This window comes from Sceloporus occidentalis, unplaced genomic scaffold (genome assembly GCF_023333645.1).
Source record: "Sceloporus occidentalis isolate IW3139 unplaced genomic scaffold, rSceOcc1.0.p SCAF_40, whole genome shotgun sequence".
NCBI classification, from domain to species: Eukaryota; Metazoa; Chordata; class Lepidosauria; order Squamata; family Phrynosomatidae; genus Sceloporus; species Sceloporus occidentalis.
The window spans coordinates 3,287,528-3,359,616 of NW_028317020.1; the positions used below are offsets into that span (position 1 = coordinate 3,287,528).

The window sequence follows — 72,089 nt, forward strand, 5'->3', positions numbered from 1 at the left end:
AACATTTTTCCATCCACATACCTGCCAACAGACCCAACTTTTTCAGGGACAGTCCTGCTTTTTTCCAGTCCTGTCCCATCTAATTTAGCTAAACTAGGTATGCAAAATGCAAATACACATAGGTAGTTATAGCTCGGTAGGTAACGCTACTATAAACATTTAATAAATATAATCAAGTACTAAATAATAAATCTAACTTTAAAATACATTTAAATAAACCCCTATTTTTTTTTAAAAAAAAACATTAAAATTTAATTATTATTATTTAGACATAATCCATCTTTAACCAAACCAGTGCACTGCTACTAATCTTAAACATAACCGTACATTAACCCTAAGCTATTTTTTAGTTCTTGTCCAACATTTTTCCATCAGCATACCTGCCAACACACCCAAGATTTTGGTGGACAGTCCTGCTATTTTCCAGTCCTGTCCAATAAGTAAGTTGGGTTGTTGCAAAGTATGCCATTGTAAATAGGTAGCAAATGTTAGGCATGTAAAGTGGTCCAAAATCAATTTAAAAATGTAAAATATTCCCTATTCTTTTATTAAACATCTATGGACAGTACACCTCGGTATGTGTGTGCAACTCTATTGGTCGTTTCGGCAGGGGGCTCGCCTGCCATCAACGAATGAAGTGCATTCTGCAGTTCTGCAATTCACTCGTTGATGCCAGACCAGCCCCCTGCCGAAACGACCAATAGAGCTGCACACACGTACCTTCACGGCAGCTGCTGCTGCTGTGATGTGTTATTAACCCCGTATTAACCCCTGCTAGGCAACCAGGAGGAAAACGAAGATTAAACGAGCACGAAGAATGTCCGCGAATATTCGCCCGAAGAGAAGACAGGAACGGGCGAATATTCGCGGAATACGAAGATTTTTTTTTCCCCGAAGACGAGCACGAAGACGAACACGAAGAGCCCCCTGGTGCCCAAGTCTAGTCTATAATGTCTAAAGAAATCATAAAATAACTATATATAATATGGCATAAATAATATGTCTTTAAAAATAAGATAATGACTCTTTAGTAACCATCTTGTACTAGAAGACTAAAGAAAAGGAAGAGGAAACGGGAGATGGAAAATATATGTTTTACTTTCCAATTCTTGGCCAACCAACAGCACAGTATTGATATCCCAACATGCTCTGGTTATGTGACACCCTGTATCCACCTCTTTTACCACATGTTCCAACAGTTTTTTGAGGGACAATCCTGTTTTTTGGGCACTGTCCCTAGTGGATACCCTGGTGTCCAAGCTCTGCAGATCCCCAGATCCATGAGGTGGCTATGAGGGGACGGTGTGGAGGTGACCATGCCCACTTCTGGATCCAGCCTGACCATCCCCAACAAAGGTGTCCCGATTTGAACACCTGAGGTATTAGGGGTATGCTTTTACATACGCTCAGTACCTTACTATAAAGGATGAAACTGTCCTCACGGCTATTGGAAGCATGAAACCGATGCTTTAATGTTTAGAACCAATACTCATATTACATTACAAGTTTCCATTTTGTTTTACATAACTGTGTTTAACAAGTGTTTATGATATTGAGACCTCAACAAGTATAACAATTTTATTTGCTTGTCATTCCTATTAACTCTTTAACAGCACCCAGAGGTAGCTGTTTACATAGCATGTCAGTGTCAGAGTATAATGTGCTATTTTTTCATAGCTCCCTGCAGGCTCCGTATAAGCATCTTTATTAGAGATACTAAATTTAAACGGATGAGGATGAAGTCACTTGAAATATACAGAAATTTGCAAAGTTACAATCCAAAGTTATTTTGGCCTAATACTGTGATTAAAGAAAAAAAAAAACACCTTAAAGGTCTCAGAATTGGCGATCCTCAGTCTTTTAGTTGATAGAGATAAAAAGAGGACAATTACAGATTCAAGACTGAAAGCTCCATTCTAGATTACATGTCCCAGGCCAGTAATCAGAGTACTTACAGAGATTTCATGCAGTTGCTATATGATATTGATGTAATTAATCAGAGTGAGGACTAAGGTTCCATCAGATACTTTCACTCTGACAAGCGCACTTTGTCAAATACTTAAACGTGCCTGTTTTCTAACATGCTCCATCTGAAAGAACTTTTGCCTTTCCAATAATTACAGTATTAATTAAAACCACAATACTGTCAAATACTGAATATATTATGCTACGTGTTTTACAGTTGACCAGATAGTAGCCACCATTAAATGTGGTCACATACCTATGTTGATACCGCTAAACCACGACATGTAAAACATGAAAATTACTTTAATTTTTCATTGCCGATAATCCCATTAACTAAGGATCACAAGAGATGCGAGACCAGGCTCAGTGAATCAGTGTGCTCTTATCTTGTTCCTCCCTGTATGACCCATTGATTTATTGCTATTTTGTGCTTTAAATAAGCTGTTTGAAATGGCCTGTAAGTATCCTCACTTTGTAAAGTCTGTGATCATGCTCAGAAGTGGTTGGCATTATTAGCATTGGGTATTCAGCTGCAGGCTGTTAATTCAGATTCACATTAGAATGCTGTGGACTTGCTGCTATATGCGGGTTACAGAGCAGATAACAGTGCCATCCGCACAGTCTGATTAATCTTATTGATCTGTAGCAAGAGTGTTAGATAAATCATTTAATAAAACTCGCTACATCAGAGGAATAATTTACATCTCCATCTTCCATGACGAATATTTGAAAATGCGCAGCCGAGGGTCATAAATTGAAAAGTGGATATATATTTTCTCCGTTTCAGATTCTAGTTTGTGGTTTTAACAAACACGGATATTGCTCACAGTATCGAGTCCATAGCTTTTTTTACATACACACATTGACGGATTATGTGCAAGAAGTGATCCTGGTGCGGAATTTGAATATTGGTCTTATCACCACATTGACCGATGTGTTTCTACTTATTGGAACATCCATTTGGTTACCATGGCCATATGACAAAGTTTAAAACTTTGCATTGGAATCATATTTTATGCATAACCCCCACTGTCTCATGTCCACTTGTTTAATTTGTGACTCACATAATGAGTGTATAATGTGCTTTATATACATACCTAGGAACTCATATGAGAGAGTGGCTTCATCAGGAGGCAGGGCTAGCCGTATGTACTGTGAGGCTAACATTACATGGTGCATGGCTAGCCACAGACAGCCTTAAGTGGTCAGGCAATAGGAGGGAAAGAGGAATTCAGGGAAACAGAGCTATACCCTGAGACTCAGGGTCAAACCCATCGAGTTTTCAGGTACATTTTTTGTTTTTTTGTTGTGGCATGTATGCATCAATTTGGGTCAGATGTTTAAGTTAATACCATTTGATAAACAAATAAAGTTGTCCAGTGAAAACCTCAGTAGTGTTGCATTTTAAAATATAACCTGCTTTTTTGAAATTTGACATAGGATTTCCTTTACGGGCTAGATGCCGCAGCGGTAAAATAAAACTTTATTATGTTTGTAAAAGTCTCCAGAACAGTTATATGCTAAGTGCATGGGTTATTATGTGCTACATAGTTTTTATGTTTAAAACTTTTAGACTAAAGGCATCAAACAGCGTTATGTTCTTACCTGGTTTCTCATTGCGTGCGGAAACTTCCTTGAACAGTTGTCCTAGTAGGACTGTACTAGAGAAATATTCATGACTGCTATTTGTGTCAGGTTTTACATAACTGGTGCAATTTGTTTTTGCACCAGATGTTTGGGCACCTTCTTATTACATTGTTTATTAAATATTTTTTTATTTAGTTAGCGGAAATCAGACTGGGGTCTCTATGTACCTGACATCTCTATGTACCAACACAATCATATAACAGAATGCAACGATTTATTTAGAAACTAGAGATAAAATAGCCAACAAAGTTCCATGTATTTTGGTCAAACAGGTGGCAACCCTCTACTCTCTATGATATTTTTTACTTTCAGCTGTATGTTTTTTGTACGGCAATATTTTTTTTGTCATTTTATTAATACAAAATAATACCACTAATAAAAACTTTCAATTGGTCTAATGAGGTTTTATGTATGCCATCTAGTGGTCAAACCAAAGTATGTCATCTTCAGGTAAGGTTGTGGCTTGTGGTTTAGGACAGTTGATGACTTTATGTCGCCTACCTTGAGGAGTTCTTATATCTGGAGATTATTTATTCTCTTTTCTAAGAGACAATGTAAGTGTGGTCGGTTTCAATTATTAGACCAACACTCAACAACACCTTTTCTCTCTAGGATTTGGGTCTGGTAATTGGATTTTGAGTAGACAAAGTGTACATGTAAATGAGATAATATAGTATGTCTGATATTTGTCATAATTTGCATTAAGTTTTATATATATAATAAACTTGTATTTTGTTAATGAATATTTTCATGTTTAATTTTAATTGTTACGGAAAATAAATATAAAAAACAGCTAAAATTTGTAGTAAAGAGAATGAAGCTTATAGGGTAGATCAGAGGCATAGCATATTTCAAACATGAAGCTTATAAATTTTCATAAAAGAATAGTTAGAGTTAGTGAAAAATTTGTGCGGACCCTGTTGTTCCTATAACATAGAAACATAGAATTTGATGACAGATAAGAACCATTCAGACCATCCAATCTGACCATTTCTCCTGATGTAAGGGATTCATACTATCAGTCATTGGTCTGGTCTCATAGTGAGGAAAGTTTTATGTCTATCCCATGCATGTTCCTCCGTTGTATTTGCATCTACCAGTTCTGCTTGTAGGCCTTTCCATTTATGTACTTTACTCCACAGTAGTAGAACTTCCTTACATTACCTCTAAGCATTTGACCCTCTAGTTTTAGACATGTCCTCATGTTCTAACATTGCTTCTCCTTTCAAATAAGCTTGCCTCTTATACTTAGTTAAATGTTTCTATTGCATCTCCCCTCTCTCTTATTTCCAACCTATACATATTGAGATCCCTTAGCCTTTCCTGATAATTTCTTGCAAACAACTTTTTTTTTTGTAGCCCACCTCTAAACTCTCTCCAAAGTCCCTTTCTCCAGCTGTCTGTCAGGGTTACTCTCTGCATGTTGGGATCTTGTCTATTTTTTAGATAGTCATGACTAGCTGCAGCCACTAGTGGCCACCCTTCCATCTCAGGAGCGCCCGTTATTTATTATTCTGGTCAGCTGAGGCAAGTTACCTGGGTCTTAGCCCTGCCTTTTATTACCTGCGGTGCCCTCTTAATTACCTGCTGTGCCTTTGCATTGTGGTATATACAGCTCTGCTGTTTCTCTGCTTCCGGGACATGTGCTGTTTCTAGTATTGTTCTGTTGAATTCCACCCATCTTGACCTGGCTCGTCTTGATCTTGGCTTCTGGTTTGTTTCCCATTCTTGATCTACTGGTGTTTACCTGGCTTGTCTGACTGTGTGCCATGCTGTGAGTCCAGTGCCCTGCCTGCAGTCTTCCAGCCATGTGCCCTGTCTGGGGAGCTCCAGCCTTGTGCTCTGCCAGAGGGCTTCAACCGAGTTCCAGTCTGTGTGGGCTTTTCAGCTGCAGCGTCTCGTCAGTGGACTTTCCTAGCTCTGTTCCAAGGTCCCCTATCAAAAGTACTTATGCCATCTGTTCCACGGTCTGTTATGTGAAGTCTGTATCCTGCAGTGCATTTGCCTGTGCCTTTATCACACTTGTTAACCAGTCCTGTTTCAACTGTTCTGCCAGCACACTCCAATATACATTACATTACATTTTTTATAAAGTGCCGGCTGATTCCGCAGTGCTGTTACATTCATTAGAACAATTTATAAACACATACAATAACAAACAGGTGCAAAGGAGAAGAGGGCCCTGCTCTTGCAACCTTACTATCTAGTCTTACAATATAGACTGTTGCCTATATAGATAGACAGCTTTCTGTGTTTCCTCTGCGTTTTCTGCCACCTCTAGCCTTTCTGTATAGCATGTATCCTGGTATGGCAACACAATCATGTTGCTCAATGTACCAGGGCTCAGCAACCATTAAATCCACATTATCATTTGTTACCAATGGTTTAAGTGCAGGGATCCTATAGGCATTTGTACACATCACTACCAAGCTACTATTTTTCAACCTATGTGACACAACATGTTGTGGTTTAGCTTTTCCTGTATCAATCAACTTCTTAAAGCTGTAACCCACCCTGAACCTAGACTAGCTACCCCTTTAATGCTATATTCAACCTCTCCACGCTCTAGTTTAGTTTAAAACCTTCTCCAACTCTTTAACCATCTACTCCCTCAGTACTGCAACCCCCTCATCATTGAGGTGCAGCTCATCCATGCGAAAGAGTCTGTAGCCAACCACAAAGTCTGTCCAATTCTCTAAAATCTCAAATCCCTCCTTCCTCCTTTTGCAGCCACGCATTTATCTTTCTTAAGATCCCGCTGCCTCCAGGGGCGTGCTAAATCTAAACTAAACGACCGCGCATTGAAGTTGCCGATGTGGCTGCTTGACTGCCAGGGCCGTCTTTAATGCAGGGCAAAAGCTTGCAGCAACCGCAATCGCAGGGGTCGCAACTGAGACCGGGCCTGCCACTCTAGGTACTCCTGGCGACAGTGGCGTCGCTACAGGGGGCAAGGGGGGCAATTGCCCCCCCTAGGTTATTCCTTGCCCCCCTTGTTGCCCCCCCGCCGAATTTGGAACCACCCAGGACAGTCCTGCAATGGGACTTTAACCCCTTGACTGCTAACGACGGCATGGTGCTGTCGCTAGCAGTCCCAGTCAGGTGCTAACGACGGCACCATGCCATCACTAGCACTACCCTACCACCACCTACCCCGGCGATCTGCCCCTCACACTGAAGGGCATCACCGGGGCCACCCGATCCGTCCGGTAACGTCTCGCGCAATGACGCGATGACGTCACCGTGCAACCTTATTAAAACTGACAATTGTCAGTTAAAGAGGTATGGGGGCATGCTGCTTAGATGCCTGTATCTCAAGGTAATCGCCTCACCTTTCCAACGGTATAAAGATTGTAAAATCTAAAGAATAAAAAAAAAAGAATAAAAAATATTAAGTTAAAAAAATAAAAATGTAAAAAAAATGATTTGGGGGTCTCTAAAGGCAGATAAAAAAAAAGATCAAAATTGCCTAGAGACCCCCACATTAAATTATTTAAACATAAAGTAGTTTAACTTTAAAAAAAAAAAAAAAAAGTTTAAGTATTCTAGCTTAATGATCACTGTGGTAGCCAATGTTACCACAGTGATCATATAGCTATAAAAGTCACATTCCCTTTTTAAAAATGGCCGATACTAATTTTTAATCCTATGATCCCTTTGATCATGGGGTTAAATTTAGCCAACGGTAGAGGAAGGCAATTTTTAAAATCCTGATGAACTGCAAATATTATTAAAATCAGCCATTTAGCCTGTGTGGTACGTGAGTAACCATCTCATCCCTGGAGTGCCTTGCATTTTTACTGCAAAACTTACTTTTGCTGTAAAAGTGATTTTTTTTCTCCCTTTACCATCATTTCTTTGGGATTGTAAGGGGAAAGTATGGTGTGTGCTTCTGCGAGTGAATGGAGATATGAAAGGCGTGTGAATGATCTGCAATTAGGGTTGAAGCCTTGACGTGGCATTACTGCTCACGTAGGAAGTTAAATTATGGCACAAAAAGTACACATTTGCAAAAACTACACCCCTTGGCGCTTCAAATGAGGGGCTGCATGTGTTTCTAGTACAAACCTGGAGTGCGCAAGACACAAATGAACATGTCGCTATGGTTAGAAAAAACATATTTTCTAGCCAAAGCGACATATTCCATCATTATTTGTGCACTTAACTTTTGTCCTAGAAATACATATAGCCCCTCATTTGAAGCTCCAAGGGGTGTAGTTTCTTAAAATGGATGCATTGTCTGAATGAGGGAGAGCATGAGTTAATATGTGGATGAATTGTCTGAATGAGGGAGAGCATGAGTTAATGTGTTTGTGTGTATCGTAGATGTATAATTGTGGAAGGGCAAAGATGGCACTAGCAGGAGGTTTGAGCCTTGGGGACCAAGATGGCACAGGCAGAGTGTATATGGGACAAAGATGGCACAGGCCGGACTGTTTGGGGACGAAGTTGACTTGTGCTGGGCTATTTGGGGACAAAGATGGCAAATCTTATGTGTGTTATCTGGGTGCTGGTCAGGTTCTATGTGGGCAGTGTGGATGCCAGGGCTGGCTTTGGGGTGTGCAACCTGTGATCTATGCCTGTAATTTAGGGGGTTTTAAATATACCTTTAATGCCGTGTTTTTATGTGAATTCCAATTGATCTATACCTGCAAAGCTGGGTTTGTGTGTTCTTCTGTAGATCCATATCTGCTATGCTATGTTTCCATACATTATTTATGTATACCTGCAAATACAGGATTTGTATGTCTGATTCTGTTTACTTGATATATACCTTTTAGTGCTGAGATCACAAGTGAATTTAAATTGATCTATACATGCAAAGCTGGGTTTTTGTGTTAATGTGTTGATCTATACCTGCTATCAGCAGCAGGGTCTAATATTTATATATATATATTTATATATATATATATATATATCAGCAGCAGGGACTAATATTAATATATATCGGCAACTGGGGCTAATACCGTATTTGCTCGATTATAAGACGACCCTGATTATAAGACGACCCCCCAAATCTTAATATTAATTTAGGAAAAAAAGAAAAAGCCTGAATATAAGACGACCCTATAGGAAAAAAGTTTTACCAGTAAATTTTAATTCATTTCTCACTTTTTTTAATAAAAGCTATGCTTGAGAAAAATATTTTGGTTTTATTTCCTTCTATTTTCCAACCTGCCTCCTAGTTATGCACATCTGCCCCAGAAGTGCCTTATACCCCCTATATGCCACTGTGCCCCATGATATGCCTTTTAACCCTCTAAATGCCACAGTGCCCCATAATATGCCTTTTAACCCTATATGCCACTGTGCCCCATGATATGCCTTTTAACCCTATATGCCACTCTGGCACTTAGAGGATTAAAAGGCATATTATGGCATATAGGGAGGTTTAAGGCATTTCAGGAGGCAGAGTGGCATTAAAGGGGTTAAAAAGCATTTCACAGAGCACTCTGCCTCCAGAAATGCCTTACACTCCCCATTTAACACTCCCCCTCCCTCTTCCAAACTTACCGGTGCTTCTGAGTTGGGGGGGCGCATAACACAGGAGGATCCAGGTCCCCTGCATCTGAGCCCCCGGTGCTTAGTCCGGGCAGCATGTAGAGCTCCACGCGATATAATCGCGTAGAGCTCTACACGATACAATCGCGTAGAGCTCTACACGCTGCCCGGACTAAGCACCGGGGACTCAGAAGCACCGGTAAGTTGGAGGGGGCATAACACAGGAGGATGCAGGTCCCCTGCATCCTCCTGTGTTATGCCCCCCCCCTCCAACTTACCGGTGCTTCTGAGTCCCCAGTGCTTAGTCCGGGCAGCGTGTAGAGCTCTACGCGATTGTATCGTGTAGAGCTCTACGCGATTATATCGCGTAGAGCTCTACATGCAGCCCGGACTAAGCACCGGGGACTCAGATGCACCGGTAAGTTGGGTTGGGGGTTAACACAGGAGGATCCAGGTCCCCTGCATCTGGGTCCCCAGTGCTTAGTCCGGGAAGCGTGTAGAGCTCTACGCGATTGTATCGTGTAGAGCTCTACACGCAGCCCGGACTAAGCACCGGGGACTCAGAAGCACCGGTAAGTTGGGGGGGGGGGTTAACACAGGAGGATCCAGGTCCTCTGCATCGCTGCGGGGGATCTGGATCTTAGTCTCATAATCAGACCTATTTGAGGTCTGATTATAAGACGACCCTGATTATAAGACGAGGGGTATTTTTCAGAGCATTTGCTCTGGAAAAAACCTCGTCTTATAATCGAGCAAATACGGTATTACTATATATGGGCAGCAGGGGCTAATATATATATATATATATATATATATCAGCAGCAGGATCTAATATTAGGCCCTGAAATCATTTAGTGCAAAAGTTAAGGTATTGTGGTGTTAAAAGGATTTCAAGGATTAGTCTTACTAAATTGTGGCTTCAGGCTTCCCATGTTGAATGATCAAGTATTGTATTGTCCAATAACAAAAGTATCATTCCATAGCACATTACTTTTGGCAATATATATATATATATATATATATATATATATATATATATATGTTTTTTCAGTGGTATGATTTAATGGTGGAAATTATTAATGCCCCACCAGTTTGACTGTGGTATCTTGTGTGCCCCCCCTATATATTGTTTCTAGAGTCGCCACTGCCTGGCGACCACCTGCAATACCTTCCGCTGGGGCCCTGTTGAGTTTCTTGCACACACTGTGCGAGCAACATCTCTTGTTCCACCCAGGGGAAGCAGAATCCCAGTGGAGCCACGTGATTTTACGGAACTTCACATGACCCTGCTCCGTTCCTGCTGCGAGCGGCACTGAGAGGAGATCTGCAGTTCAGGGGGTGAGGGGAGGGTGTATAAATGAGTATGCGTGATTGAGGAAATGTATGAGTATCTGTGAATGAGTATATGAATGAGTGTTTGTGAATGAGTACATTTATGAATATGTGTGTGGGATAGCATGGATGTGTAAGCAGGCAAAGGGAGGCTGTTTGAGGCTAGGATGACATATGGAGGCTGTTCGGGGACAAAGGTGGCAAGTCCTATGCTTCCAATCTGGGTGTTGGGCAGATCTTGTGGATGCAATCAGGGTGTCAGGCCTGACATAATACTAAAGGGGGGCAGCATTAATTCACAAGGGGGTGCTTGCTGGGGGCATCACATAAATCAGCACTAAAGGGGGGCTGGGTGATCGGAGAAATATACAATGCAGGGCTAGCTAGGGGCAATACACAAGAATGTGGGGGCATTACAGTGAAATAAAGGTTTTGTGTTATTCACTCTATTTCAATCTGCATATTTTTTTAACCCCTTAAGGACCAGGCTGTTTTTTACTTTTTGTACCCTTTGGGACTAAAGCTGTTTTAACACTTTTGCGGTGCTTTAGATGTAATTTTCTCCTCACACAAGTTATTGTGACATTCTGCCCTGGTTTCCTGGCTCCTGTATTGTGCATTTAGGTTTTTGGACTGTTCCTAGTTCAGCCTCTAGTGGCCGCTCTGCTTATGTTTCTGCTGTCCTCCTTTTGTTGTCACCTGGCCTCGTTACCTGCTGCCCTGCAGTATAAAGCGCTGTAGCTTCCTGCAAACTGGGCCTTGGCATTGTAGTAATAGGACCGATTTGCCCTGGTCCTGTTCCTGAATTATTACGGGCTTCCTTTTGTACCTGATTCTGTATTGCTCCTGCCTTCAGCCCTGCGAGTGGGCTTCTTGTCGTGTGCCCTGCGAGTGGGCTTCTTGTCGTGTGCCCAGCCTGAGGGCTTCCAGCAGCATGTCCAGTCCTGTGCTCTGCCAGTGAGCTTCTAGTCGTGTGCCCTGCCGGTGGGCTTCTATTTCAGCATCAGCCTTGCCAGTTCCAGTCCCGCACTTCTGTCTGCTGTGTGCCTGTCTACCTTGCATCATGAATCGCAGTGTACAAACAGACAACGCTATCCCTGCACCGAGGCCCCTCGCTAACCTGCTTACCCAGTGTGTGACAGTTATATATTGTTTTCTTCAGGGCAAGAAGGACTTTCTTCAGATACCATTGATCATATTATCTAATTTCATATTAAAAAAATAAAATATGATGAAAAATAAAAAAAACACTTTTCTCACTTTTATTATAAAAATATTTTACTCATCCAAAAAAACTAATGAAAAAACCTGCTAAATAGATTCTACTAAGAGCGGTGAGATTATGGAACTCTCTGCCAGAGGAAGTGGTGATGGTAAACTCAATAAAAGAGTTCAAAAGGAGCCTGGACGTGTTTCTTGAAAGCAATAATATTACAAGTTATGGATATTAGATTAATAGGGACAGAACGTTGATCCAGGGATTTATTCTGATTGCCATATTTGGAGTCGGGAAGGAATTTTCCCCCTGGTATGGGGCAATTGGCATCTGCTTCATAAGGGTTTTTTGCCTTCCTCTGGATCAACACAGTAGGGACACAATATGTATATAGGTTGAACTTGATGGACTTTGGTCTTTTTTCAACCTTATGAACTATGTTACTATGTTACTATTTGTCCTGAGTTTAGAAATACCCAATGTTTTTTTGCTTTTTCCTGCAGGCTATTGGGCATTAAGTACAAGTAGCTTTTTGCTATTTCAAAACCCATTTTTTCCAAATCTGGTCATTCTGCCCCATGTGCTATTTGGGTATCTTTGAAGCTGGCCAATGCAATTTACCCCATCAAACCACATATGGTATTTTAACCCTTCCCATGCACTAATTCTATGACCACCCTCTGTCAAACTTTGTGGTAGTAATTTATTTTGTGTTTTTTGCACTTCAGGTATGGATTTACAGCTCCTGGTATAGGTCACTTTCAAACAAGACCCCAATATGTGTTCAGCAATATCTCCTGAGTACAATGCTCTCCCATGCATGGGTTTGTCGGGTTGTTGCTGGAGGAGGCTTTAAATAAGAGAAGTCTCATCTTCTAACTCAAATAACTAAAAAGTACATATACTAATTTGCAGACATTAAAATGCATTTGGAGTCCCTACTAAATGGACTCTGCTATGCATATAAAATTAAAATATGGCTGGAGTGCCTTCAAGGACTACCAATCATATACAATGTGTTATCTAATCTTTGTTTTTTTTTCCCTTCAAAATAAGCACATTTTGATTAACAATATATCCACTGTTTTTGCCCTTGTGTCAGGCATCACCCAGAGTTCCACAGACTGCAAGACATGGCCGCCCCTTTAAGATGTCTGGCTGGACAAACTTACCGATGTGTCATCACCTAGTTCTGCTATGCACTGAACCCTGCCTCTCTCATCTGGCCTCGTCAACAGGCTTTTAAAGATCAGCCTTACCTCCAGCCCAGAATCTGGTTGTATGTTTTTGCTGCTGGAGGTGCTAGAATTATTTGCCTGATTTACTGGACTTTGACCTCTGCTTTGATACACGTTTATGAACCCTGTCTGCCGGCCCTGACCTCTGCGTGTCGTTGACTGTGCTATTGGATATTCCCTGTCTGGACTGCAGTACCTGCTTTGCCCCTGTGCACACTCTCACTGCTCAAGTGATTTCTCTATCCTGTTGCTCTGAGCAGTGTTATTTTGCAAGGGTGTGCGCCATCTCCTGCAACTGGGCTCCAACTCTTGGTAAGTCCTTACACCATGGCACATTTTTACACATTCAAACCTAAAACAGGATACAGCATATAGGCAGAAACTTTACCATACCTGGGAACTTTTGGGCTCCGGCTACCATAAGCCTACCCTTGCAGGATGCTGCCAGGACTGCCCACTGATGTCAGGGTTCTGCTGACATCGTGGAGAAACACCCCCATTTAAAGGGAAAATGGGTGGGGAACGGGGCATATCAAGACCTGCTCCCTACAATCCGGAGAATTTGCGGTGCTTCTCCCGGAGTTGTCCAGGCTAAACCCGGAGAGGTCCCAGGTATGAACATTTTCCTGCAACACATTTCAATGGAGCCACAGTATTTTGTGTTAATATGTATCACACTACCAAGGAATACAGAGCTAGACAAGGCTTTTGGTAGGAATTACAGACTTTAGAATTTCAAATATCAAGAAGCAGTATACGTAAATGGCAATGTCAAATATTTCATATAGCCAAGCTTCCTGGTACCTTACACATGCCTGCTTTAGCATTCACAGTTTAAGGTATTTTAAAAAGCACTTGCTACCAGATATTTCCTTCAAATGATTTCCCATTACATTTTCTCTAAACTGAATTTTATGAGATTAGGCATATTACTACAAGTTCTTCCATATGTAGGTGCCTTCTCTTTCATTATAGTTAAAGTCTCAAAGTAGTAGAGACTGAACTCTGGTTTATTCCAACACCAAAAATATTACATGTATTTTATACCTTTAAAAAAAAAAAAGTTATACTTCAACTGATTTTAAATATTCACTTACCATCTTATCATTTGTTGCCTGACAGACTTTAAAATGCAAGTCATGTCTAGTCTACCAAAATATAATCAAATATTTCACTTTTACAGAGCTTGCCAATTTTATCTATTTTAAACTACCCGAATCTGCTTTGGAAAACTATGAATCTAGCCACATTACCGCTTTACCTTAATAGAAATTCATGTTTTTTAATGCTCCTGCTTCTATTATCATTCTTAAGAGAATATTGCCTTTGTTTAAAAATGTAAATATGTTTTCAAGCTTTGGTAAACATTTATAGGAGGATGACATGAAAGGTGGGTGTCATTGATAAGAGAAATAAATGTAAGTGATTATATGGTTTTATCCTTTCTTTAAAACACACACAACAACACTGAAGCTTGTAAGCCATGGCAATAAATGCAATTCCTTATTTAACATGTACAGGATAGAATTAAGTATAAAAAAGTATTAATGAGGCAAATTTGACTTGACTATTTTTTCTCTCAGCTGGGTTTGAACATACTAAGTACTAGAGCAGACCACAGGGGGCAATTGGCTAATCCTTCATAAAAATCTGTTATAAATAAGTGTTAATTGGAACACTGTTTTCACCGTTTTCACTAGCCTCAGATTTAAAGCAACGTAGCTCTTTAATGTACAGAAATTATCTTCAATTATATTGATGGCATTGAGTAGAGACTTATCAGTAACAAATGTCTTAGAAAAGTTTTTTCACTCAGATGTCTATCTGCTCATATTTTACTCTTGTCTACGGTACTACTCTTGTTTCAAGAGGTTCCTATTCCAACTTTCCACTTCTGCTTACAAGATTTTATTTTTACTTACCCTCCACAACTTAACTTGTGTTTCAACCGCTTTTTGTAAAAATCTATATCTCTCTGCTTGATTCCAGTCTCCAAAGTATAAGTGCTACCTGATAACATGTTTTTACAAGAGCGCATGAAATCACTCAATAAGTACCCCTTATCTTGAATCTCTAAAGCCAATATCACTACTGCCATCTGCTTCATTTAAAAAAACAATGATCTTATTATATAACACTGTATTTTTATTTAAATCATTTATTCTTCTTCCATTTACTATAAACAACTCCCAGGGCCAGCTTGAGGATCTCCAACTCCCTAGCAAGGCCAGACAGGGATACTAGCATATTTCTCTGTAGACCTCCTCCCCTGACCTCAATACTGGCCATCCAATTACACATGTAGATGTGGTTCCCAATTGCAGAGGCCATTTGATGCACAGATCTCCTATTCAAACTCCCACTGTGTGTCTGTCAGTCAGTGGCACTGCAGACTGCCAGACTCAGAGGCAGATGATGGGGAGGAATATGTTTATTGAATATTAAGTGAGTCATGTTAAAAGAAATGGTATGAAGATGATGGGAGAAAATGGTAGTGGGTTTGGAGATGATGAGAAGTTATGTTAGTGGGCATGAAGATGGAGGGGGATGATTGTGGTACAATATAATAATGGTAGGGGTGGAAATTATGATGAGGATTGAGGTTATGAATATAGTGGTTGGTGGATAATGATTGTGTTGGGGATGGGAAAGATTTATGATCTTGGGGGTATGATGGTCAGGGAAAGCTCTACACATACAGACACCTACTCTAACATCATATATTTACACACACAGTCACTCTAACAGCATACACTTACATGTACATACATTCACACACCGCTCTAAAATCAAACACTTACATGTGCATACAGATTATTATTATGTATTGTTTTATATATAACCATCATATTTCATAGTGCTGTACAATGGGTAGACAGGATATAACAAGTAGTATATAATATAATAACCTGACTTACAGAAACAACAGGTGAGAAGAGCCCTGCTCAAACGAGCTTACAATCTAGAGGGAGGTAGTGTGTATTACAAAAGAGGTAAAAGTGACACTGTTAGGGATGGACGAGCCACACTAGTATAAGTATTGCAGGAGAGGGACTAGGAAAGGTAAGCTAAGGAATATGAGAGGGTGTTAATGTGCAATGTTGTAAGCGTCCTTAAAGAAGTGGGTCTTGAGAGATTTTTTGAAAGAAGTGGAATAGGCCAGGGGAGGGCATTCCAGAGGATAGTGACAGCCCTTGAGAAATCTTGCATATGTGCATGAGAGCTAGAAATCAGAGGAAAGGACAGACGGAGATCATTGGATGTGTATTTAGAAATGAGTGATAAGATGTAAATAGTATATGTATGAATTCTGAAGTGCACAGGCAGCCAGTGAAGAGGCTGACAGAGGGGAGCGGAATTAGTAAAGCAATGGGAGAGGAAGATAAGTCTGGCAGCAGTGTTCAGATGTGTAAAAGGGAGACCAGCTAAGACAGGGTTACAATAGTTAAGGCGGGAGATAATGAGGGCATGGACAAGAGCCTTGGTGACATATTGTGTTAGGAAAGGAGGAATGCTGGCAATGTTTTTAAGATAGAGGCAGAGCTGGCCTTAAGTGTTCTGGCGCCCTGTGTGGGCTACTCCTCTGGTGCCCCCCCTTCCCAAAATCATTTACACATATTCATTAATGCAGTCTCACAAATCATCCAAGCAATTCATCCCCACATTAATTTATTCATTCTCACTACCCCCTCTCCCCAGCTACCCCCTCCCCCTCTATCTCACTATGTACCCCTTCCTCACTTCTCAATATCTAACCCCTCGCCCCCTTTCTTACTATATATCCCCTCGCCCTCTTCTCACTGCCTTCCCCCCTCTGCCCCTTCTCACTATGTACCACCTCTGTCCCTTCTCACTGCCCCCCTTTGCCCCTTCTCACTTCCTCCCCCCCGCCCCTTGTCACTATCTACCCCCTCTCCCTATCCTTACTTACCTTGTTGCCGGTCCTGCGGTGGGAGCGGGAGGCGTCCATCTTCCCGCTCTGCCGTGGTGCGCGCTTCACAGCTGAGTGCCGGAATAATTCCGGCGCTCAGCATGAAACGCCTGCACCGCGACGGAGTCACGGAGAGTGAGGGGTGCTGAGCGGTTGCTGAAAACTTTACGAGCGACCACTCGGCTCCCCTGCCCAGGACTTAAATTAAAACATAATTTTTTTTTGTTTGTTTTAACTTCATTTAACATCCTCCATGTTAAATAAAGTTAAAAAAAACTTTATTTAACATGGAGGATGTTAAATAAAGTAAAAAAAAAATAAAACAACAATGTTTTAATTTAAGTCCCGGGCAGGCGCCCTGTTGCCATGGCGCCCTGTGCGGCCGCACAGGTCGCACACCCCTAAGGCCGGCCCTGGATAGAGGCAGCATTTTTAGGGACAGACTGAATGTGTGTGTTTGGGGGGTTGTGACGGGATGCCTTGCACTCCTGCCAAACGTTTCCTCCTGCCAGGACACCAGCAATTAACCCCTTCAGCAGCAGACAGAACCAGCGTTGTAGAGAGAAGGGGGGGCGCTGCTGCACCGGATCTGCGCTGGCACTGTGGCTAGCCGAAGCTTAGCTACACAGTGTGACTATTGTCCTGAAAAGGACAATAAAGTATCATAGCAGCCCACCCCAAGCATCAGACAGCACTCATGTTGAGGTGGAAACAGTACAAGGGGGTAATTTACATACAATAGATACAACAAACCACACAAAGTTTTTCATCAGGTCCTCCTTTGCACACGGCTCAGTATTTGCACTCAGCCCAGTAGGGGGTCGCTATTGTAGTATTGTAGATCCAGGTGCAAATACTGGCCATAGAGGTCTCTGTCCTGTAAGTCCTGACCCGATGGAGAGTAACACCACACATAAACCCCCTCCCAAAATGCAGTAACCCCAAATCCGAGCTCCACAGTCTTTGGGAAACATGGCACTCTGTACCAGGGCCCATAGTCTGTAGGAAGGAGGCTGGTACTCAGGCCCCTCCAGGAGCCCATGGCACGGAGGGTTCTGTGACATTTCTCCCCCTTTGCAAGGAGACTCACAGGAGGAGACCCCAGATGGGTTGACTCGAAGTTAGTCAGTCCATCCAGTCCCAACTGGTCCCCCGGGACACGGGCAGTGCTCACCCGGCCAACCTCTGCCTCTCCCGATGAACATACTAGCCGACGGCCCCTTCTCCCTGGAGTGTACTCAGCCGCTGTGGAGTGATGTCGCGTGTATCCCCTCCATGGTGCTCCGGCAGTCGCAGGGCCCATAGTCTGTAGGAAGGAGGCTGGTACTCGGGCCCCTCCAGGAGCCCATGGCACAGAGGCTTCCTTGACAGGGGTGAATAAAAGGTCAGAGTCAAGGGTGACATCAAGGCACATACATACTTACACATACATGCATACACACACAGCCACTCCAACACTAGACACTGAAATATACATACATACACACACCACTCCAACATCAAACACTTACACACACAAAAAAAACCACACAAAGGTCCTTCAACAGTATACACTTACACATACAGTGACAAGAAAAAGTAAGTGAACCATTTGGAATTACCAGCATTTATGTATAAATGTGTCTTTTAATATATGATCTTCATCTACGTTTCAATAATGAAAAAACACAATCTGTTTTAACTAATAACACACAAATTATTGTATTGTTGTTATCCATATCGAATACATCTTTCAGTTTGGAAAAAGTATCTTGAACCCCTAGGCTGATCACTTCAAGAAAAAGATAATTGAAGTTAGGAGTTAGCAAACCAGTCCATTCAATGAAATGGGATGGGAGGTGTGTTTTAGAACTACTTTGGCACAAAAAAACATTCAAACATTTTAAGTTTGCTATTATCAAGAAGCATCTGCTGAAGTGAACCAAGCCTCACAAAAACGAAATCTCACAATCATTAATTGTTAATTAGCATAAAATTGAAAAGGGTTACAAAGTAATTTGAAAGTTTATGTATTCATCAGTACACAGTTAGAACAATTGTTTAGAAATGGAGACAATTTAGTACTGTGGTTACACTCCCTGGAAGTGGGGGCCCAACCATGATGACTCAAAGGGCACAACGCAGAATGCTCACCGAAGTAAAAAAAAAAACAGGCAGAACAGAACATTGAATAGGCATATGTGTCCTATGTGAATCCTATTGAAGCTCTACTAAATAAACTTCTCTTCATTACCTGTCTCTGATACAATATGCTAGTAATTTCTTGGTCTAACTTGCAAAGTATTTACAGCTTTAAATTTACATACTTAAAGTCCACCAATGTGATATTTCCATCTTCTTTAAAGTATTAACTTCACATGTTATTGGTTGACAGTTTATATAAAATTGCACAAAAAAATTAAATAGTCACAGCAGTGACCTCATATAAACTCTATAATGTGTTTGGGGGGCATACCATTTAACTTAATACTTGTATTACTGTCTGTTAACATAGTTAGAATTGGGTCACATATTTAAGGAAGACTGAACACCCGCTTGGTGTACAATGAATGTATCACCTGACCTTCACTTGGCTATTTTTATACAGAGTTCCTGAATATTTAGTAATGTAATTGCCTTTCCTGTGAAAATTCAAGACAAGGTCATACCCACCTGTCAAATAATCTCTTTGAGCTCTACCACCACAGGGATGCCTTGTCAAAAAGATTTAAACAGACCAGCTTCTCTAATGATTTACATAATTACAAACACCTGCATAAAACATGCTGAGGAAAAAAATACCGACTGAACCTTTCTTTCAGTTTGCTGTACTGTCAAATGTATAAGGCATTCGACTTCTGTAGTCATTCAAACCAAACGGCCAACAGGCCATAACTCACATAGAAGAATGCCTAGTGGGCGGCTTATATTACTTAATTACAGGTAACTATTACAGGCAACTATTTCACTCTAAGCTTTAAATTAGGGATGTGGCCTATAATCAGGGTTTAGATATTTTTTATGTCCCCCTACATTATCCGAATACTGTTTTTGTGTCCCTGTCTCCTTTCACGCTTCTTCTATTGTATCTTCTTGTTCTGTCTTCTTTCTTCCGCTGTCTGTCTTCCACTTGTCCCCATGTGTTCAGTCATCTTTCCTGGCGACGTTCACAAAAGGATAAAACTTCCTGCCACGCTCATTCCTCCAATTACAGGAACGAGGGAAAGAAGCCCCAAAGAAGCCCCAATATTACAGATTTCCAGAGAAAGAAAGGCGTTGATAATGAGATTTTAGTAATAAATCTTACATTTACAGCTTAGAAGAATAAACTCTTTAAAAGACTGAACTTGTGCTATATATGTCTATATATGGACAAGTGTATTGTAAGATGCCACCCTTTTTGATAAGAAGATACCATTACATAAGTTATGGTGGGTAAAGGTGATGGAAAACCCTTCCACTTAAAATTTAAAGGGGTAGTAGAAGCATTATTAAACACTCATCTACAGACACCAGACAAGCAAGAAATCTCATGGTGCTTCCACAACAACAAGGGATTCTGAGTAGGCGCATGCAAATAAGGTCAACAATATGAAGAGGCAAAAGATGATTATTGTTGACCTTATTTGCATGCGCCCACCCAGAATCCCTTGTGGTTGTGGCAGCACCATGAGATTTATGAGGAAAAAACAAGCCTTCTGGTGTCTGTTGATGAGTGTTTAATAATGCTTCTACTACCCCTTTAAATTTTAAGTGGAAAGAAGATGGCATACAAAAAAGTTAAACTTTCTGTGTCAGAAAAATAGACTTGAAATTGATATAATAGCACCCATTTACCTATTATTATATATTATACTATTTGCAAAATATTTTTTTACTATGCAAAACCATTGTGTAACATCTGGGAGAGAGGGAGAAGTTGTTTGAAGTGGAATGACAGAGTCTGCTTATGCAGCAAACCAATTACTTTAATTACAACTTGGGAGTACTGCATTGAAAACACACCACAGAGCAGATGCTCTTAATTATTTCACGAGCACTTGTCTAGTTTGTGTCTCACTCCTGGTATCCTGCGATTTCTCCTCTAGATTGTAAAGTAATACACATGGATTTGGTCTTAACAACCATTTTTGCCAGGGCTCTTGTCATTTTTACATGCTGCATATCACACCTATATGAGTGCTTCCTTAAATCATATGGGATGTATAAACTTACAGAAGGAAATACATTAGCTACCAAATTTATGCATTTTCATAATGTGGGAAAGCACTTTATAGGCAATGGTAAGTAACATGTAAAATTGTAAAAAAATGTAAAAAAATTACCAGTGTGGCAACTCTGCATGGACAGAATATGCTGTAATATGACCAGAAATACGCGTGGTATGTTGTAGAAACTATTACAAAAACTACTAATGTGTGTCACTATGAACTCTCCAAAGGCTCTGCGTAAACAGAATTTCTGGTGGATAGAGCCAAACATGGTACATGGTCATGATAGCAACCAGTGGAAAGTGCTTATTGGGCCTCCTTCACAACTTTGCACCAGAATGGCTCTTTACAGACCACACATACCAATAATCTGGTTTCCTTTCCCAGGGCACCCAAGGGTACCTGATGTCATGTGTGATAGGTATGAAGTGCAACAGGGCCTCAAGTCAATATATAATGGCATGTCCCCCCAACTACATAGCTATGATACTTGGGTTAATCCTCCAAACATTTCTTATTCAACTTCCTACGAAAACACTAAGAATCAGCTGTGTAAGGTTTTGATAAATATTTGAATGTTATATCATGTATCACGTATACAATGTGGAGATAATGATTGGTGACTAGTTATAGGTTGTCATTTTCACAGACCAAGGTACAAATTAATGAAAGGATAAAAAATGGATACCTTGTAAGAACCAAGAAAGCTGGATGATATTTCCTTTTGTCCTAGATTCAGAGACAATTTTCCTGTGAATTGTAATCTTACTGTTAGGACAGCATCTTACCTGGGCTGAGTGTCCAGAAGTATCTACCGTCCGCAAAGTCTACTGCTCCCCAACGCTAGTTCATCTGCTATCTGGCAATACTGGGTCACCATCCGTCTACTACCGTAGTAACCTGACCAACTTGTTGAGGACTACATTAAAGAGTTCCAAAGACATGCCATAGAAACTGCCTATAATGAACCAGCACTTCTAGAGCATGTCGGAGGCGCTTAAGGATGAACTTGGGAGAACAAAAGTACCTAGTGCTTTAGAAAGACTCATTCAACTATTTCAGATACACCAGTGCTCATGTGAGAGTCGTCTTAAAAGAATTTCACTGAACTACTATACTTCCACTTAGAAGCAACATCTGCCGAAGAACCTGTGCATATCGGCCTAGCTCCTTGTCCTTTAATCCTTCAAGAAATTGCCTGCCGGCATGCCCAAAATGTATGTAACTACTATGGGAAGTCTGGATATTATCTACACTCCTGTCCTGTTTGTCTTCCTAAAAGTAAAGGTGAGAAGACTTCTCCTATCCACTATCAACACCAGCTTCTTGACCATTCCTCTCTTTGCAGTGAAACCTTAAGTCTATCACCTTTTTGGCAATAATTTACTCCTGAACCCTAATGAAAAAGGATAGAAATAGAAGAGGCAAAATAAGAAGTGGAGCTGTGTAAAAGGAGACAGGGATGTGAAGTAGTTGACGGAGAAGGTAGGGAGACATTGAGAGAGAGAGAGTTAGAGTGAGTGGGAGTAAGTGTAAGACAGAGTGAAAAAGCAACAAAATGCAAACAAAAATGATGATGATAGGCGTTATACTTTACCACCATCAATGTGTGGCTCAGTATATAGTGATGGGAGTTATGATGTACCAAAATCAGTGCCTTGCTCAGTATATAGTAATGGAAATAATGCTGTACCACAACCGTTGTCTTGCTTCGTATACAGTGGTGGGAGTTAGGCTATACCACTGTCTGTCTCTGCTTGCTTTATAATGATGGGAGTCATGCTGTACCACCCTCAGTGTCTGGATTACTATATGATTATAGGAGTTGTACTGTACCAGCATCAGTGCCTGGATCACTATATAATGATAGGAGGGGATAGGGGACTGGTGAGGGGAGCTGGTTGGTGACATAAAAACTCGCCGACTCGCCGCAGGAGTGCTGAAAGGTAAATACAGGGGGGGGGGGAGGGTAGATAATGGGGGGGGGCAGCAGGGACGGAGGGAGAGGAAGGGTAGATAATGGGCGGGGGCGGCATTTTAAACTTAGCCACAGGCGGCATTTTGACTTGGGCCGGCCCTGGCTAGGGTCAGATGTAGTGAAGACCGCACTGAAGCATTTCTGCACCTCTCTTTCTCCACAAATCTGCTGTTTTTGCCTCACGTTGCACTTCTGCAAAGTGCAGGGCCACGGAACAGCCTCTCCCCCGTCCCTCCAATTGGGGGAGAGTGTGTGCCTGGTAGCTCTGTCCTTTGCAGAAGTGTATCGGGAGGCCAGGTTCATGGATAAGCGCGAAAAGGCAGAAGAACAAGAAAATGCAAAAGAAGGAGCGGAGCTGCGGGAAAGAAGACAGGGACATGTAAGCAGCTGGCTGAGATGGTAGGAGGACATTTACAGAGATGATCACACACACCACCAGGATTTTCTCTCCTACTTTTTTGGTTGCAAAGATAGCAAAGGCAGGCTGGTTGGGGCAAATATAGCACAGGGAGGCTGTACTGACAAGATGTTTTATGTCAAACATGGCAGTGTACAACCTGTTTTTGCACAAAGATGGCACACACAAGCTGTTTGGAGATACAGATGGCACTTACAAACTGTTTGGGGGCTAAGATGGCACTAAGGTCTCATTATAAATTGTAATTATTTTTTTCCAGGATGCACTTTTGCTTTAACTTATTTGCAGCATTTATTAATCACCTTACTACTACGGGAGTCAAGCTTTGTTTTTACTTTTAGAAACAATGTTGGGATACTTTCTGTCCCAGAGCAGGCACTCCAGGACAGCTGGGTCTCTTTTAATAGTTGTACCCCCTGATGGTGGCCCTGTGTGTGAGACCATAAGAGAGTAAACTCATTAATCATGATATAGCATAATGGATGTGGCCATGGTTTTATGGGTGTGGGTTTAGTGAGGGGACAGAATTTAATCCTTAGACCCAGGTAGTAAAATGTCCTGGACGCCAGTCATATTATTCACATATGAAAAGACAGTAATTTTCCTACATGTCAGTCTATCTTCATTTGTGTACTACTCATTTTGGTTTTATTGGTTGTCTCATCCTTATAATACTGCTGAAGCTATGTGATTCACTTTTAGAGTGCTTATTATTGTGAATTTTACTAGTGTTGGGCTCTGTGATACACACATACACTACACATTACTATGAGTTGATCTGGGAACATGCATTATACAGCTAAAAGTAGGGTGACCAGACGTCCCCCGTTCCCGGATGCAGTCCCGGATTAACGTTCACTTCCGCAGGGGCCCTGCTGCTTACATGTGCGTGGCTCACATACACTGTGCGAGTAATGTCTCTTGTTCCACCCAGGGGAAGCAGGAACCCAGCAGAGTCACGTGAATGTAGCTCACGTCACATGACCAGGCTCTGTTCCTGCTTCCCCTGGGCAGGACAAGAGACGTTGTTCTCACTGAGTGCAAGCAACACAGAGGGAAGCCACAGCTGCTGTTGAAGTCTGGAAGGGGCACCGGGAAATCTGCAGTTCAGGTAAGAGGGTGGGTGTATAAACGTGTATGCGTGAACGAGGGAATGAGTATATGTGAATGAGGGAATGAATGAGAATCTGTGAATGAATGAGTATATTTGAATGAGTGAATGAATTTGTATATGTAAATGAGTATATGAATGAGTGAATGCATTTTTGTGAATTAATAAATTAATGAATGTGTGTGTGATAGCATGGATGTGTAAGTGGGGAGGGCATGGCACAGGAAGGCTGTTTGAGGCTAGGATGCCACATGGAGGCTGTTTGAAGCTAGGATGCAACAGGCAGGTTTTTGGGGGGCAAGTCTTATGCTTCCAATCTGGGTGCTAGGCAGGTCCTGTGGATGTAATCTGGGTGCCAGGGCTGACATGATACTAAAGGGGGGCAATATGCAAGGGTGTGGGGGCATTAATTCACAAGGGGGTGCTGGCTGGGGGCTTCACATAAATTAGTACTAAGCTGGTTGGCGGGAAAAATATACAATGTGAAGCTAGCTGGGGGCAATACACAAGGGTGTGGGGGCATTAGGGTGACCACATTGGCCATGTTTTCCAGGACACATATAACTTTTACATATTACTGACCAGCCCGGATAAAATGCTGCCCTGTAGTATGAAGGATGTATAGACCAACTAGTCAGATATATAGGTGCAAAAACACAAAAGGAGGATCAACAACAAAGAAGCCTGGAAAGTACTTTTTTTTTTTTTTTAATTGTTGTAGCTTAGCCTGTCCAGATGTGGGTGTCGATGTAGCAGAGCCTGTCTTGGTGTGTCGGTGTGGCAGAACCTGTCCTGCTGTGTGAGTTTGGGTGTTGGTGTGACAGAGCCTGTCCTGGTGTGTGTGTCTGGGTCACGGTGTGGCAGAGCCTGTCCTGGTGTACGTTTTCAGTCATCTGTTTCCTGGCTCTTACTGTAGGAATAAATTTAACTATGTAATTTTTACTTATCCAGAGATAAAACACCCTCCTGAATTTGTAGGCCCTTCAGAGGACAAAACTTTCTAGGCCCAGAAAACGGTGAGAGAAAAAGTAAAGATTTTGTGTTAGTTTCTCTATTTCAAGCTGCATATTTTAAATTGTGGCTTCAGGCGTCCCATGTATGATGATTTTTTTTGTGTGTACTGATGTACTCCCAATCCCATTACATAAGATTCTATCTTATACTATTTGCCTAGCACTGATGTTCTCTTTATGAAGCACACATAAATGCAGAGGAGTTAAGATTCTGTCTATTTATTTCCATAAAAAGGCACAAGATCCTCAGCAGCAGGCCCATGGTGCTCTTAATCCAGCCCTGCCCAAAAGATTCGAAGTATTTTTTTATGTCATGGACAAAATGAAAGAAATAACAATCAGTTTATAAACACATATATAGTTTGTATGCCTATTTAACCATTTGTCAAAAAAAAACAATGTCCCCGGATCATTTTAAAAATCTGGTCACTTTAGCTAAAAGACCATATTTTCTATAAATGAGAAATGAGTGCAGTCCATGCACACATACATTTCTGATAACCTATGTAGAAAAGAATAAAAAAACTAAAATTGCCATTATTGTTTTTATAAACACACTTAACTAAAGAGGTAATTTATTCTTGACTAAATTCTTAAATTAAGTGTGCTGTTTCACCTAATCTGCTAAATTGAACACTTTTGTAAGTAAATGCATTTGAAACCGTTGGTGGAAAGAATAAAATTACAGATCTTAAAAGATGTATTTGTTTATCACACTTAGGCTAGGTTTCCACTTGGTTTTTTTTAGCTAAAAACGCCAATAGCGCCACCTGGCGTTTTTTTAGTGAAAAAACGCAGCAGCCAGATGTTAGCTGTTCTTCAATAGGAAATCGCAGAATGCCATATCCACTTGGCGTTTTTTTGTTTGGCGTTTTTTCAGTCCTCTTTGCCGTTTTTCTGCTTTTTTGGGCTCTGTGGCAGTTTTTCAAAATCGCAGCATGTTGACACTCTGGCGTTTTTTGCAAGGAAATCTTGGCGTTTTTCTCCAATAGAAGTCTATGGGAGAGAAAAAACGCCATGAAAAAGCCATGTGGGTTTATTGCCTTGGCGTTTTTTATGGCGTTTTTTCCACAGTTACAATGCAGAGGATGGACCCCAGTATCTGTGTGTCCTACGAGAAATAGGCTGGAAACAAACAGTTTCACACAAAACAAAGTTCATATTGAATTCTACACTATTTGGAACAAAAACCGACTGGACCCTCCGTGCCAAAAGCAACAGCAAACAATTTGCACCATCATTTGGGGCCAATCTTCCTAGAGGAGCAGACATTCGGAATAAAGCATGCCTTACAAACCACAGAAAAGTGACAAAAGGGTCCGCCGGGGCGTTTAAGTAGAACTCTACCAAGTAAATGACATCAGGGGGCAGATACTTGCCATTTATCCTAATCCCTTTTAGCTGGGTGAAACTTCTAACTTGTAAAGGCTGGAAAAACTGCCTAAGGTCAAAAAAAGCAATTTCCACAGAAAGGCTAAAACGCCAGAAAAAACTCCAGAAAAAAACGGCAAAACGCAGAAAAATGCAGTGGCAGTTTTCTTGGCGTTTTTCATCAAGAAAAAAACGCAGGACAAAAACCCAAGTGGAAACCTAGCCTTAGGCGGACCCTTTTGTCACTTTTCTGTGGTTTGTAAGGCATGCTTTATTCCGAATGTCTGCTCCTCTAGGAAGATTGGCCCCAAATGATGGTGCAAATTGTTTGCTGTTGCTTTTGGCAGGCAGGATCCCGTTGGTTTGTTTGTTTTGGCATGTTTGTTCCAAATGGTGTAGAATTCAATATGAACTTTGTTTTGTGTGAAACTGTTTGTTTCCAGCCTATTTCTCGTAGGACACAGATACCGGGTCCATCCTCTGCATTGTAACTGTGGAAAAACGCCATAAAAAACGCCAAGGCAATAAACCCACATGGCTTTTTCATGGCGTTTTTTCTCTCCCATAGACTTCTATTGGAGAAAAACGCCAAGATTTCCTTGCAAAAAACGCCAGAGTGTCAACATGCTGCGATTTTGAAAAACTGCCACAGAGCCCAAAAAAGCAGAAAAACGCCAAAGAGGACTGAAAAAACGCCAAACAAAAAAACGCCAAGTGGATATGGCATTCTGCGATTTCCTATTGAAGAATAGCTAACATCTGGCTGCAACGTTTTTTCACTAAAAAAACGCGAGGTGGCGCTATTGGCGTTTTTATGGGCGTTTGTAGCTAAAAAAACCCAAGTGGAAACCTAGCCTTAAGCGTGCTATTAATGTTTTGTCTAAGTGGAACAGCCCTTTAGGGTTGTGTTATATGACTGTATGATATTTTGGATAAGTAATTAGTGGCAGTATAAACAGAGATTTATTTAGTAATTTGTGTAAAAAATTAGCTTCTTGGAGAAATTCAGTTAATATTATTCAACTATTGGAGAAGTTCCACTTCCACACAAAGTAGGAAGTCATACACTCTCAAGAAATCCTGTTCAAGTGAAATTGCTCTCTAACCACTAATGTGTTTTAGAGCAGAACCCCTAGACAATCCATATTGATTCTCAATAAATCAGTATTACTAACGCAGATAATGAATGCGAAGGTCTCTGCATTTTATTAGTAAACGTGCAAGACACATGCACCGTCTGGAGGAAGACGGCTTATTCTTGCTCACGATCAATGCAACTCGGTCCCTATGTTATAAATAGAAGCACATGGAAACCCTTTGCTACTTAAGTGCCTATTGCTCTAAAATTCATTAACATGTCTATCAAATGGTCTTAGCCATCACACAGGAAAGAAATACATATATTTTGATCTCATCCTATAGAACATCTTTTAATAATGTATCTAAAACTAGCCAACATTGTGTTAAAAAATCCTTAGGAGTGTTTCTTGGTCTGGTTGTATAGAGGGCTATTTATCAATAGCAAGTGGCAGAATATTTACATACCAATCTGCAAACACTGTTTTATAAGAATCGTTAGAGGATTCATTGTAGAGATACATTATAAACAAAAATAAAATCACAACATTTGAAGACAGATACAACTTATTTGACTCATTTCGTCAAAATACCTTTGCCCAACTTTCCAACTGCTTAGTGTCCTTAAACTTTATTAGGTCTTTAGCCTTTTCTTATGTTCCAGATAGATTTTGTTTTTTCCTTTCAGTTCAGCGCAATCCATTTTCAAATCCATAGACTTCATTAGCCTCTACCACTTTTGTTCCACTTATTTGCCACCTTCTCAATGAAGAAATATGCTCTTGATTACTTAGTTTTTAGACAATGACATCAAAGACTGGAAGGGCACAGAACAATTGACTATGTAGAAAGGGCAGGAGGATAGTAGATCGAGCTAAAAATCTACTTAGCTTGAGATGTTCATACTGCTGTGGAGGAAAAGCAATCAACTGACACACAGCCTGTTTGACTAGAGTTCATAAGACAAGCGGAAACAGACTGAACTTCCTTTCTCTTTTTTTTGAGAAAGAAGTAAAAGAGAAGGTTTCTCTCAGGAAAAAAGTAAAGGAACGTGGGAAATAATAAGAGGCACTGGGGAAATCATTCATAGCTTTACTGTCTAAAACACATTTCTGAAGCCATAAAAAGTATATTTCTTGACAGTATTCACTAAAAAGGATTTGCTTTTATTCATTCATGTTAAAAGGGGGAAGAAATTAGGAATTTTCATAAACAGCCCCCTCTCCTATAACACTATCCACCAGTCCCTCATCACTTCTCTCAAAATTTGGCAGCCCTTTCTCATGGTTTGCTCACAATATGATCCAACAGCCCCTCTGCACACACCACTACACATGAGCCCCTTTCCTCAAAGCACAACATGATCTGGTAGAGCCTTGGTGTGAATTCTCAATCACGCTGGCTAGGGAATACAGCAAAAATCCAATCTTTGTGCACTTTAATTTAAGCCTCACCTAGCACGGCCAACAATTTGTAAGTGACAGGGCTTTTATATGTATAGAGATTTAATCTATAGTACACATGATAAAAATCTATTCCAAACTATGCTTTTATTAAACAATAATTAAACAGCCTTGTATGGTACTAATTAGTAGACTTGTGCATTCGTCTTCGGGCGAACATGAAAACGAACACGAAGAGTGCGTTTTCGTGTTCATTCCGAAGACACGCCGAAGAGAAGACAGCGGCGGTAAAACGTAGGCGAAGACGAAGACACACACCACGAAGATCTTCGTGATCATCTTCGTCTACCATTCTCCCCCCCCCCCCTTCTAACTTACCTTGTCTTCACGGCATCGCGGCAGTTCCCGGAAGTGGAAATCCGCAGGTTCGCCATCACGGGTTACAGGGCAGTGCAAATGAGCCTATTGGTCGCCTACAGGAAGACCCTGCAGGTGACCAATAGGCTCACTCGCACGCCCTTTGTAAATTGTAAGTTAACCCCTGACAGCGAACCTATGGATTTCCGTAGGTTAAAGGGCCGTGCAAGCGACCAATAGGCTCACTCGCACGGCCCCTTAACCCTTTTAAAAAAAAGTTAACCCCTAATAAAAGTTAACCCCAATGCTGCAATTTACCCGGCAGATCCCACAGGTCTCCCTGTTCTATCAGTTAAATGTCCGTACAAGCGACTTTATTGGTCGCTCGTACGGACATTTAACTGATAGAACAGGGAGGCCAGTGGGATCTGCAGGGTAAGTTGCAGCATTGGGGTTTTAAAAGTCTGTACGAGCGACCAACAGAGACACTTACCCGGCACATCCCACTGGTCTCCCTCCCTGTTCAATTAGTTAAATGTCCGTACGAGCAGACTTTATTGGTCGCTCGTACGGACATTTAACTAATTGAACAGGGAGGGAGACCAGTGGGATGTGCCGGGTAAATTGCAGCATTGAGGTTTTAAAACCCCAATGCTGCAACTTACCCTGCAGATGCCACTGGTCTCCCTCCCTGTTCAATTAGTTAAAGACCAGTGGCATCTGCAGGGTAAGTTGCAGCATTGGGGTTTTAAAACCCCAATGCTGCAACTTACCCGGCACATCCCACTGATCTCCCTCCCTGTTCAATTAGTTAAATGTCCGTACGAGCGACCAATAAAGTCGCTCATATGGACATTTAACTAATTGAACAGGGAGGGAGACCAGTGGCATCTGCAGGGTAAGTTGCAGCATTGGGGTTTTAAATCCTCAATGCTGCAACTTACCCGGCACATCCCACTGATCTCCCTCCCTGTTCAATTAGTTAAATTTATTGGTCGCTCGTACGGACTGCGTTAACCCCGTATTAACCCCTTAACCGGGAAAACGAAGAAAAACCGAACACGAAGAATGTCCACGAATATTCGCCCGAAGAGAAGACAGGAACAGGCGAAAATCTGCGGAATACGAAGATCCCCCCCCCCCCGAAGACGAACACGAAGAGCCCCCTGGTGCCCAAGTCTACTAATTAGTCTATTAATCTAAACATCCCCATATTTACAGTCAAAAAGACAGTGTTGAGCTTGTTCTCCATTTTCACCGAATCTTTCCCTTGTATGTTGAGAGAGCATTTTGCCCATTCGTATACCAGATGTTTTGCTATGTTATTAGGATAATACTTGCATTTGCTATCCACATTACCATTTCCCGATCCTGTCTTACTGTTGCCATGGCAGTGGTTCATTTGCTAGCAGTAGCCGTTTTTCATTGTTCAAGTGGCCTATAATTATTGCAGTCTTCTGGCACGCCAGGGAATGTAAAAATCCCGGCCTACAGGGCTGCAAGCAGGATATTTCCAGTAAAAGTAGAAAAATGAAATACATTTAAACATGTCTGCATAAAGAGGGATACTTCTGTGTTAGGGAATGTGGTTAAAGAAATAACTAGGGTGCACGGTGTAACGGGTTCACCAAGAGAGCTGTAGTAACTCCCAGAGATCACCCACATGTATCCTCCTCTTGTCCCCGGAATCCCTTCCAGCACCAGTCAGCATGCGCACCTTGGGACCCTGCTATGTGTACCCAGTAAGTAGACACAACTACCATGAACTGAGTACAGCAGGAATGAACAGTTTATTGTAGTAAAACATAGACTCATATAACCACAGAACTTCATTAACATAAATTAACAGATACCTGTATTCAACACAACCTTTAATCTCTCCCTTTGTTACCGCTCCACCTTTTCCCAATATCTCGTCTTTCTCATTATCTTTCCTCTTTCTTGCTATCTTTCTTCTTTCCCACCCCCTTCTCTCTCTCTCTCACTCGTCCCCTTCTGTCTACTCCCCCCCCCTCTCTCTCTCTCTCTCGTCCCCTTCTGTCTAATCTCCCTCTCTATCGCTCCCATTTCTCCCTACTATATTGAAGTCATATCCTAGTGATCAGGATTAATAGGTCACTAGGACCTATAGCAGGGAGACAGAGGTTTGTATAAACATAAACAGACCTGATTTTATGTTGGGCCGGTTAGACAAAGGTCTATGATCTCGCCAATTGGCCCTAGTCAAATGTTGGTCCCCTGTCTCGGTTTCTGTTACTGATTAATCAGTAATCAGTGTTGAACTTGAAACGCCCCCAAAGGGGAATTAAAAGTACACAGTAGTACAGACAAATTCCTTATCAATGACTACCCGTCAGTAACCATCCTTATCAAGAGATTTGTGAAAATCATTGTTCCTGCTAGTTAGCACCGTATATAAGCTAAAGTAGGAATGGATAAAAGATTCTTTAAATTCCAGGGATGCATATCTTCTGATGATATTATGACCAATATTTTATATAATATGGATGCTATCATTTTACATGGTGAGTGTGGAAGCTAAAAAAGCCATTTCCTATATCTTTTCATTAGACATTTAAGGAAAAAAAATGTTCTTGCTACTTTTCCTTTAAGGTGACCATTAATGGATATGGACTAGAGACCATCTCAGATGATGGTGGCCACATTTCCTAACTGCCATTAAGAGACACTTTTTTTAACTTTCTTGACTGCATTGCCAGAGACCGTGGTACAGCATGACACCTATCATTATATAGCAAGACAGAAACATACGATGGTACAGTGTGACTCCTATTACTCTATAGTGAGTCAGATGTGGTACAGCATGGCTCCTAGCATTATATAGCAAGCCAGGCATAGATGGTGGTACAGTATAGCCCCTATCAATATATAGTCACCAGACACAGATGGTGGTACAGCATGACTCATATCATTTTATAGTGAGGCAGATGCAGAAGATGGTACAGCATGACTCCTATAATTATATAGTGATCAATACATTCACTCCTTATTTTCAGCATCTTCTCTGACACCATGCTGATGTTTAATAGTCATTTGATTCACTGCAGTCATATTGCTTATCTGCAGAGTGAATTTTTTTACTTTCTATCTTGATGTCAGGATTGCGTGTGGAGCAGGTCAGTTAGTCTCTTTTAAGGGACATGTTTAGGTTCAGAACTCACCATGGGGCAGCCAGGTGTAGATGCACCTGGTTGCAAACGACTGTCTACTGCAGCCTTATACTTTTTCTTAGGCATAGAGCTGGTAGAAGCAATGAGCATCGAAAAAGGCTCTCACAGCAGCAGACTGTGGAGATTGTCCTGAGGAGACTGGCATTTGACAGCGGAGTCTGACAGCGGAGTCTGACAGCGGAGTCTGGGGAGACTATGAGACAACAGCTAAGCCTGGGCAGACCGCCAGACATAATCGAGGTCATGCATGAGGGGGCAATTGCAGAGTTCCTATGACTAGGTATAGTCAGGTTGATACATAGTATGAGTAGTCCAAGCTACAGTACCGGAAATGTAATCCAAAGCTGTAGTCCGGTTATGAAAACTGGGTGAAAAAGCAATGCAAACGGCAATACAGTTTTATGATCCAAAAGCGTAGCCAGGAGGTCAAACCAGGAAGTCAGGCAGTCAGGTAGGATGAGGGACCCAGGAAAAAAAGAAGCATGCAACTAATTAAGTTCAATACTAAATCTATGCAAAATGCAAAGGATGGGAAATGACGTTTGTGGATCAGGTCAAGGTTCTTATAGATAAGTGTGTGATGCATATGCACCATAAATGACCGATAGACATACTGCATCTAGATAATTTGAAGTTCTGTGTCTAATTCTGTTTAATTTCTCCATGCAAGAAAATACTCCTGGCAGGTGTAATTTGTACGTTGGGGATTGAATGTTTCCTGCACCAGACAGAATGCCGATATTTTTACTGACATTGACTGCCCAAAATAACTTGCCTAATCTAATTCCTTCCCACATGTACATTTCATAATTGAATTTACCTTATTAATATAATTAATAAATTACATTTGTTTTGGACTCACTGAAGACTTTTAGCTACAGGATGTCACTCAGAAATGTCAAGTTTGTTTTGTTTGCTGAATTGAGACATGTGTTATGTTCCATAAACACAAAGGACAAGTGTCTGGGCTTAGATAAAGTATTTAACAAACAGTTCTTTGTTGTCAGCAAAACGATCAAGCAACTGAATATGCATGGAAAGAAATCAGTCTCGGGAAGAATAGGATCGTGGATTAGAACACAGAGTACAATGTTCTATAGATGAACACAAGAAAGAAAGCCAAAATCTAAGGACAAGAAACTGCACAAAAATCTTTAGAAATGTTCTTTTAGCTTTTTAATGGCCTTATTTAAATAGAATGGAACACTTTATCCGCTACTGCGGGGATACTGACAGTCAGAATAAGTCTGTATATACCAAAAATAAAATACAGCTGTTAGCAATTGAAAAATGAGCAACACGCAGAATGTCTGGGATGTTATTTTGAACCTTTCGTTCAGGTTTAAAGGGGAGCGCTCATTAATTTTGTAATATAAGCATCACAATAAAAATTTGTTTTCAAAAAGTATATAGATTTCTGTTTTAAAACAACTGTAGTTTTCAGATAATACAATATTTGCAGACAGTTGCATATTTGTTGTGTATGTGTTCCTGTTTTGCTATCTTAGCCCAATCAGCTAAACAAACACCCTGACTCTTGATCATACTGCCTTGTCTGACCCACTCTGAGACTTTGTTAGCATTGCCATATATAATCCGCTCAGTGTGGTGTTTGAGCAGGAGACATCACTTAATATATGACACGACCGTCTATAATGGAAGACCCCAGTTTTGTATAAAACCAAGTGCTAAACTACATTACTGTATACATTATTGTATTTAAGGCATCTAACGTTCACTGTAATGTGAGGAATTTGGACTAATGCAAGAGGCAGGTGCAGTCGGGAAGGAGTGCAAAGGTCTGTACCTTCACTGTAGCTGATATATATATATACCGTATTTTTCGCTCTATAAGACGCACCTGCTGATAAGACGCACCTAGATTTTAGAGGAGAAAAAAAAGGAAAAAATATTTTGAGCTAAAAAATGGGCTAAAATATTTATTACAATAACTGAATAAGCTATGAACACAGTAAGACACACACAGTAAGACACACACAGACACAGTAAGACACACACAGACACAGTGAGACACACACACACACACACAGTAAGACACACACAGTAAGACCTCCCTCCCTAACCCCCCTTCTCAGTATCTCCCCTCTAACTCCCTAACCCCCCCTTCTCAGGATCTCCCCTCTAACTCCCTAACCCCCCCTTCTCAGGATCTCCCCCCCCCGCCCCGGTCACTTACCTTAAACTCCTGTGTTGGAAGCGTGAGGCGTTTGTCTCGGGTGCCGGCGCTTCACTGCTGAGCGCCGGCGTCTGACGTCATATGCCGGCGCCCAGCGTAAAGCGCCGGCACCCGAGACAAACGCTTCCAACACAGGAGTTGAAGCGCTGAGGCAGGCGGCAGTGGCGGCGGCCGCCGCCAGCAAAGGATTCCTGTATATCTGTCAGGCAGGGGGGCCCGAGAGTTGCCGAGCGGTTGTCTTCAGCAACCGCTCGGCACCCCTTGGGCCCCCCTGACTGGCAGAAATCCAGGACTCCTCTGCTGGCGGCCGCCGCCGCCTGCCTCAGTTGCGACCCCGGATTTATCGGCGTATAACACGCAGGTAGGGTTTAAGCTCCGGATTTTAGTTAAAAAAGTGCGTGTTATACGCCGATAAATACGGTATATCGTTGCCCCCTCCCTGCCTGCATCTTCGCTCCATAAGACGCGGCTGATTTTTCATCCTACTTTGGGAGGAAAAAAACTGCGTCTTATGGAGCGAAAAATACGGTATACTGTATATAAATCCCCACTGAATGCTATCATACAAAGAGATACAGTTTTGATTTGAAACAGAAACAAAATGTATTCAAAAAGTGAGAAATATTTTTGAACATAAACATACACCATCTTTAATCTATGTACATATTATCTATTTACAAGAATTGAACTCTTCTAGGGTTCTAAGGTACATACAGTATATTATTGCCAACTCTACCCTACCTCTGAATATGATGTTGCTGTAATTAAAGTGGAACCTTTCAGCAATTGCTAGCTAAATATGACCTTCCATTAATGTCCTTGCTGATGACAAGAAATAAATCCTTCTGAAACACATTCAGTTTAGGCATAGCAGTCCGTGAACAGCTGGAAGCATGAACTGTGACTTCTACATTTTAGGGGATTTTAGTGTTAGGGAGATTCAATAGAGAGATAAATATCTATATCCGTTCATGAGGTATCATTCAGCTATAAAAAGAAATCCCACAAATTATATAGTTCTATTCATATAACAATAATTTAAAAAAATACTGGATAAAGATAGACTTCAGGAAGAATGGTGAATTTGTAAAAATCATGTTATTCTACTCCAGCTATTTTTGGCTTTAGATGGGAGAGGAGACGTGCGAGACAAATACATTTCTTGCTAAAATGTTGATACATCAAATTGAATGGTGAAAATATGGCAAAGGTGGATTTTTCTTACCTCTTATAATACTGACTGTAGCTACATCTGCAGCCTGATCGTTTCTCCTACATTCCATTTATCAAACATTTATATTAGATGCCGCTTCTTATTCTTACAATCATTCTTTATGTGAAATGGGTTATTAAGTTAGTAACGTAGTTTCAACAGACATTTCAGATGAGTCTCCACAAATGGGTGCAAAATTGAACGATATTAGGGATAATTCCTAAGGAAAGAGAATTTAAAGGTACACTTCAGCAATCATATGCACTTTAAAGCATAAAATACCTGACGTCCCTTTAAATATCTGCTGTATCAATTTTGCAAATGCATGGAGGCAATTTGGAAGAATCCCCCATATGTGTTTGGCCCTTGCCTGCACTGCATTTAACATGCCGGTGTTTTTAACTCACTTAAGTACTTTATATTCTGTTTTTTTAAAGTACCGTACTAAGTACTCTAAACTTTTTACCTAGTTAAGTGGTAGTAATGGGTCTTACATACATTACAGGACCTGTTTGTAGTGTATGTAGAAATATACTTTGATCAACTGGACCTTTTAAACGTATGCAGTGCTTGGTGGAAATAAGCTATGGAAGCTGTGGTGATTAATAGTTAACGGGCGAGTTGGGGAGATCAGTGACCTCCCATTTAAATGGCCTATTGAGCAGTGATAGTACAGTGAACATGATCACCCAAAAGGGCAATTGGGATACTGTTATTTGTTAGAGGGGCTGCTGTCCTCCTGGACCTGTAGCCCAATGCGTAGTCAGTAATATTCCCATAAGCAAGATCATAATTCAGTTGTAGAGCAGTCTTGTAGTGCAGTTGTAAAGCATTACACTAATTATTATTAGTTACTATATTATTATAATTATTACTAATTACTATTATCGCTGCAATGTAAGATGGAGCATTGTACCATTTTTTACATTTTGTCTGTGCAGCTGGGTTTTATTTTTTCTTTGTACATTTTATTTTATTTTTTGCAGATCACATATCAATAACCCACAGATAGGGGATCAATTGCATGGGATTTAACACTGGGTGACCATATAATGCTAAATTGTCACAGTTTTTAAAGGTTGCAACGCGGGCCAAGGGTATGAACAATGATATTCTTTAGATTATCTTCCTACCTATAAATCAGGAGTGTGTAGAGGAGGTTGGGTATTTCTGTAGTTTCCACAGCCATAGTAACAAGATACAAGGTGGCGTAGCACTTGGTATTGGTCACTATGGATGGAAATCTAACATCTGTCATTTTAATTAGCTATATGAGATTAGGCTTATGTTTTCTAACAAATAGCAATCAGACCCATGCTTTGACAGTATTGTCAGCATAGGCAATTGAACCAAGCCCTACGTGAATTGTATCGCTCGGTACAAGACATTCCGAATTTCGGGTTCTTACAGTTGTGTTCTATCTGCAAAATATGTAACATGTACATGTGTGCAATTATTGTAGAAAAGCTATACCCTACGCAGGGCCGGCCCGACAATGGAGCCGAGTGGGGCAGCCGCTCCAGGCAGCACTTTTGAAGGGGCGGCACTCCGCCGCCCCAAGCCCCCTTTTTTTTTTTCTAAAGCTAAACAAAGAGAAAGGGGCCCCTCTCTCTCTCCTCTTCGGCGAGTCTCCCTGTTCGGTCTCGGTGCCGGCTTGTAATGCTGAGTGCCGGAAGATTTCCGGCGCTCAGCATTACAAGCCGGCACCGAGACTGAACAGGGAGACTCGCCGCAGGACTGCTGAAAGGTAAGTACAAGGGGGGAGGAAGGGTAGATAATATGGGGGGGGGCGGCAGGGACGGAGGGAGAGGAAGGGTAAATAAGGGGGGGGGGGCGGCATTTTAAAATTCGCCCCAGGCGGCATTTTGCCTTGGGCCGGCCCTGACCCTACGGTTGATATCTAGTGGTCTTAAACCAGTTATTGCCTTTCCAGCACTGACTTTGCTAGCTCAACATAGGCAGAACGGTAGATGAATGTAACTCACACCTGTATTAATCATGATTGCATTATGCTGTATTAGCTTCTAGTTACAAACATCAAACATTTAAGGGTACACTTCTAAGTCCACTCTGTACACACATGCTGCAAAAGAAAAAAAATGTTTATTGCTTTTTAGCAGTAATTTGTTCTGCTAATTAACAGGATTACTTTGATGAAGTTATTTTCATGGTTATATAGAGTAGCTCTGTTGTTTTTGTCATATTATGTATTGTATGGTGAATGATTGCCCCTATTTCTTGATTTTCTAAGTAAGTTATGCACAGAAGTTAATGTGGCTTGCTCTGGAACTGATTGTGAGTAGAAGTTAGAATAATTTCCAAACCAGTAGGGTAGATGATGATAAAGTATAAAATGGCTTTATGCTAATTTTGCCTTGACTACACTAATGAGAACTAATTGTGGTCCCATTAGGGCAATTTGCTCTACTAATGCAGACCACTGCCACCATTTCAGACCTTTCTACCTAGAAACAAAATGCCATTGCTCGGAGCCCCCAGGCAATTTTTTTGCACCAGGGCCCTGTGGTCTCTAGTTACGCCCCTGCTGTAAGCTCTTGAGCAGTGCCCTTAAACATCCACCATTATTGCCTGGAATTTTATGTATAATTACCGTAAGTCTAGATGGAAAGCTCTCAGGCAGGGTCCTCGACTTCTGATGTCTGTATGTATAAATGTATGCTTGTTATGTATGTGTTAACTGCCCCATTTAAATTGTACAGTGCTGTGTAATTTGTTGGTGCTTAATAAATAAAAGATTATAATAATAATACTGCCCTTCTTGACTCACATCATGATGTAGATGCTGGAAATGTAAAGTTTGAATAACTTGCTTCAACATGGGCTTTGTAATGAAGGGAAATATTGTCATACTCTTTATTGCCAGGTGAATCAGAAATACTAGAAATAGGCTGATAGCGTATATGGTATAAAATACAGAGAATATTAAAGAAAATATTTTAAAAAATTTAAATTGGGTGTGAGAATTGTAGACACACCTCACTAAAATCACCCTCACCCAAGCATCTGCTGCTATAGACTTTTAAAAGTTTATTTAACTGGGTCAGGTCTTTATGAAAGATATTTTTCAAAGTGGAAAAAAATATACCTGAACATCTTAGAGTACTGTCTCTTGCTTATTTATCTATTTAATGAACTGATTAATGATAAAATCACACACAGTATTTTTAAGATAAGTGGCATTTGTCTCTAAGGAACGATTTCAGGTGGATGAGCAACTTGCAGTCAAAGATCAGATAAAGTTAGACTTAGGGAACAGCAGTTATAATTATTTGCAGAAAAATGGAAGTAGAAGTAATTATGTTCTAAGTCCATATAAAGAGCCTCCTGGGGACATCTGCAAGTGACACAAGGACATCCTAACATTTTATTGAAACTAGTTAAAAGTTTGCATCAGAAATGTTTTTTAAAAAAAATATTTTCTTATTATTTAAAGGTAATTTCAATCAAAGAGTTAAGCCTAAGACAACGGGTAGGCATGAATCCATAATTTTAAAATATAGAATGTTGATTCTTTTATGGAAATTAGAAGCGTGAAATGAATATCACAATCTTTGCTCACTATCAATGTAGCCTTGAAAAAATATAAAACAAATATTTATCGTGAAGGTAGTTTATTACTGCTGCATAAGCATTGCGCTCATCATCTGCGGCTTTTGACATTGTGGACACCCCTTCTGCTGCAAACACTCTATTCCTAAGGTACGCATGATATAAGGTCTCTGCTGGCTCAAACCTTATCTCTCTCACACTTTCACCATCTTCTTCTTTGGCACTTATTCATCTCGCCTACATCTCCTGTTGGTGATCTAATATCTTCTTTTGGATTTCAGTTCCACTTTGAAATTGAATCCTGAATTGCACCCCCCTACCATGGGCGTAGGAACCGGGAGGGACGGGGGGGACAGATCCCCCCCCAGTAACTCATGCGGGGGGGACCGATAATTAAGAAATCCCCCCCAGGGCCGTAGGAACCCCCCCAATAGAAACGCCGCAAATGCGGCCCGCGAGACCTCGAGGTGCGGCCCGCGTAAGATCAGCAGCCAGGGCAACCGATCTTACGCGGTCCGCAGCTTGAGCCCTGCTACAACAAGAGCCCTGCTTTTTACCTGTGGGAGGGTCTTCTGTACTGTACAGAGGAAGCGAAACCCAGCAGAGTTCACGTGACATCACATCACATCCTGCTTCCTCTGTGCAGAACCAGAGAATGCAGAGGGAGACCGCGCCCCCTGCTGAAGTCTGTGAGCGCCATCGAGGAGCTGCAGTGCAGGTAAGAGGGTGTGGAGGGTGTTTGAATCAGTATGCGTGAGTGGGGGAATGAATCTGTGAATGAATGAGTATATGAATGAATGAGTGTATGTGTGATAGCATGGATGTGTAAGTGCTGGAACCTAGGCATGATGGGACTGTGATTGCAGTTAGCAATCACACTCCTATCATGCCAAGTCAGCCAGTACATGCTGAAACCTAGCTAGCTGCCCCCCTTGTGTATTAATGCTGCCAGCAGTATGGGGTCTGCACATCACTTACAGCCACCCTGTACCAGCATGTACTGGCTGACTTGGCATGATAGGAGTGTGATTGCTAACAGCAATCACAGTCCCATCATGCCTAGGTTCCAGCATTTACTGGTTGGATGTGTAAGTGCTGGAACCTAGGCATGATGGGACTGTGATTGCTGTTAGCCAGTACATGCTGAAACCTAGCTAGCTGCCCCCCTTGTGTATTGATGCTGCCAGCAATATGGGGTCTGCACATCACTTACAGCCACCCTGTACCAGCATGTACTGGCTACCTGGGTATGATAGGAGTGTGATTGCTAGTGATTGATAGTGTGAGAAGGGAGGGTAGGGAGGGGGTAGATAGTAAGAAAGTGTGAGATGGGGGAGAGGGGGTAGATAGTGTGAGAGATGGGGAGAAAGTGGGGATCTGATGGGGGGAAAATGCTGTCCCCCCCAGATTTTTAGGGGTTCCACGCCCATGCCCCCTGCTCCAAGCTCAAAATCTCAAACACTGAGCTACTGGGCTTTCCCCCATCATCTTTGTCCCAATACCTAATGTCTCCACCACAGTTAAGAATTCTACAATTTGCCCAACAATCCAAGTCCACTGCCTTTATGTTACATTGGACTCTGTTCTCTCCTTCACATCCAAGTAATTCATCAAACCCTGCCTCCTTCCCCTGTCAAATACATCTCAAACGCATACTCCTCAAACAGGACACAACTAAAATACGAATACATTGCCTTGTAGTATTCCACCTGGAACCTTGCAACTCCCTGCAAACTAATCTCCCTCTCTTCTTCCTTTCACTATTCATCTATTCTTAAAAGCATTGCCAGACTCATCTTCTTCATCTGCTACCCCACCGTGCTCTATCGGTTCCCTATAACCTCCAGAATAAAATTGACAAATGCTTGACCCTTGGTCACATAGTAATTAACTACACTGCACCCCCCAATATCTCTGCTTTTATTTGTAAACACAAATTGTTTTCCCACCTTGGCAATCTCCAAGACTTTACCACTTGACATTCTCCAACAGCAAATCATTCTTGTCCAGTCAGTCTCTCAACTTCTGTCCTGTTCTCCTTCAACCTACAAATTGACTGAAAGCTTGCGAGCTTTACTCTAGGTCCTCTATGTCTTCTGAACCAGTATGCCTTAGCTGTTTTCATATTTTTTTTTTTTTTTTAAATTATGTTGTCAACGATAATGTTATTTTTAATTTTGTATTCATCCATATTGCAATAGCACTAGAGGATCTGTTCATGGTCTATAATTGTAAAAATGTTCTCTGTGCTAGAAGCCACTGTGTATTGATGAATTAATATTTGTGTTACTTTTGTGGAATACTACTGTTGTGGACATGGATTGCATCGTCCATTATTAGTGATTCACGTCACAGACGCAATATCTGTATCTCCCTTTGGATAAACCACTCCCCTAACTGTGGCATACATTACAATACCAATTAGTTCTATTGTTTAAGAAGTGCCTTACCTCTACCACCAGGTAGCACTAGAGAGTGAGTGATGTGTACATCTATTGTTTATCTAGACCATAGATAATGGCTACCTACATGAAAAGCCATGTGGGCTATGCCAGGAACAATGGGATATCAGGAACTCCAGGAAGAAGGGGGAGGAGCAGAGGAGACTGGAAGGACAGGAAGGAAGCAGCATGGCAGAAGCTAAGGGAGCTGTAAAAGTTTGCCAGAGAAAAGTATGAAATAGAAAGCTGCTCTTCCATCTTGGGCTAGTTAAGTGCCAAGAAGCTAGGACTAGTTACGTGCCTAGTATTGTAACTAAGAATTAGGAAACAACTACTGAAAGAATCCTTTAAAGTCTTCTATATGATCCTGGTATCTAGAGCCATTTTGGAAACTGAACACCAAAGGAGTCATTTGATATGCTGATACTCTCTGAAGTTAAGTACATATGTTATTACAATGTTATTAGAATATAATTGTTGACTGTCTGTAACTTTGTTATGGTAACCTTTTTCGATATATTGTTTTTACCGCTAGAGGTATTAATAAAGTATATCATTATACATCATAACATCTGTTGGTATTCGTCTTTACATAATTTAACTGTATTCCTGAATCAAATTTATTGTTGTATTGTTAGATGTGTTTTGTCTAAATTGTGTATTTAAATATTAGCATAATTTTGCATAAAACAGGCCACGACCACAACAATTGGCGTAGTCGGCAGGATACAGTAAAGATTATTAATGAGAATACCGTGTATTTACTGTGCATTTATCGCATAAAGTTACAGATTTGTATGTTTACGCTCTAGTGCTCTAAAGCCATGTGTTTGTGTGTTTAAACTCTAGTGCATAACCCCTATATTACAGTAGAGAGTCTAGTGCATAGAACTTGCTTGTAATAGTGTGTAAAGATGTTCAGAACACTCAAACAGAAAGCAGCTGTAGCAGGGCAAGAAAGATCAAAATATGGAACAATTCCTGTATGGGCAGAATTTGGTAGTTGGAAAGCCATTGCTGAGGAACTGATAAAATATGCAGCTCCAGTCTATCCTGATGCTGGTACTGAACTTGGTGTGCAGGCATTACGTTTAGACCTAGGAGTTTACTCCAACAAAGAGCGGAAAGCCGCTGCCACCACAGGCTGGATAGTTGTGCAGGCCCTTAGCCGCGAGGTGCAGAGAAATGAAGCATTAAAGAAAGAGTTGCAGGAAGTCAAAGATTCTTTAGTTATGACCAAAGAATGTATGCGTAGTAATGCGTGCCATGTGGCTGCTCTAGAAGAGAAATGTACTAACTTAATGGTAAGCAAGATCAAGCACAGGAGGTTGCAGAGATGTAGAAAACTAGAGTCTGTAAGTAAGGTGCGAGCAATGGTGGCAGATCCCACATGGGATCTTGCAGAGACTCTCCGGTCATCCGATGATGCGTATGTGTCCTTTTCTGAAGATGATAATGAACTGGACCGGCGACAGGCCTGTCCTATCATTATACAACAGCAGAAAAGGAGAATACACTGCGACCAAGATAGGGAGCATGGTTGGAGAAATGGTGCACGTGATGAGATGAAGGAAGTGGTAAAGAGTTACACACATATGGAGCTCATTGAGCTGGCTAAGACACATAAACAGCAAGTGGGTGAAAATGCGGGCGAGTGGTTACTACGCATGTGGGATGGAGGAGCTGACAGTGTGCTGTTGAGTGCAAGGGAAGCCATAAGTATGGGGCAGCTGACACTGAATCTGCAGCTCATGCAGGCATTACGGAGGGTGAGAGAGATTAGGGGGAACTTTTCATTGGTAGACATGGTTCGCCATGCTTTATTACAAGTTTATCCATCACACTCAGATATTGAGCCATCGACCCCTTGGGTAACAATTAAAGATGCCATAAATCATGTAAGGATTATGGGTTGTGTTGCAGGATTGAACAAGGGTAATTGGAAAGGCCCTGATATGGAGGATTTTACAGCTAGCATGCGGTCAAAGCTTCTAAAGACTGCACTGCCATATCTAAAAGTTCCCCTGCTATCTCTGCTCTATGGAATGGGAAACAATAGAAAAATACACCATGTAACCACCCTATTGGCTGAGATAGAAGAGTTAAACATGGAAACCAAAGAGACTAAGAGTGTTTATACAGCAGAAAAGGCTAGAGTGCAATTTTCAGCACAAAAGTCGGATGGAAATCCGAGTAGGATGACTAGAAGGCAAATGTGGCATGACTTGTTACAGAATGGTGTACCCAGAGAAGAGATAAATGGTATTTCTACTGCAGAGATGTTTAAAAAGTGGAAATCGGTAGTGAGAAGGCTTAGGCAGGTACACAAAGTTGCTTACAACCCTTGTAGTATTAGTGAGTCACTGACAAAGACTTCTCCACATTTAAACATACATACCAATGTACATTTAGAAGAGCCACCCCTACCTAATGATAAAGATGGCAGGACGATTAACAGGGCCATGACCTCCCCATTATTACAAGATGGTGTGCTCCCAGTGGTAAATGTGGCAACAGTATCAACTAGAGATCGGTGCCAACAGGTTGCTGGGGGGAGGGATAAGGCAAGGAAACAGAATGGGGTATGGATAAGGGGGGCAGAAACTAAAGAGGTGTTGCAGGACAGCCCTTTGACAATTGAAGTCCCTGCAGGTGTTTTAACTCTTTCCAAATTTGCAAGTCAGAAGTCAGGGGTTAATCATATGAAACGGGACAGTACGGAAACTATTAGTGAGGGGTGTTTGTTTTCATGCGTCCCTTGTAAAAACCACTTAAGGGAACATGTAAAACCTGTAAATGTTTCTTCCTCAGCCATGCCGGTTTGCCATGTGCAGAACCGACAGCCTGGAGGACAGAAAAGAGGTAGATATTCGACCAGCTGACAGCTCTATTAACACGTTTGTCTTGCCTGTTTTAAAAGTCGGATGACTCTGGGTTGACTGCTGACAATCTGGATGTGGATGCAGCAGCACCATTAGTGAGTGCTGCGGTTCAGAGTAAGTCAATGCAGATGAATGTATATGTAAACAGGCAGACACGTGGCAGGCTGGGATTGAATAAGCGAATGCTCTCTTTAATTCTCATTGCACCAGTGGTGAACAAACAAGTTGGCTCTGCCTGGAAGAAGAAATTGTATACATACAGGTAGTGCATCAAGTTGAGCATAATGCAAGAACAATTAACAGTGGCAGATTATAAAGATACAAAGAAGAAACATCGAGCAAGGTTGCCAGTCACAGAGTACATTGTAATTCCGTACTCCTGCAGCTGCAAACCTGTTAAAAAATGGCTCACAGAACATGTGAATTTACTCAGAGAAAGAGAATGAGTAGTTGATTCCTCATGAAGAGGGTGGCCGCACAAAGTAGCCCTAAAGAAAAAAAGATGGGCAGATTAGGCAGTTCAGCTGTGGAGACTGAAGACCTAGAGGTGGATTGAATTGCCAGAAGAGTTGTGGCTTGTTGTGGATCCAGCAAGAAGAGACTGTTAAAAGAATTCAAGGAAGAACCAAAAGAGATGAACGTTTGCATATATGGACTTTTGTATTATCCAATTACCACTAAGCATATAGTGGTCCCTTGCCTACCACCTAAAGCTACTAGGATGGTAGAGTGGTGCAAAGAGTTTTTAGGAGAGCTCATTCGAGTACTGTCCCCAGTAGTGATAGAGAGTGGGAAAGGGTTTGCAACCATTATTCTTTAGTAAAGTACTGACTACAAAATATTATAGTGTGGGAATTTGGGTTGAAGAGGATGTCAGAGTATGAAACATGAGGGGTTGATGTAAAGAAATGAAACATTGATGTTTGCTTTGTGGAAGAGGGTTGTATTGTTTTCAGAACCCCGGGAACTGAATTGGATTAGAAATCCATTTGGATATCCAAATCAGCCCTGGTAGTATAAGGATGACCGAGGGATAATGCTGTTCTAGGAAGATGGAGGACTAGGCTTTAGTCAGGAAGGCAGCAAATGTACTGTTGTGCATGATTTGTAGTGCAATGATAAGTGTGATGCTTCACCGTGTCCTCTTTTCTCTTTAGCAGATTGGTGTCCTTTTTAAGATATCCTGGCTTTCTATTGAGGATAAGACATTTCACGCAGATGGGAGCATGAAGTTCCACTCGCAGGGATTTTATTGGAATTGCTGTCTTGACAGGATCAAGATCGATCAAGAGCAAGAGGAGTGTCACACGAGGGAAAGATTCAGTTGGACAATCTTTTGGGAATAACATTTAGGGTTATTATAACTGTTATGTTTTTTATATGTTTGTATGTACAAGATATCTGTGAAATGAGTGCCATGGTGGGGGGATTATTTTCTGGAGAGATACATTTATGTATTATTACTATATGATGTGAATCAAGAGGTGGAATGTTGTGGACATGGATTGCATCGTCCATTATTAGTGATTCACGTCACAGACGCAATATCTGTATCTCCCTTTGGATAAACCACTCCCCTAACTGTGGCATACATTACAATACCAATTAGTTCTATTGTTTAAGAAGTGCCTTACCTCTACCACCAGGTAGCACTAGAGAGTGAGTGATGTGTACATCTATTGTTTATCTAGACCATAGATAATGGCTACCTACATGAAAAGCCATGTGGGCTATGCCAGGAACAATGGGATATCAGGAACTCCAGGAAGAAGGGGGAGGAGCAGAGGAGACTGGAAGGACAGGAAGGAAGCAGCATGGCAGAAGCTAAGGGAGCTGTAAAAGTTTGCCAGAGAAAAGTATGAAATAGAAAGCTGCTCTTCCATCTTGGGCTAGTTAAGTGCCAAGAAGCTAGGACTAGTTACGTGCCTAGTATTGTAACTAAGAATTAGGAAACAACTACTGAAAGAATCCTTTAAAGTCTTCTATATGATCCTGGTATCTAGAGCCATTTTGGAAACTGAACACCAAAGGAGTGATTTGATATGCTGATACTCTCTGAAGTTAAGTACATATGTTATTACAATGTTATTAGAATATAATTGTTGACTGTCTGTAACTTTGTTATGGTAACCTTTTTCGATATATTGTTTTTACCGCTAGAGGTATTAATAAAGTATATCATTATACATCATAACATCTGTTGGTATTCGTCTTTACATAATTTAACTGTATTCCTGAATCAAATTTATTGTTGTATTGTTAGATGTGTTTTGTCTAAATTGTGTATTTAAATATTAGCATAATTTTGCATAAAACAGGCCACGACCACAACAACTACCTTCTACAACTTACAGATAAATGACTAAACATAGCATTAGAGTTTAAACTGCTTTTAAATTATGTTGCAATGTAGAGCCTATTTAATATTTAAACATGCAGATCTACAAACTAGTAATACATCTGTGTTTTTTGCAGCTTTATGGTGCCAAAATAACATGCATCCAGGTAATGATTAAACCATTGTATTGGAAGCATACTACTAAATCACTACGAGTGCATGGGGATGCTGTGCTCAATGGAAAATGGGCTATTCCACTGCTTTTATTCTGCTTTCTCCCTAAAGTTATATTGGGAAACAAAAGACTACGGTAGCCAAACAAAATCAAATATCTAATAAATTGACAGGCAACATCATTTTATTACTTTATTTCAAATCCTGCTTGAAATTACTATGGAGCCATGATTTATTGCAGAGATCACAAAAGGACAAATCGGATGAAACCAAAACCTATAATGTGGGGATAAAAGGACCGTAATCAAACAGGTTTTTGGCATTAACAAGGGATCAATGCAATTATGGAGCTGGTGGCACATCTGTATAAATCATTATGAAATGTTATGTGACTAAACAAATATTACTATCCATGAACATACTATTAGACCAATGCTGTGTAATTTTAATGACTTTTAATTATCTACAGAGCGCTTTCTGTCTGGCAGTGGTAGCCAGGCCCTAATCTATACTACATCGCAAAAAGTTATGTGGACACCTGCTTGACAAACATCTCATCCCAAATTCATGGGCATAAATATGGAGTTGTCCCTTTGTTTGCTGTCCCTCACTCTTCTGGGAGGGCTTTTCACTAGGTGTTCAAATTTTCTTCCTTTCAACCACAAAATTATCAGCTTAAGTCCGTGTTCCGTTTCATCCCAAAGTTGTTTGTTTGCAGTCAGAGCTCCAGGCATTCTAGAATTTGCCAGACCCTTAATCATCCATTGGACACCCACTTGGTGAAGTGTTATTCATCACTCCAGATAATGCTTACACTGCTCTATAGTACAATGGCAGTAAGTGTTAAAGCACTCCAGCCTTCTCTTGTGTGTGGCTGCTCAGATGTGAAAAACTATTTAATATAGCTCCCGATCAACAGTTTTTGAGCGGCTGATATGTGGCCTACCACTTTGTGGGTGAATTGTCATTGCTCCTAGACATTTCACAATAACAGCAGACTAGGGTAGCTCTAGGAGGGCAGAAATTTGACAAACTGACTTGTTGGCAATTCATATAACAACTCCACATCAAAAATCCCTGAGCTCTGCAGGGACTTTTTTCTATGGAAATTGCATTATCCCATGCTTGATTTTATACTGTCAGCAATGGGTAGAAATGAAAAAGTAAATCCACTAAGTAGACGGTGCGTCCATATACCTATGTATCAGGAATCAAGAGCTGTCAATGAGAAGTCAAATCCCTAACTGGCAAGTGCTTTATATTAGCTGCAGACTAAAGACTAAAGCATTTTTATTTTGCACATTATAGCTAAGCTCCTAATTCTTTATTATTATTTAAACAGTTTTGGTAATATTGGCGCAATACTTTTTTGTGGTATAATTAAGAACACATACGCCCCAAAAATATGGTTTGCTTGCATTTAATGTGCCCTATATACATTCAGCAAGGAAGCCACGTGTCAAGCAAACATGAATAAATAAAACAGAACTGTGATATACAACATGCAACCACACACATGAAAGAACAATCATTTTACAATTTCACGATCGTGTTATTGCCTGCATAACATTAAAGAACAGGTGTGATACCTGCAAATATCTCTTGATATATACAAACTTTCAAAATCAATGGTTCTTCATTCAGAGGACCATTCACCTGGTAATTCTGAAACCTTAATTTGTCTGCTTTTAGGAAATGCATGTCTTGCTGGTGTTATTCTGTTTACCGGGGGTAGTTCTATCCCGTAAACAACTTATTGTATCTCTTCAAAAAGCCAAGCAACTTTATACAATGATGAGCTATCTTGTCATATAATACACCGTTTAAGAAGTATATTTTTGGAAAACTGAGCTGTTTTGATGTGTAAAATTCAAGCTGTTTTATGAAATAAAAGGTACTGTTCCAAAAACATAAATTAAAAGTTGACAATATACTAAAACCTGTCCTTGCAAACTGAAATATGCTCTGGTAGTGAGAGTTAGAGAGAGAAATGGCAAAAACAGAAACAATTATACAAACGTGATTTTACCAGGGCAAGTCAATTGTTGAAAACGTAGTTTACATATTGGCTCCTGTCCAGTCAGTCAGCCGTGTTTGAAAAGGAGAACATATATATATATATATATATATATATATATATATATATATATATATATATATATTAGTTAAACTTTACTACGGGACCTTATCCTAGGAGCTAGGCAGTGAATATGTAGCTTTGAAGTGAATGCAAATCAATTTCATGCAGTGATAATGTCAAACTGATTTAGTATTGACAGCACGGATATATTTGATACTGTAGTCCAACTGTTGCAAATAAACAAAACTAACGTCTACTTTGTTCTTGTTGCTAAGTGGTCTCTTGGGGAAGAGGTAAGACCAACCATAGTCTCGCTTGCCTCCCATAGTTTTTTGGCAATGCCCGCATCCTGAACATGCGGGCGCAATTTGCACAGCTTGCAGTCTGAGAAGTAGCCTCCATTGTGCTGGAGAATTTCATCTGACACTGCGCAATATATGACAGTCTGAGCACCATCCTCGCAGGAAATGAAAAACATTGAAGTGAAGACGTACATCACTATCCGGAAGAGGATGGAAAACTGGGATGTCCAGCTGCCAACAACATAACCTGTCAAGAGGAGACATATAAGCGTCAACACTATAATAAGTACATATGTTATGCCAAAATAAGTTGTTTTGGGGAAAAAAGACACCTGCTCTAACTGAAATAAAAATGAAAGATGAACTAGTATAGAGAAATGATGTACAGTTCGCAGCTAATGCACACAAAAATATCTCTAAACCACTTCAGAAAAAAATGAAGTCCAAGCAAATTAACCACAGAAGTAGCACTTGAAAAACAAATCAATCACAATAACTCACTTAATAGAGACATCCTCTCCTTTATAAAATAAGTGAAAGAGTTTCATATGTCGGCAAAAAGCTTGAATCCTTAATAATTATAAACCATGGCTACACATCACAAAACTGCAAAAAGTTTTTCTAATGATCTATTTTTAACTTAAACTTGGATCGCAAGTTGGAACACGGTGTCATTGGAACACAGGAGTGATGGGAGTGATAAAGGGCCTCTGTACAGCAATAAAGATATTCCATTAAAAAAAATCAGCTGTTTCCAGCTACAATAGTCATTTACAATATTAACAATGTCTGCACTGTATTTCGGATCTATTTGATGTTATGTTACTGGACAAAGTTTGCTTTTCTAGAAAAACAAAAAAGTGACCTCAAATGATAGTTTATAAAAAAAACAAAAAAAAACATTCTGGATACATTTAATTTCATATTAATTGTATACATAAATTCAGTGTCTTTATTTTTTTAAAGGAGTAACCAAGTATTTGTTTAATAAAGTTCTAGCACTTTAGCCTGTCTTGCAATATAGTGTGGCAGAAAGTTCATCAGTGAAACACTGCATGTTCAGCGAAGCAAATAGTTTGAGTAACTTGGTACAAGTCCCTGAGCACCCTGAACTCTACAAAGATCAACGCAACAAGAGCTTCTCCAATTCTATTAACTGGGATTAAATACCCGGTTGGTTCCAGAGGGTTTCAAAGTTCAGCAACCAAGTGACATGTTCACACCACTAAGGACTCTGCAGCACAAAGGGGAATCTTGCTACTGCTTGTCATATGGGTAATATTGATAAATGGCTATATTCATTTTTTCTTATTAGGATTACAACTCATTTCCTGAAAATACTAATTCAACATTTCAACTGACCTGGATGAACAGCACATGCTGTGACTCCATGTCTCCCAGCTTGTTGGGCCAGCTCCTGAGTGAAATAAACATTTGCCAGCTTGCTGCGACAATATGTGAAAAGAGGAACTATATTATAGTTTAAATCAGCGAAATCCAGTTTCTGATACTTGTGAACATTGGAGGTGACCGTTATAACGCGGCTAGGAGTACAACTAATAAGGCGTTCCAGCAAAAGGTTGGTAAGAAGGAATGGTCCCAGGTGGTTAACACCAAAACACATACTGAAGTCATTCTCTGTCCAGTCTAACACTGCTGGAACTCCTGTAAATTACAAAGTAAGATGTCAGCTAGCCTATAGTATATAAAAAATATTAATTACTAGTAGAATATTAATACATACATAAAGACAGCTTCTTAAAATATTTTAACCAGTAAACAATTGGAAGCAGTACATTTCATATGAGTCATATATAACCAGAGACCACTCAATATTAGAGGTGCAACGTCATGTAGATGTAATTCAGGGACAGTGATGAGACACTTGCTCAATGTCTCCTGTAGCATGGAAGAACACCAGATACAAAAACATGAAACACAGGGGTAACGGAAACAGATTCTTTGGTATTCTGCCACTTACTTACAAGTCTGATTTTGTGAGTGTATGGCCTGACCTCCACTGAAATAATATTCATACTCATAGAATTCTCTGGTTTAATTTCTCAACCAGCCTTGTATGGAGATTGAAACCAAGCATTTGTTTCCAGCTAGATATTCTGAAAACACAATTTCTCCAACAGAATAAACTATTAACATGTATAATTGTTATTCTAATTAACATGCATTGCATTTTAATCGATGGTATTATCAACCTATTCAACAAAACACAACGGACATTTGTTTGGTGCAAAACCAATAGCGCCATCTAGTGTACCAATCGTGTAAACGTAATGAACACTGCAGTGTTTTTTTTTCTTCTTCTTCAGTGGTCAAGCGAATATGTGCACCCAAAAAACTATATACTGTTATAAAATGTGAAAGGTTCGTTCTTCTTCAAAGCTACATTCCAATATATACTGAATGGAAAGATGTAATATGAAAATTAACAAGCCTCAAACTGGTCCAAAAAACCCTGCTGCACCACAAAAACCTCATAAAACACAGTGCACCAGGGTTTCTTTAATGAGCCATGCAAATGAGTACTTGTACGTTAATTCTTTTGGCTTCAATCCACTAACATTGATCCACTTGAGCAAATAATTGCTTTCAGCACTGGTTACAAGTGGAGAGAAGCAGTGTCTTCATTTGCATGTCATTACCTAGACATTCCAGTTCTGTGTGAAGCGTTATGTGCTATGTGATTATTTAGTAAGTCAGGTGTTTGGATACAAGTAGTTAATCCTCAGTAGTACATTAAATGAATAGCAATGCAACTGATGTAGCAATAGGATTTGATTTATTTTTAATTGCTCTGTTAAAGTTAAAGGCCTTAGCATTTACTGACCAATGAAGAAAAAAAAGGTCTCACAATATAAGCATCACAATGTATTTTTACTTACCACTCATGTCTGTGAGGACTGATGTACTGCACAGTGAATATTTATTTTCAACTCCCTAACTTCATGGAGTATAATGCTAGGCAAGCCCATTGAACTACTGCAAGAAGAGCTTGCCTGGCCTGCAAACGGTATAGTTAATGCCTTGCCGTAGGTTTGTTGCCATTTTTACCAAGTGGTTTAATCAAGATTCCCCTTTTCCATGTCTGATGTACCCACACAAATTAGGGCTTGCATTTGAAACTATAGGTGCCACTGATGAACAATAACCCAACATCCTCTGATTACAGACATACCCCATAATTTTGTTATGTTCTATACAGCCACATCCATCCCTCATAGAGTATCCTATAGGATAGTATTTTTATATTTTTTATTCTTCTGACTTAAGATGTTTGGGAGTAGTGAACTAGGAAGGGGGGGTTATAATGTTTACATGTAGTGCTAGGGCAATGGGAAGTTAGAGCTGTTTTTAAATTATATTTATTTTTTATTGAACCGTTATCAGTGCAATATGGATAGAGATCCTTTATGTAATGGCATCACTAGGCTCACTGTATTGCTTATTTTCTTATTTTTTTTTTTTATTTTTTTTTTATATTTCGTTAAAAAAAAAAAAATCCCTCCAGCCAGTACAGCCTAATTTCCAGTGCAGCTGCATGGAGATGTCCGTGCTTCTGCAAAAAATTCATGACGTACAGATATGTCCAAAACATAACCTTGGCACACATTTTGAGAACGTGCATGTACGTCCATAGGATAAGGACGGGGTTAAATCTGTGGGGTACTCTTATTGGGGTCAAGCAGTGCTGGTACTATGAAAAATAACAATAATATTTTGGCATTAACTACAATGAAGTAAGAGTTATGGCAATTCAAAAGTAATTTGTTGTATAATGTAGGGGTTAGATTGCTTGAGGTGCTAAGCATAACAATCACTAAACAGCTCCCAACATACCATTTGCTACGTACGCAGAGAGTTAAGCCGAGTCGATGGTACAGATTTACCTTCATTGTTGATGAGGATATCTAGCCTCTTCTCGCTCTTGAGGAACTCTTTGCAGAAATCTCGGATGTTTTGCAGATTTGCCATATTTAGAGGCAGGAACCGTACATTCACGCTGGTACTCTCCCTCTTGATGTGTCGCAGAGCTTCCTCCCCTTTCTGCTCATTGTCGCTGGTGATGATGACACGGGCTCCTCGCTTTGCCAGGGCTATAGCGGTCTCTTTACCAATCCCCGATATCCCACCTGATATTTAATAAACAATCAGATATTTAATTACTCTGAAAGATAGTAGTAATCACTGAAACCAATTTCATACAGGGATCATGTTAACTATAAGTTATGGGAAAAATGTCAACCTATAAAGATCTTGTTTTTAAATGGACACTCAGGCCATCATACATACTTTAAAACATATGATAGCCAAGAGGGTCCCATAACTTTCCGTAGTGTCCCTTGTTCCCTCTCCCCGCTATTTTCCCTGCATGAACAGTTCCTCTTGCGCATCCTCAGAAATCTCTCCAATTAATTTAATTTGGAGTCCTTTCAATCAGCCAATCAGTGGTAAGAATCGTCAAACCAAAGAGGAGGAGGAGGTCAGCTTTCATCTCAGATAAATGCTTTTGTTTTTCTAAATTCATATTAAAGTAGTTTAATATGCATTCTTCTTTACTGGAGCTGTCAGGAACATTAATCGGTTTCCTGTTTTAAATGAGTAACAATACAACTTCAAAGAAAACAGGATGCCTATTCTATTTTTCAATGACGTCAGACTTATCAACTGTCAACTAGGAAAAATTGAAAAATAAACTGAAGCAGCATCCTACACGATCCATTTTCCTTGTAATTAAATAAAAAAAAAATGTGCAGCAAAGAAAGCAGAAGCTTGCAGGGCACCACAGCTAAGAGATGACACTTCCACTGTGGGAGTCGAGTGGATTGACACAGCTCTGAAGACACGCCAGGAGTCACACAGAGAGCAGGTGGCACAGATAAAGCTTCCTTCAACTGCCTATGTCTCTGTTGTTACCAATTCATTTACAGACATCTGAACATCCATTCTGGACAAATGTACCTTTTGGAGAAAGTTTTGGTCATCTGGCATTAAAGAGGACTTTTGCAGCCAGCTCACAACATGGCCTTCTGTAAATGCGCAATGCCAGAAGAAAACATCAAGAGTTGCATGACACAGAGAGAGGGCTTTTCAATGGTTCAAAAACCGACAGTATAACGATAAAGCCCTTGAGCCATCTAAACTGTAAGGGATAATTTCCGTTAATCCGCTCGCTGAGGATGAAAGCCAAATGAACATGTTGTTCATATTCCAGAAGATAGGCATCAAACAATCTTGGCACCAGTGTCACTAGCAGACAGAGAATTAATGAAAATGCTCCCTAAAAATTAAATCGCCAGAGCTAAAAAGACATACATCTCAGCATAATGAGAACTGTAAATACACCACAATAATAAAAGGAGGAAACTGGATTGATGCCATGGAGCAGAAATGGTTAAAAAAAATTAGATGAGACACAGAGATACTGTGCAGTGATTAAGCAGACTACAGAGCATATTAATGTGCATTGAATGGACGTTCCAGCCATTATATGCACATCAATGCAAAAGAGAAAGCTTTAAATACCGATGGTGTCCCCTATGCATCTTAGCATATGACGTACTTACCGTGCTGATTTAGATAGGAACATTTTCCTGTCATTGATTGGCTGCTTTAGAAAGCCAATCAGTGGGGCAAAATAAAGAAACAAGGATGGTGCATTCTTCTGCAGCTCTGGAGCTTCAGCTGCTTAAGGTAAGTGATCTTTTTTCTGCACGTTCAATGAATGCATATGAAGGTACTTCCATAAGTATTCATTGTTCAGGAGACTTCTCTAAACGAGGGCACTCAGCCACTTGTTGCAGAAAAGATGCTCACTGGGTTTAGCCCTTTAGAACGCATACTGATATCAGAATTTTTAAATACTCTGCAAACTCCCTGTTTAGTGAATAAACCACTTTGAGATGCATCAGGGAAGGTGAATGAATAGCGCATGAATGCAGACTTGGTGGAAAACAGCTGATGATCACAGATGGGGAAAAGGATGTAAAGAAAGGTAAAGGGAAGGCAGGAGAGTACAATGTTGTAAAGAGATCTAAAATACCTTCAGGGAAATTGTCAACAGATGAAACTCACCGGTTATAAGGACGGTTTTATTATCAAGTCTTTTGGGATCAAGACACATACGCCTGCTCTTGAAGCGCCGTAAAAGTATCGTGAGCAGTAAAGCTCCCAGCACAGTCGCCAACACATACATCGTCTTCTGCAAAATCAAGACACAAATATTAATCAAAGTGAAAGATCACATAGATGTCCACCAAACAGTTGGATCAAGGACTTCTTATGTTTATGTACTGTCTAAAGTGAGGCCGAGCAACGGTCCCATACAGAACTATGAGTAATTTCATTCGTGTGCTCCTGAATTTAATTGTTTTTTTTTTTTGTTTGCCAATGCTAGTTATCTATTATCAGACTTTTAATACCACAACACTATGTAACTTAACGATCCATTTCCTTTGATGACTACTTATACTGATCATCCCAATTCAATTGCTTCTGCGATTAAAATCCCATATCAATTTATAGTGCACCATCATATGCTGAAGCGCTGTACAATGGGTTGTTTGGCAGAGGAATCTGAATTCTACTTAAGGATATGTCCAGGTTATTCTTTGCTTATGTAGATTTAAAGGAACATCACAGACTGTGAGTGATCTTTAATACGTTGAGTGTAAATTTGATGACTGGCTCCTAAAGCAAGGTAATATACTGGTATAATTATTGCTCTAACTCTGCACCATATTAATTCCCACTCAGTATTACTTATAATGCTACAACGCGTGCAAACTTAAGATGAGCAATGACGGGGCCTAGAAGGTTAATAGTACGCTTGTGTTGACAGAATGGTTTACAATAGGAGGGGGGGGGGCATACTATTAACCCATGTACTACGGGGAATGAATGATACACCTGACACCTACGAGGACGGTTCCGCTGGACAGATGAACCTTCAAGTAGCTTCCCGTACACTAACCGGACACAACCCAGCTGCCCATCACACCCGCTGGCACAACGAACCACTATTCACCAGCACAATAACGCCAGAAAAGACCTCTCCAAACACACGCTGTTACTACTTCCGTGATATCCTGACAGCTTATTGGACGCCGTGTTACTCTCCTCTCCGCTTATTGGACAGATTTTTCCTAAACTCCGCCTGAACATAAAAATGACACAAAACATGGCCAATCCTCACCAGGCTTCTCGTTTTACGTCCCGGAATTCGGTCAAAAGAGGGCTTGATGGTTTTAAAAAAAATCGCCGCTAGTGTGTAGTACTGCCATTTGAATGGTGTCAGGGTGTAATGTTACATTGTTCTATTATATATATATATATATATAATGTCTATTTGTGTATGATATACCATATAATATATACCTAATTAATCTATATATTCTAGATAACAGTGCTGTAGCCAGAGCAACGGTTGCTCTGGGCAGAATAAAATTTTATGCCCCCCACGTGTACCCCCCCCTGTATACCCTGTCCCTGTAGTTATGAGGCTACAGCCAGGGCCGGCCCTACAATGGAGCCGACTGGGGCAATTGCCCCAGGCGGCACTTCAGAAGGGGCGGCACTTTGCCGCCCCAAGCGTTTTTTTTTTGTTTTTTTTGAAGCGGAGGAGAGAGAGAGGGGCACCGAGTGGTTTTCGCTTACCCGCTCGGCGCCCCTCTCTCTCTCCTCTGCGGCGAGTTTCCCTGTTCGGTCTCGGTGCCGGCTTGTAATGCAGAGCGCCGGAAGTGACGTGAATTTCCGGCGCTCAGCATTACAAGCCGGCACCGTGGCAGCACAGGGAGACTCGCCGCAGGACTGTTTAAGGGTAAGTACCGGTGGTGGTGGGGTAGATAATGCCGCCCCCCCCCCCGGCGTTGGCGGGGGGCGGCATTTTAAACTTCGCCCCAGGCGGCGTTAAGTCTTCGGCCGGCCCTGGCTACAGCCTCACCCCCATACATACACATATACACATACACTGCCCTTACACACACCTGCCCATACACACAAACATACACTGCCCATGTCCGCCCCTATACACTGCCCTTACACATGCCAGCCCATAAACACACACATATAGACATGCACTGCCCTTACACACGCCGCCTGCCCATACATACACACGTATACACTGCCGTTACACACGCCTGCCCAGTGCCCACACACACATGTACACATACACTGTCCTTAAACACGCCTGCCCATACATACACACATATACACTGCCCTTACATGTGCCTCCGTTTACACCCATACACACTGCCGTACACAAATCTGCTAATACACACACATATACACTGCCCATACACACATACCTGCCCATACACACATATATGAACTACCCAAATAGACACACACATATAAATACAAGTCTGCCCATACACATGAATGCTTGGCAATACACACAAAAATACTGGCTTACATGAGTTTGAGAATAACTGACATTTAATTGTCCATGAATAAATATGGGCTGGGACAAATATATTCCAACCTTACTTAAACTCTGACCCTGACTTTTGTTTATGCTCATTGCAAAACTTAAACAAAAGAAAATCACTATCTGATATCCAAATCGACATAGTACCCATGTCAGTAGCGTACCTAGCGGGGGGCGGTCCGCACCGGGTGCCGCTCATCAGGGGGGTGCCAACTTGCCGGCACCCGGCACCCCTCCAGAGACGGACAGTAATGTCGGCCGTTGGAGGAGCAGGCTCGCAAGGGAGCGGTATCGGAGGTCTTGAACCCAGCTTAAAATCACTCAAGGGAGCCGGAGGTCGGTTAAACACCTCCGATATCGCTCCCTTGCGATCCGCGCGGCAACAGCTGCTGTGCGCCAGGATTTGTTGTCAGATCCCGGCGCACAACACTGAAGCCGCGCCCACTGAACCGGAAGAAGACAGAAGAACTGAAGAAGAGGAGGAAAAGAAGCTGTAAGGAGAAAAGAGGAAAGGTAGGAAAGCATTCAGTGAGTGAGAGTGGATTGGTATATGTGTGGATTGGTATGTGTGGATTGGTATGTGTGGATTAGTATGTGTGGATTGGTATATGTGTGGATTGGTATATGTGTGGATTGGTATGTGTGGATTAGTATGTGTGGATTGGTATGTGTGGATTGGTATGTCTGGATTGGTATATGTCTGGATTGGTATATGTCTGGATTGGTGAGTGTGTGTGGATTGGTGTGTGTGTGGATTGGTATGTGTGTGGATTGGTATGTGTGTGGATTGGCATATGTGTGGATTGGCATATGTGTGGATTGGTATATGTGTGGATTGGTATATGTGTGGATTGGTATGTGTGGATTGGTGTATGTCTGCACTGGTGTATGTGTGGATTGGTATGTGTGTGGATTGGTTTATGTGTGGATTGGTATATGTGTGGATTGGTAAGTGTGTGAGAGTGATGGGTGTTATGCTGTACCATTTCCAATGTATTTTTCATTATATAATTATGCTCTAGTACATCATAACTCCCATCACTCTATACTGTTCCATACAGTGGCAGAGCTGGGAGACAGAGACCTTGCACCCCCACCGCAGGACTCCTGAAAGGTAAGTGAACTTCAAAGGGGGAGAGGGTAGATAGTTAGGAGGGGGTAGATAGGGAGAAGGGAGTGAGACGGGGGGATAGGGGGTAGATAGGGAGAAGGGAGTGAGAAGGGGTAGGTAGGACAAAAGGGAGTGAGAAGGGGTAGATAGGGCAATCATACTCCTATCATGCCAAGTCTGCGAGTACATCCTGGAATCTGGGTATGCCTGGGCATGATAGGAATGTGATTGCTGTTAAAAATCAAATATATATATATATATTAATATTGTTATTTAAATGTTTTGTCCTATTTTGGTGTATTACTTACTTTAAATACAAGTGTTAGATTTTTTTTTTTTTATGGTGTGGGGGGGGGGTCATATTCGGTTTCGGCCAGGTAAATGCTGCATTTTCGGTTTCAGTCCAGAATTAGTTTCGGTGCATCCCTACTAATGAAGTGGTAGGCCTACACCACATCAATGTTTGGCTTAGTATATAGTGATAGGAGTTATGCTGCACTATTGACAATGTCTGGCTCAATGTATAGTGATAGGGATTACGCTGTACCACCGTCAATGTGTGCCTCAGTATATAGTGATAGGTGTTATGCTGTACCACCGTCAATTTCTGCCTCAGTATATAGTGATAAGTGTTATGCTATACCACCTTCAGTGTCTGCGCCGGTATATAACAGTAGAAGCTATGCAGTTTTAAAGTGTGTGTGTGTGGGGGGGGTGCCACATACAGGATCCGCCCCAGGTGCCAAATACTCTAGGTACGCCCCTGACCCATGTTACTGTACACAACAGTGTCGCCAGCCACAGGTTCTGTATCATTTAGATAATCCGACATTTGCAACAATGCACTTACAACCAAATGTTTTTTAGACTAAACGGCTAATCATAGTATAATACAAGTAAAACTGTCTCAAGGACGTAAGGGCAAAATGCCAATAAAATTGCTTCTAGGGTGTGACTCTGGTTATCAATCAATTAAGTTCAATATTGTATATTTCTTGGAAGGTGAGTGGGCATTTTGATGTTAATTTAGCTTTTTAAGCCATTAAAGCTGTTACTGAGTTCTTCAATGGCATACTGGGTTACTCATTAGTTACATCTATATATATATATATATATATATATATATATATATATATATATATATATATATAGTTAGTTATATATATATATATATATATATATATATAGCTATCTGCTTACTAGGGTTTACAATTTAAAGGGAGGTAGGAAAAAAAGACATTAAGTATTATTTTGTATGATTGTAAAAATGCTCTGGTGTCTCATCTGTATGGCTGCAAGATCATCTACTTCTGAATGCCACATTATGCTGTCACATAGAGAATAAATTAATCAAGGCAGTTCCTATGGGATTGCAGTGATAATTCTCTGCATTCAGTTTGAACATGTTGTTGATCAGCACCAGTCTTATGGAGAGCGACAGAACGTGTTATTCACGTTTAAGGTGTTAAATTTGCTGCTGCAATAATTTAAAAATATTTTTAGGATAGCTCTCTTCTTACATTATGTACGTAAAGGTTTTAAGTCATATCAATTATCTCTAATTCTGCGCATTCACTGAGCACCACATACAAACTGTTACTGAAAAGGAAGGTCTTATCTCCTAGCTTGAGCGAGAGAGTGTTGAACAATTGCAGCTGTGTAACGTGGCGGGTATACTGTTGCCATATTTTCTATATGTATTTCTATGTATTTATAATATCATTAACTTCTTTTTTTACAACTTTTCAGAAAATTACTATTTTGGCAGTAATGATTAGTACGTCGCCACAATTTATGCATAAACTAGATGAATTCACCCCCATTATTACCAGAATCTGTGCTTGTAGTGCATATCTCCAAGACATTTGCAAAATGTAGATATAGAAATATTACGGTGGTTTAATAGTTATATTCAAACTCACCATAACATATGTATAACACAATAACACATACCTATACACACACATACCTACTATAACAAACACACTAAAACCTCACACCCTTACCTGGAGCTTCTCACACAATGTGTTATAGCTGCTCACACAATGTGTTATAGCTGCTCACACGCTGTGTTAGTGGCCGTGCTATTACCAAAGGGTCATGTAACGTCACATTCTGTTGCCCCACTGCACTCCCACCTCTGCGAGTAGACAGGCCCTGTTACAAGAACTTTGGACCAGCAATTGCGTCTGTTTGGAGTACTACATGATTAACCCTTTAAGTGGCTCGGGGGGGGTCAACTGATTTAGGAACTTTCTCAGCTATGCAGGCAAGGTCATAAATAGATTTTTTTAAATTTCCAAACAAATTGTAGAAAAACAACGTAGAACATGCATAATGGCATATAGGTATTTATAAACAAAAAGTAACCTACCTCTAACTATAATCTGTATCTAGTTTTAAGTGGTCAACTGTAATCTGTGTTTGTATTTTATCTGTATATCTTCAGTTATGGCCCAAGTTCTCAGTCCCTTCTCTAAGTGTGAGATGTTGTAGGTGAGTGTAAGCATATTAACTAATTTTCATATCCTGGTGGTATCACCCACCTTTCTCCCAAATGTCGCCTGAACCAGTGAACTGTCACCAAAAAGAGCAGTAATTTCTCAAAAAGGGAGAAATAACTTGATATATGAATATATATATATATATATACATGGATGATGAACTGCAAATATGTAATATTAAGGAATTAGTGACATATTCCCTTTAAATATGTTAAGATACGATAATATTTAAGTAATTATTATTTAATATTACTTAGTGCTTTACATCCTGTAACATAGTCGACTCGTTACCCTTGGTAATGGTGAAAAGAGACTTCTTATTGTCCGAAAGCTATTAAGCTGTAGGTCAGTTTCACAATATAACAATCAATCTGCAGAGTGATAATGTGACACACAGGATAAATTAGGTGCTGATTAAAAAAAAAACAGTTCCCTTAATCTTTTCCAGCACAACACCTTGGAGCTGGATGTTATTTGCAGATAACTTACAAGTTAAAAGAGTCATCAACAATAGTACTGGCTGATGATCAGGTGATTTGCATATGATTGGAAAGCACTAACATGGCCTGCCACCCAGCCATCAATCTTGCAGCAGATGTCCAACTAATGATATGTGTTCTTCTTATGAAGCTACTTACTGCTGTACAATTTGTTGTAATCTAATTATTCTGTGAAACATGGCTCTGGGGGTGGATGCACTGTAGGAGTACAGGCTTATTATGCTGTTTGTCACATTCACATTTTTCCAGCACTGTGAAAAAAATACGTTCTGTTATCTTTTCTCAATGCTCAAGAGGGATTCTAAAGATCTTCTTTAAAAGTTTATTCTTTGGAAGTTGAAATGTCTCGGTGTGGCAGACAGTGGCATAACACAAAATCCTTCCCCTCTACACCTGTGTTAAGGTGTCCTTCCCCAAGTACGTGCCCTGTTTCGGATCTAGATCGCTCTGTCTTGGAACATGTTATTTAATATGTGAGATTAGTGCTACTTATACAATATATTATAGACCCAATAAATGCAATTCTGCTCAAAATATGAGCCAGTGGTATTTTAACAAACAAAATAGTGTGCTTAGTGATAAAATAATTAGACATAATTAGCAGCAGATTAAAGCCAGTTTCAAAAAGCCCACTTCTGCAACATGGATGGGGGACCACTAGCATCTGTGGTCCCCCTCTCACACCACAGGATCTGCAGAGGTTTGCATTACGTCCTAGTGGCAGAACAAACAGTGTCTAAATAATTCCTATTCTGAAGAAATCTCCCGTGTCCTCAGCCGTCCTTACAAAGTCTGCGTTACAACCAACTTCACTGGGGATGAATAACATTGGGAGGAATAATGAAGCAGATGCCAAGCACAGAATGTTGAAATGGCTGCATACAACAATGTTACCCTCCACAATGTAAATGCTTGCTTTAAAATAAGTATGTCCAAAAATATACAAACCAAATGCACACGCTATAGGTAGTTTAGCTGTGACCACACCTGGGGACTCTCTGGCTTTTGCCTGGAGTCTCTGGGTGAAGGGCCATTTCTCCAGGTCTCCGGATCACTAAGGGGAAACTCCAGCTCACAGAAGTGGTGTTGTGGCACTTCCTACTCACTTCCCCATTAAAAATAGCAACGTCAGATATGAATATGACAGGTGTCCCTCAGGGCAGGTGTGGTTCCAGGGGGGCTGAGGAGGACCCACAAGGCAGACGAGGTGTTGGTGAAGATGAGGAGGCCCCACAGGCCCACCAGCTGGGCAAGGGTCCAGTGGGCCTGCGGATGGCCCCGTCTGGTGGGCGCGTGCAGGCCCTCCGTCAAGAAAGAGCCCCGGTGTGGCCGGCGGGGCTCGGTACTGGAGCAGGAGCCCAGCTGCAAGGCTGCACGGGTCCCGGGTACTAGGGACAGGCAGCCTTCTCCTCCACGGCGAACTCTACTGCGGGCTCCACCAAGATGGTGGCGGAGCAGGCTAGAGTATGCACGTCGATCTCGCGAGACCGCCCAGCCCGGAGCACAATCCCCACTTCTTCATACAAGGCCCCTGGGAATTAGCATAGCTTAATGTACAGGGCACATGTACTGTATGAGTGTGGGTGAGTGGGCAGTGATAGGTGGGTGCATGGCAGGAGGCATGCATTCAGAAGGGATATAGGGGTGAACTTTGGGTGACCTGGGTCATTGCTATTTTGGTAACCAGCTAGTAGTCACTTCACTCCCTCCGCATTTCTATGTTCTAACTTTCTTTTTCTGTCACAGCAGGCAGGTGGTGTGCGTTGCCGGTCGGGTCTTGGTGATTGTGGATATGGAAGGTGGTGTAAAAGACGGAAGGGGGGTCTCAATCCTCCCCTAACTTCTTGTGGTAAGGTCAATGACCTTGGTTGTGCCCACCGAGCTTGTGTTTGGCTAGTGGTTAGCACTGATAAATGGCAGCACAGGGAGCTGTTTGTTGTATTGGACGAGGGGGGAGGTGAGTACCTCGGTGGTTGCAAGTATAGAATTAGAGCCGGCAAGGGCGAAGTTAATTTATTATTACTGTGTTTGTTAGGTTTGACTGTTTTTTCAGTGTAAATTATTTATGGTTAATATTTATTTGTTTATAAGTGTGTTTTCTTTTGAAAATAGGCTAACACAGTAGGATTTTGTGTTTTATAAAAAAGCTGTGGCCTGTTTTTCATCCATATACAATTGTCTGTGTATTATATGGGTAAGGGGTTGGTGGGTTGGTAAGGGGTGGTCGTTTTGCCCGGAGCACAATCCCCACTTCTTCATACATGTAGAAGCTATGTTATGTCCATGCTTCCTTTAGAAAGGTAGGAATAAATGAGTCTACCTTAACATTTAACACAATGCAGCAAATCAGCACAACGTTAAAGGCTTTAACATTGAAAAGAAATAGTCCTGCACACTGTGAGCTCTTTTATACTAAAGATTATGAAAAGCTTTTGGTAATTTGAATGCACAGTTAACTTGAACAGGAGGCAAACCACATTAAATATCTGTCCTATTTTTTTTTTGTGACCAAAATGCTATGTTTACAGTGAAAATGTCAGGAATGATTCAAGAATAAGGCGCTTTTAATTCCCCTTATATTCTAATTTCAAAGATTGCTTTTAAGTCCTGAACAAAACTGTCTGCCCATATTTCAGCTGACCAGATGTCCTGCCACACATCTCTCAGATCTGAGCTGTCAGAATGTTCTCTCACTTTTTTTCTGCTGTGAAAATGATCCATGCAGCTCCCGATCATTTAATGATTTCCTGTAGAGAAAATGCATTGTTGTTGAATGTACCTGGTGAAAATAGGGAAAAAAGCATCACATTCACAAAAATTCAAACAAAACTGCAAAAATTAAACCCTTTTAAATGAAAGTTTATCTTTATAATTTATGAATGCTTCATTATTTATGGTGATTTAAAACATTAGTTATGACTAGTATGTATCACTCATCTACCTCATATAATTGCATACCTACTATTTGCTTAAATAACCCAGATTGGTACAGAATGTAGCTTTGGGGCAGTTGTCCCAAATGTAACTGCCTTTCCTTACAGTTATTTGATCAAAAACTAGCCTGTGTCATATAAAGGTTTTTGAAGAAAAAATTGTGATCAAAAGATTGTTCACGCTGCATTTAATACGATTAAAGATCTTGAAGGAAAATTCTCTTTGAACTAAAAAAGAGTTTAAAGTATCTCAAGTCCTTATTACAAATCATAAATCAAGCAGAATACCAAACAGAATGTGTTTAAACATTGGAACATATGAAAACCTAAAAAAAAAAACAGCCGCTATTTACATTTTCCTCAACTGATATTGCTATTATATTAAATATTTGTTCACTTAAAATTCCATAATATAAAAGGTTCTGCAGAATTGTATAATGGGAAAATAATGGCATATCCTGGTATGCTGCACAGCGCTCCATAGTGTTTCTGAACTGGTATGCCAGGGAACCTGATTACCCAACAGGGTGATCTGCCCCCGCTATGTGGCCACATCCCTCGGAACTGCTGCCCTAGGCCTAGTCAGCCTGGGTAAGAATAAGTCACTGCTTCAGGGAATACAGACTGTCAGATGCCCAGTTATATACAATAGTTGTACAAAAATTATATAAGAACACATATATCAATTTGTATTGTGGTAATTTGGTACTATTATCATTAGTTGTCTTAATAATCAGTTTTATGCATGACTAGATAAAGTATTGAGTATGTTTGCTTTTGTATTTACCAATTTGTAGCCTTTGCCCTCCATTCTTCCATAACTATGAATAATAGTTGGTAGGTTTGATGAGCCATACCATGGGCTATTATCAAAACGGGAATAATATTGTTTAAGTTAATAAGTCTTTGGGCTGGTGAATCTCATGGAAGTGTCTCTCATTTCCTTAAGATCCCCTTTGATGAGGCATACCATAAGCCATTATCAAAGTGGGAATTGTAGTCTTTAAATCAATTGGTCTTTCGGCTGGTGAATCTCATGGAATTTTAATTAAGCTCCCCTTTTTATGGAAATGTATTTATTGTTCTATATCAATTATGTTTTGTTTATACTTCTAAAATTCCCTTTTTAGCCACCAACCAAATCAGGATTAATATATTAGGATTGGCAATGCTGCTTGTATAAAGCTTTTCATGGGGGTTGACCTAATGTTTCTCCCAAACTACTTTTATATACAGCCCAATTTCTGGTTGCAAGGTGAAGCAAACTGTTACTGTCGTCCTAAGGGCATACATTCATTTCAAAAGTTCTCGTCACTAACCATGCTAATGGTTATTGTCAAAAAGCCAACTGTAAAGTCTTATTTGGTTTAAATCCAGTTTTTGCCATCCCAACTTTTGCCAAAATAATGTCTATATACAGATACTAAATGCTGCTGTTGTTTATGCGCTTCAGTAATCATTTGGATTGCTTGCTGGTGGTGCCAAGTTGTCACGTGTTCATTGGAAACCAACTGTAACATTAGGAAAATTGTGTGCAACCTTATTTATCCATACTTTAAAATAGGATGCCATTTTTAATTTCCTTTTATCGGAACTATTGCATAGACACTGTGGATTGTGGAAATATGCACCAGAACAGGAAAGGGTTCCCAAAACAACTGGTACAGTCCATGTTTAAATTGGGCATATGTTCAGTGCTTCACCAACAGGACCTGCCAGCCCAGGTTTGCAGATTACTGAGGGTGCTATTGTAGCCAGTTTGCATGAAAACCTTACCTAGTCTCTCTGCCGCAATACTTATACTAATGTGGCTGGTCCAGCGGCACTTTTACCTCATATGTAATACATCCTATCTCCCTCTTGTTTGAGCAGGGCCCTCCTCACCTGTTGTTTCTGTAAGTCTAATTGTTACAGTATATACAGATTGTCATGTCCTCTTTACCCATCGTACAGAGCTGCAGAATATGATATGCAATAAGTAATAATAATGTCATAATGAATGGGTATAAAAAAAGTGTCAGTATACTTAACCCAGATATCAGTAGATGCTTGTTTTCCTGCAAATAACCCCTCGTAAATGCAGAGTATGCTTAAAATAGTTTGTATTGTATTTCTCTTCACAACCCAGGGATATTCATTAGAGCCCATCTCAAAACTTACCACACAGAGCAAAATCATTAAACTCGAATGTTTATTTAGTTTTGCTATGTTATACCAGTGCTATCAATCTATTTATCTATAATGACACCTCCAATGCGTCCAAGTTGTACCCTGTGGCAAAATAAATACACATCAAGAAAAAGCTGTTACCACATCCAATAATACAACATTATGAATCAATGATATGTTTTCCTATTTATACGTATATGACATCTACATAGGGCTGTAACTTTTGTGTGGCGAGAGGGGAAGCTACCCTTGAGCTAGATGAGAGGCATACTTGAAACGCCTGATGGCAATGTGCCTGCATCTCCTTCTACTTCCTTCCACCTCCGAAAGAAGACATGATACCAAGTAAGATGAGGCCTCTGACCCTGCCCTGGGTGACAGGAGCCCTAGTTATAGCTCAATGTTTACATATAGTGGAGAAGCAGCTGTTTATAATGTAAGGTACTTTTTTTAAAGGCCACAATGTTTGTGTAGGGGTTTGGTTGTAAAATGGCTGCACAAAAATGTTAAAATGTCCCTGGTGAAATACTTTGTGTTTTGAACACTAACAAGAGTCCAATTCCAACATATTAATTTTAAAAAATGACAGAAATGTCCATATTTAATTATATGCCCTCTAATTACCAAACTAAGGTAACATCCAAGGCACTGTGAGGTGTTCCTGAAATCATGAAAATTACTACATTTGCGCTAGCTATGTACAATATAATAAGGTATATGGATGAGTACAATTACTAGGCAAGAATGTATTTTTATTTTCATTATATAGAACAGGGGTATCCAACATGCGGCCCGCGGGCCAAATGCGGCCCGCGAGACCTTGAGGTGCGGCCCGCGAGACCTTGAGGTGCGGCCCGCGTAAGATTGGCAGCCAGGGCGACCGATCTTACGCGGGCCGCACCTGGAACCCTGCTACTACAAGAGCCCTGCTACTTACCTGTGGGAGGGTCTTTTGTACTGGACAGAGGAAGCGGAACTCCATAGAGTTCACGTGACATCACATGACTCTGCTCCAGTCCTGCTTCCTCTGTTCAGTACCAGAGAACGCAGAGGGAGGCTGCGCCCCCTGCTGAAGTCTGTCCGCGGCATCGAGGAGCTGCAGTTCAGGTAAGGGGGTGGGGGGGGTGTTTGAATGAGTATGCGTGATTGAGGGAATGAATCTGTGAATGAATGAGTATATGAATGAATGAGTGTGTGTGTGTGTGATAGCATGGATGCATGAGTGCTGGATCCTAGGCATGATGGGACTGTGATTGCTGTTAGCAATCACACTCCTATCATGCCAAGTCACCCAGGACATGCTGAAACATGGCTAGCTGCCCCCCTTGTGTATCGACGCTGCCAGCAGTATGGGGTCTGCACATCACTTACAGCCACCCTGTATCAGCATGTACTGGCTGACTTGGCATGATAGGAGTGTGATTGCTAACAGCAATCACAGTCCCATCATGCCTAGGTTCCAGCATTTACTGGTTGGATGTGTAAGTGCTGGAACCTAGGCATGATGGGACTGTGATTGCTGTTAGCAATCACACTCCTATCATGTCAAGTTAGCCAGTACATACTGAAACCTAGCTAGCTGCCCCCCTTGTGTATTGATGCTGCCAGCAGTATGGGATCTGCACGTCACTTACAGCCACCCTGTACCAGCATGTACTGGCTGACTTGGCATGATAGGAGTGTGATTGCTAACAGCAAACACAGTCCCATCATGCCTAGGTACCAGCATTTACTGGTTGCCTGGGTATGATAGGAGTGTGATTGCTGTTAGCAATCACACTCCTATCATGCCAAGTCATATTGCTAATTTTGGTTGTCCAGTTGTGGTGTGTTACCTACTTTTATTAAAAATGTGAGTTTTTATTATTATTTTTAAAGATGCTGAGTCATTTTCAGTTTTGGCTAAGTGAACCGTGAATGTTTTGGTCCAGATTTTTCATTTTGGTGCATCCCTAGAATAAATAGAACTATTTCATTTTTAATTATCCTGAATTTGTAGTCACAACACTTTCTAGGCCCAGAAATCAGTGAGAGGAAAAGTAAAGGTTTTGTGGCATTTACTTTATTTTAATCTGCATATTTTATTAAAGGCCATATTTTCTCACAGTGAAAAATGAGTGCGGCCCGTGCACGTATACAATTCTGATGAAGTGGCCCACTGCAGAAAAAACTTGGACACCCCTGATATAGAATATCTTACAACACATCTTCTATTAGAGAGAAACCCAGACATGTCTTTGTACAACCCAATGAAAGCCTTCTTTCCGGCCCCAGAACATTGTAAACATTTTAATAAAAGTGTGACATACAGACCTATTATGGTGGATATCCAATCTCATGCAGTAATGATCACAGTAGAGTCTATGAGAACGGTCACATGGATAAGGATAACAACTGGTAAAAAAAAAATGCATCCATAGTATATTATGTACATAAAATTGAGGCTACCTTAAGGTAGAATTAAATGGCCGCTGTGGTTATGTGAAGTAATCTACCTCAATGACATGCTTCAGTAATTTCTAATCTCCTTTGGTATTGGGTATTCTACAGCGGTATTCAGACCAGTGCTTTACTGCTGTAGTAATGGTAATAGAGGTAAGCGTTTGCAGGATTTCTTACATGAGATTGCGGAAAAAAAGCTTTTGCAGCTCTCTCCTTTGTTATGCTATGTCTAATACAATGCCTTATGTATATATCTAAATTATATAGAGTCTTGTGAGATCATATAATAGTTGATTTGGTTTATTAGTTAATTTGGACAGTCTTTTTGAGCAGTTGACCACTCAAAGATCTGTATGTTACAAAAAAATGGAGGCTTTGCCCTTTTCCCTAACCCACAGCTCATTTTGGTGCAGGAGATGAGTTCAACCGAACGCATGATATACGGTACTTACCGCTCCATCTCTGGCTTGAGAAACGTTGCTTGGGTTGGGTTGTATGTAGATCCTATCCTACCGATTTAAACTAGGGTGCTTTTCTGCCACTGATTGACAGCTTTAGTGGTGTAAATCGCTGGATCACGTTGGAAGAAGGGAGCTGCAGCTTCTGCCTAAGGTAATTTTTTTTAACCTTTCAAATAATTCATATTGAAATACTCATGAAGAACTTTAATATGCATTCATCTTCGGTGAGGTTGACATTAAACAGTTCCTTTGAGAAAATAGAAAATTAGAAAAAAGCTGCATTCCTCCCACAGAGTGAATAAGCTAGAACAAGGATAAGTAAATATATGGATATGCCTTCACGAGTCCTATGCACAGCTTAATATATTGTATAAATATAAAAAGCAGGCGCTGAAACACTAGATTATTTAATTTTACAAAGTGATTTAGTTGTCATATTACAAAAATGTGTTTTCAATAGATCCACATCCTTAATCAGAGTACAAATAATTCAGTGAGTACCAATGATTTTTTCACGTTGCTTTTTTCATTCAGCTGTGGTGATTACACTGAACACTGTGATACGAGGAGAAAGTTAAATGTCACTGCGGAAAGAAACATACAATATGAAAGCGGTGAACACCTGTAGAGGCAAAGAATTCTGTTTGTATTCTTTGATCCGCAGGATGTTGCCATCTTATCTAATGGTCAATCTGATATTTGTTGGGAATCATCCATACACTGTACAAGGTTACGTTTTGTTATTACACACTATTAGAAGGATCAGTGGTTGATGCTTTGGTTTACTTGGACAAGTAAGAAAAGCTTTTGTGATATCTGACCAATGGATTTTAGAATACGAGGAGGTTTAATGCCCTGGAAAATATCATATGCATGCTGACATCCGCAAAATTAACTAATGGCTGAGACAAAGAGATCCAATATTTTTCAAAATACCCCATATTGTTTTTTATGACAAATATTAGCAGCCAAAACTCAAAGGGTAAGTTAATGCATTATAATATCAGTATGTCCTCCTGGGTAAAATTATACTTCACCAGGTACCATGCTTTGTTCTTTTTGTAAGAAAAAGCATGCAATAATCAGCTGAAATTTGTCCAGTAAAGTGCATCAAACAGCTACATCAAAAGCCAAAAACATGTGTCTCTAATGCGCAGAGCTTTAATTCAATGTCCAACCATTTCATTTTAACATGGTTTGGTGGTTGAATTATGTAGAAGTCGGGCCCTAGGGTTACAGAGTCACAGTTGAAGCCTCCCAATATTTTTTATTTGTACTGTACTGCAAAAATGAATATATATTTTTTATTACTCAGAAATACTGAGCTTGTTAGCACAACCTCCAGTTATATCTCATGTGTGCCAGAGTAGGGCCCCCACACCAACTGTTTAG

At 40.7% G+C, this 72,089-nt stretch overlaps 1 protein-coding gene across 1 annotated transcript; it reads right to left on the reverse strand.

The window, feature by feature from the left end:
- Positions 1-45,698: 45,698 nt before the first annotated feature.
- On the reverse strand, positions 45,699-56,345 carry LOC149290224 (retinol dehydrogenase 14-like). The gene is made up of 5 exons (XM_089489449.1): positions 56,225-56,345; positions 54,040-54,282; positions 51,497-51,799; positions 50,137-50,381; positions 45,699-45,728 (listed from the first exon to the last, which is right to left on the reverse strand). Exons 1-5 carry the CDS (start codon positions 56,343-56,345, stop codon positions 45,699-45,701), a joined length of 942 nt encoding a protein of 313 aa, XP_089345575.1.
- Between the last annotated feature and the right edge of the window lie 15,744 nt (positions 56,346-72,089).

Bases quoted from the DNA above. Each gene is read 5' to 3' on its own strand.
- LOC149290224 (XM_089489449.1), bottom strand. From the start codon at position 56,345: ATGTATGTGTTGGCGACTGTGCTGGGAGCTTTACTGCTCACGATACTT. The intron at 50,382-51,496 runs GTCAGTTGAAAT...TCCTCTTGACAG, and splicing joins AGCATGTGCTGTTCATCCAG to GTTATGTTGTTGGCAGCTGG. The intron at 45,729-50,136 runs GTTGGTCTTACC...TTTTTTCTTTAG, and splicing joins GGGAGGCAAGCGAGACTATG to GGCTACTTTGTGCGGCCACC.